The 58432-nt window shown below is 52.0% G+C and overlaps 1 protein-coding gene across 7 annotated transcripts; it reads left to right on the top strand.

Annotated features, from left to right (window-relative positions):
• Window positions 1–785: 785 nt before the first annotated feature.
• NDST1 (N-deacetylase and N-sulfotransferase 1) lies at window positions 786–56796 on the top strand. Of its 7 annotated transcripts, none has more exons than XM_079145979.1 (18): window positions 786–933; window positions 20245–20340; window positions 23351–23430; window positions 25985–26184; window positions 30026–30921; window positions 35693–36187; window positions 39574–39661; window positions 40744–40898; window positions 41540–41725; window positions 43401–43529; window positions 44273–44455; window positions 45676–45772; window positions 47031–47154; window positions 49117–49291; window positions 51623–51793; window positions 52737–52846; window positions 54689–54791; window positions 55698–56796. In XM_079145979.1, exons 5-18 carry the CDS (start codon window positions 30409–30411, stop codon window positions 55815–55817), a joined length of 2649 nt encoding a protein of 882 aa, XP_079002105.1. In that variant the 5' UTR covers window positions 786–933; window positions 20245–20340; window positions 23351–23430; window positions 25985–26184; window positions 30026–30408; the 3' UTR covers window positions 55818–56796. The 7 variants fall into 7 exon arrangements, with proteins under 7 accessions (XP_079002105.1, XP_079002102.1, XP_079002104.1 ...); XM_079145977.1 differs by lacking the exon at window positions 786–933 and adding an exon at window positions 19592–19957; XM_079145976.1 differs by lacking the exon at window positions 23351–23430.
• The last annotated feature ends 1636 nt before the right edge of the window (window positions 56797–58432 follow it).

Here is a 58432-nt window from a genome sequence, read left to right as displayed (position 1 = left end):
CCAGTGGGCCAGCCTGGGCGCTCCTAAGGCCCTCCAAGGCGCCGCGGGCATGGGTCTTTGTCTCCCCGTTCTCTCTGCCGCCTTTCCCGACCCCCAGTGCTGTTCCCTGTCTGACCCCAAATAACTTGTTGGTTTCCCTTGGGCTTTGTTTCTCCGGGGTCATCACTCCCGGACCTTCGGCAGCCGCCCGGCCCTCGTGGGTCCCGCATCTGACACCCCACTCTGGCCCCCGCCCCCTACCCGTTCCAAGACAGGGGTCAAAGGCAGCTCGCGTCACGTGGTCGCCGAGCAGCACCGAATCGGCCGGGAGAGCCGAGGGAGAATCCGGGTGGAAGCCGAGAAATCCAGCTCCGATAGCAGTGCCCGGTACCGCCCCGGCCCCCGCCCCCGCCCCGGGGCGCTCGCCGCACGCCCGCCGGCTGCCCGGGCCTCCGCAGCGGATCTCCAACCCGCACCCACTCGCCACCGCCGGATCGAACCCCGCTCGCAGCGGCAGCGATTCGGAAGGTAGGCGCGGGGCTGGAGGGCTTTAATGGGAGACGGGCCGAGGAGCCCTGGGCGCGCGGGGAACCCCTCTGTGCTCTTCAGGCCTGAGCGGGTGGGGCAGCGCGCCCCAACTTCCAGTCTTCAGGGAGAGCCCCCTCCCCGCCGCGGGATCCGGGGAGGCTGCGAGCTGCCCCAGGCGCAGTGCCCGGCCGGGACTGGGGGCTGGGCACCGGGCGGGAGGGGTGGGGAGGAGGGCAAGCGGGAGGCGGAGCGGGCGGCGGCGGCGGCTGCGGCGTGGAGCTGGGGTGGGAGCGGCGGGAGGCAGCCGCGAAGGGGTTAACCCGGCCCGGGCCGGAGCCCAGCGGCTCACGCATCGCCCCGGGTATCCCGGCGCGCGGCGCCGGGCCAGGAGTGTCCCTTCCCCTGGTGGCGCCCCAGCCGTAGCAGGTAAGAGGCCGGGAGGGCCGGGGCCGGCCAGTCCCCTGTCGCCGAGCCGGCGGGGCCCGAACCGGGTTTGCAGGCCGCGCGGGGCCCAAGCTGCAGCCGGCGCAAGTTTGGTACGCGCGGGCGCCGGGCGGGCGGGTGGAGTCTGCCGGGCCCCGCGCGCGGGGGTGGGAGGACAAAGGGGTGGGGGGCCGCTCGGGGGCCGCTCGGGGGCCGGGGGCAGGCCGGGGTGCGGGCGAGGGCAGCGCGGCAGCTGTAGGTCACGGATAATGTCACTCACGAGGAATGCCCCCTCCCCCTCCCTGCTCCCGAACAGGGGAAACTTTTGTCTAGCAAGGGAGGGGGTTAGAGGCCGGGTCCCGGCTTCGGGAAGGGTTAGGCAGCCGGACCGGTTTTCTCTGGGCTCTGAGCGGCCTGGTCTTTAACTTCCCTCCTCCCTCAGGTTCTGCGGAGCCAGCAGTCTCCCCCTTTGAACACTGTCTTTAATGCCCTGGGACAGAAGCGGGGAGGGGACGTCCGTAGGACGCTTGGGCTCTGGGACCTGCCAGGAATCAGAGGAATCGCCACCTGGCTCTTTAGTGCCAGGAACCGTGCCAGGCTCCGAGGATACATAGCACCACCCCTCTCACGCCCCATTGTCTGTCTTCCCCATGCCTCCAGGAGAGCTTTGGGAATGTCCTGAGGCAGTACTGCCCCTTGGTCTGAGGGTCACACAGACCTGGGTGGTTTGTCCCTTCAGCTATGTGGCCTGTGCAGATTCCTTACCTTTCCCTAACCTCAGTTTCCTCACCTATAAAAGGGGAAAAATAAAGTGTCTGCCAGAGTGAGGATGAGATGAGTCTGGTCCCTCAGTAAATGTTGGCATGCTTATATTCAACAAGTATTTATTGCATGTTTACTCTGTGCCAGACTCTGGGCTAATTAATTGTTTTACATAGATTGTCTCACTTATTTCGCCCACATTACTATTAGCTACATTTTAGAGAGGGGGAAACTGAGGCACAGAATGGTAAAGGTGCACAGGTAGGAAGTGCAGCCAGGGATTTGACCCCCTCTCACAGCCCTGTCTCAGCTTCAGGTCTTTGCAAGGTCTTGCTGTGATGGTGCTCAGTTTCATTTTCAGTTTAAATGGTGTGAACTCCTGCCCCTCCTCCCCCATCACCCTTACCCCAGAGTGATGCTCCCTTCTGTCTGGCACTTGACAGGGTGAGGTCTTGTGCGCTGGCTCTTGTTAGTGTGGCCAGCTGGAGCAGGAGGGAGGTCATTTGGAGACTGGGCCTGGAGCTCCTTGATGGTCCAAGTTTTGTTGCTGGCTGGGTTGGTGGGGTAGCAGGAGTGATCTACCCATGTGGGTGGTGTAGGGAGGAGCTGGTCTCCTTGACTCTGACTGGGGACAGCTGGGGCTTTGTCAACAGACCTTTCCCCAGCACCCTGGGGATGGCAGAGCCTTTCATCTCCATTCAGACCCTGTCACTTTCAGATCAGCAGGGGGCAGAAATAGAGCCCAGAAATGGAGCCTTTAGGCAGATGAGAGACCTGAGACCAAGGGATTTATATCCCAAATGTATTCTTGTGTGACATGGCCCTTGTGACAGTAGGGTCCTCATCACTAAGGGACCAGTCTGTGTGCTCTAGACCTGAAGGTCCTTGAGGCTAGTAATAGGAGATGGACTTTGAGCCAGTGTCAAGGTTGCAGAATCCTAGTGGAAAATACATGTGTTTACAGGTTCCTCGCCTAGCCAGCACAGTGTTGGGCCCCCTGTAGGCCCTTGGGAAATATTCCGTAGAGTGAATGTGTGGGGTGACTCAGAGTACACTGGCTTTCCCACCCAGGACTAGTCCCATCTTTTGGTGGGGTGGCATCTCATGATTACTAATCAATCTCTGATTGGGGGCTTTAATTATTTAAAAAATGATAAATGAAAATGACAAAATGCCATTAAAACCTGGGAGTGAAGGAAAGGGTAAGGTAGATGATGAAAGAAGTTCTTGAGGGAGGAAAGTTTGTGCATTATACCCTAACAGCTTCGAGGGCTGCTGCAGTGGAGTGTGTGAAATTTGCATGGTTTGTAGGCTTTTCTTGGACCCTGGGAATAGGGAGCCCTCCTGGGTTGACAGTTCACTTCCTGTTTGTAGGAACAGGAGTGGAAATTCCACTCCTTAGCTGGATATTGAGAGGGCTCAGGCAAGTGGCAAACTGAGTGGTAGAGTGAAAGGGGTCCTGAGTGCTGGGGCTGTCCCTTGTCATGTGTCAGACTGTTCTTGTCAATGTGGGCAGAGTAGGAGGAGAGGCCTCTGGGAAAGTCAACAGGAGAAGGAAGGGAGTCAGCAAGCAAGAGAGATGGGTAGTAAACCTCTTGACACAAGGGCAACAGTTTTGCAATCATAGATTGAGCATGTGGTTGAGAATGAGAAATCCTAGGGAGGGTTGGCTTAGGAGCCAGCTGAGAAACTGCGTCTTAGAAACTTAGAAATGGGCTGTGGTCTCAGCAGCCTGAAGCTCTCTCTGCCCTGGGCTTGGGATCTGCTAGCCCAATGCTTTGGGCCACATATCCATACTTTGGGACCAAAGCCAGGCCTGCAAGTCTCTAGAGACTGGGCAGACTTCTACTGGATTGGAATTTGGTTTTGAGTATAACTTGAAATATCTGGACTGTTTGGAGGACTTGGACATTCTTGACTTGAAATGGAACATTAGAGTAATTTGTTAAATATGTATGGAAAATGTCTGTGACCAGTATGACAGGGGACATGCAATGGGGTGAGGTGCTGCTAGATTTTGACTGGAGAGGCTCCTGGTCTGATGGGGGAGGCAGGAGGATCCAGGTGATGGTTATCAGGCAGAATGTGATTGTGATTAGTGATAGACAGGCTCTGTAAGGTCAGTGGAAGGGAAAGTTCTGTGATTGTTCCTGAAAGAGGACATGTTTGTGATGCTGCAGACTGTGGGAAGGGGCAATGGGGACAAGATTGGATTGTGGGGAGCCTGCAGCGTCCTGCTTCGGAGTTTTATTCTATAACTGACAGAGAGGACAGAGGGTTGTAAGCAGCTCGTTGAGTCGCTGCCTGTTACTGTGCCTTGTGTCAGGCGCTATGCCAGACTCTTCACAGACACCCCATTGAAGTCTCACAATACCCTGCAAAGTAGCTGCTGCTGCTGCTGGTAACCCACCCCCGCCCTAATTTCAGATGGGGAAATGGAGTCTCGGAGGGGTGGAGTCACTTATAGAACTGGAATTTGAACCCATGCTTGATCTGTTTGCACCCTTTGTGTTGTTTTTCTCAGGGGTTATTTGACCAAAGATGGTGGCTGGGTTGAGACCAGCCCATAGATGCTCATCATGGACTAGCAGAGAGCTGACCATAGTCCAACTCAGGCAGTGGGACTGAGAGGGAGGAGGGATACTGCAGGATTTTGTAGCTGCCTTCGGGATTGGGGTCATCACAGGTGGCCTAAGGTTGGGGAAGGACCCTTAAGAAGCAGCATCACTGCTTTCAAATCCCTGAAAGGCTCACTGTGGGTGAAGGGTATTGTCTTGTCCTTTTGAGGACAGAGACAGTACCAAAATGACAGGCCAAGGAAATCTCACTTAGGAGCAAACTACTTGGGTTGGAGGTGTGGGCCCCATTGGGGTGGAGAGACTGGAGAGCTAGTAAGGGTGCAGGAGGAGGCACAGTAGGGTCAGCCCTGGGTGACTGCTCTCAGTTCCCTTTTCACCCAAGAATGTAGCATCTGGGTGGTGCTCCACCCACTTCCAGCCCCTGCTTTTCTCATGGCTTTTGGAGCTGGCCTTCCCGCAGGACTTGGGAAGTTCCATACCCACCCGCCTGCAGAGCTCTGCCTGGGAAGAGTCCTGTGTCTTGGAATGCTCTCAACCCCTCGGGACGTCTGGAGCAGCGGCCAGGTCCTGGGCTGCTGAAGACCGGTTTCACAGAGGACTTGAACCTTCTGCGTTTGTGTTCATGTGAAATGGAGTCGGTTTCTCTGTCCTCAACTATGAGTAGATAAGGCTGAATCACGAATTAGGCTGCATCAGTATGGGTTCGTGGGTTTGAAAGGGAGAAGTGGGGGGTGTGATGACAGGGCTGCCCCCCACTTTCCCTGTAGTAGAGGTGAAAGGAGGGTCTCTTGGTCTCCAGGGGTCACCAGCAAAGGTGTCTTTCTTGCCTATGGGGCTGTTACAAAGCTCAGTTCAGTCAACTTGGGTCTTGGAGATTTAGAGCTCAGTGGAAGGGGTGGACAGGTTTTGGATTGTGTGGTCTCAGGGACAGAACCAGTCTGCCATCAAAGCTCTTTTCCAGATTGAGAAGGCTTTGTGCTAAGTTGCCTTCTGGCTTTTTTTTTTTTTTTTTGCGGGGGGGAGTACCTGCCTTGTTTTTGTTATAGGTTGGGTGAATTTAAACCTAAGTAGTGCATGACAAATGAATGTTTGTTTATTTGAGGGCCAGGTTTACAGGTGGTCCAGTATGTGAAGGCAGCACCTAATGTCCTATCCCCTCAACCCTCACGATTCTGCTTCTTCCCCTCCCTGGTTGTGCCCTGTCTCTTCTTGCCTTTACATCTCTGCTCAGGGTGAGGCGACTGCACCCCCTCATTTCCCCTCACCCACCCCCAAATTCTCCTAGATTGTGCATGACTCTGGTGTCACTTCTTCCATGCAGTCACTCGTGATTTTCCAGTGCTGGCCTTGCCTGCACTCTTCTTTACATGCGTAGAACCTGCATGCAGAATGGACCTCTCATGGGTCCCTTCCACTCCTGGCTTTGAACCCTGAATCCTTCAAGTGCTATTTCTCATCTCTTCTAGACTCTGTGCTCCAGAGGCAGGGGCTGCATGTGACTTATTTCCAGAGGAGGTTGTCGGCATTGGAGTGTGGAGTACAGAGTCCTGGGTTCAAATCCCAGTTCTGTCACTGTTAGCTGTGTGATGTAGGGCAGAATACCTAAATCTCCTTGGGCATTGGTTTCCTCAGCTGTAAAATGGGGTTAGTAGTAGTCCTGTTTTGGCAGGGAGGCTGAGACATGGTAAGAGTTCAGTATGTAGGGACTGTTCCTAGATCACAGTGGTTTCTGTTGTTTATGGCTAGCAAGTGATCTGTCCTTTTAGGGATAGAGGGAAGAATCTCTAGCATCTGAGGAAGATCTGGAGACAGGAACAGCGTCCAGAAATTCATGCATGATTAAAGTGTGGTGGGGCTGGGCATGGTGGCACATGCCTGTAATCCCAGTAACTCAGGAGGCTGAGGCAGGAAGATCACAAATTTGAGGCTAGTCTCAGCCACCTAGTGGGACTCTGTCTCAAAATAAATAATAAAAAGGACAAGGGATGTAGCTCAGTGGTATAGTGCCCCTTGGTTCAAGATCTAGTTAAAAAAGTGTGGCAGGGACAGGGCAAATTCTGAATTTTCTGCCTAATGGCCAGAGAAGTCTTGTGCTGATGAGGAAACTGAGACTTGGAAAGAGAGGGCAGGTGCATGACTTGCAGTAGCTACTGGGCACATCCAGGCAGCCTGGCAAGATTTTCTCCCTTGTTATGTTTCTGTCAAGATGTTCCAGTTCTATGGGCTCAGTTTCCTTCCTGGTGACCAGGGTGAGTGGTGTCTAAGCTTGCACCAGATGAGTTAGGCTGGTAGCCCTGTGGCTACCCTCATCATCAAGGACCCATCTTAATAATCTATGGGCTATGGGTTGGAACTTTGTGAATCCTTCTGCCCAGCCTCCCTGTGCCTGGGAAGGACAAGTAGATGGTGTCAGGGAAAGGTGATCTGGGCTTGATCTTGGAATGGTGACCAGGAGATCCAGACAGAGCCAAGGATGGAAGTGAAACTCAGAGCCAGACAGGCTAGGGTCTTGCCCCTCTTGGGCTTCTTTCTGCTTGTAAGACCTTGGGCAAACAGTTTAGTTCTTCATCTGCACAAAAGAGATAATGATTGTCTCCCATTTTGCAGCATTTAGAAAGATAAGGCAGGGAAGATGCTTGACTACACTTTAATTCAGGTTAGTTATTGTTGTGGCTAGAATTTGTTGCTGTAGTTATTTTGTTTTGTTTTTGTAGTTCTAGGGATAAACCCAGGGCTTCACACATGCTAAGCAAGCAGTCTACCTCGGAGCTATTTCCTCAACCTGGTATTGTTAGTCTTTTTTTTTTTTTTTTTCCAGGTATGATCTTTTATTACATTTCTGGCATACTTCTGAATACATTTCCAACTGTCTTATCAGAATTATAATCAAGGCTGTATATAGAGAGATATAGTTCTACATATTTCCCTCTAATGCTGTTAGTCTTGATTGAGGAGCTCATGTAACCTTCACAGCAGCAGTAAGAGATAGGTACTGTTACCACTCCCTTTTTTTAACAGATGTGGCAGCTTAGAGAGGTGGCTTAGAGAGGTGGCTGACTCAACCTGGAGAAGTTTAGACTCAGGGGGTTACATCCAGGGTCTCTGATTTCTGAGGGGCTGCTATGGCCTACCCCTGGTTCCAGGAGGCACTGGGAGGCAGATCCAATTCATGGATGTGTCAGGGGAGACTGACTCCAACTCTGTAGTAAGGAAATAACAACAAAAATATCACAGCAGGCCAAGATGTTGGGGCTGTGTCTGGAGGGACTGAACTCCCTGTTTCTGGAGGTGGGAGCAGAATCTTGGAGCTCATGCGATTTAGATGTGGTGGGGATTCTGGTCTCGTTGAGACCTGTGGTCTGGTGCCATGAGGGAGGGCTTGAATTCTCAGCATCCCCGGGCTGGCCAAGGATTGGCTTGTCTGGGCAGGTCCCAGGTGGTGGTGGGTGGAGGTTTCTGTAGTCATTGCTGAGCGGCAGACACCTCTGCTTTGCTCCCCTAGCCTTGCACATAGAGCTACCTGCCCAGGCAGAGGCCAGGTGAGGAGAATCGAGCGTTGTCATGGCAGGGCCTTTATTCATGCTGCACCCTCTGCCTGCATGCCCTTCCTCCTTACACCTGCTTGTACAGGAGTGGAAGCGTTGTCTACTCACCCTGCTTTACCTGCAGGTTAAGTCAGCAGTTCTCAAAGTTGGGTTGTGGATCAGCAGCATCAGCATCATCTGGGAACTTGTTAGAAGTGCAAATAAATCATCTGGCCCTACCCCAGACCTACTGAATCAGATACTCTGGTGGGTGGGGCCCAGCAGTCTGTGTTTAAAATGCCCTTCAAGTGATTCTGATGCATGCTAAAGTTTGTGAACCACTGGGTTGTCATAAAATAAAATTTTAAAAATCAATGCCTTTTTTCTCAGACTCTTCAACTTTCAGCATATTCAGATACCTAGCAAATGTGAGGGATGAGCTGGGCACGGTGGCGCATGCCTGTAATCTTAGTGGCTCTGGAGGCTGAGTTAGGAGGATCTCAAGTTCAAAGCCAGCCTTAGCAAATTAGCCAGGCCCTAAGTAACTCAGTGAGACCCTGTCTCTAAATAAAATACAAAAAGGACTGGGAATGTGGCTCAGTGGTTGAGCACTCTTGGGTTCAATCTCTGGTTACCACCTACCCCCCACAAAAAAAAGCGGTGGATACAGAATAAAGCCCCGTTTCTCTTTATCTTTTTCAAGGAACCACCATCTTGGACTATCTCCCTATTCCCAGGAAACAATCTGTGACATGGAAGTGGTACAGGCAAATCCCAATGAGATGATAGGAGATAGTACTGGGCAACTTGAGAAAGACAGGATTGGGGAACTGGAAGAGCAGGGAGTTTCGTAGGTGATAAGGGTGGATGACAAGAGTGGGTGCTAGAAACAAGCCAGCTGTGTTCCAGGGCGGAGAGTATAGGTTCCAGGCAGAGAGTATAGGTTCTGCCTTAGATAATGGTGTGTGCTCGTGTATGTGCACACGTGGACATGCACATGAGTGGCTGTAGTAATTAGATGTGGACTGAGAAGGCTAAGGTACCTGAACCATCACCAGGCCAGTGGTTTTAAGCATCTCATTAATTGAAACAGTGATGATCATAAATTGCTGCTCACATTTATTGACAGCTTATCATTGCTTGTTAGGTACTTCCATGTTACTTACTCTGGAGTAATTCCAAGAATAATCCTATAAGTTAGGTAGGAATTATTATTATCTCTATTTTATAGATGAAAATACCTAGACCATTTAGCTGTAAAGGGCTAGATCTAACAATTCTATAGAATTCTATAGAGGTGCTTAGAAGCATGATCTCATTGGCAGTTGGGAACTGTCTTACAGTGTTTATGTAGCATAACTTAAATGATTTTCTAAAGATGTCCCCAAACATGTATCCTATCAAATGAGTGAGTGAGGCTTTAGAGAAGGGCTGATGGGACTTTTTGGGTTACTTGGGGCCTATCCTATAGACATTGTTATCCTCTTTGTTTTGTGGATGGGCCATCTGAGGCTCAGATTCAGTGTTGAGTTCAAGATCCACAGTTAGGGTGAGAGATGAAATCAGAGAGGTTGAAGTAGGTCTCCTCTGGTTCTAGCAGAAGAGTGTGGGAGAGTTAGGAGCAGAGTCTATCATCTCTTCTACTGTTCTTTTCTGCCTTAGTGTCCCCAAGGTACTCCGCAGGAGTCCCTGACAGTGTAAGGATCCTTCCATCTCATTCTGGGCACTAAGGCCCAGAGAGGAGCAGGGACTCGCTCACTCTGTGCAGAATGTCCGAGTCACTGTTGGGATCAGAACACAGAATTGTCTTTGTCCCGAGCAGGGAAGGGTTTGCTTCCCAAAACTCTCCGTACCCCACTCTGTATTTGGCAGACTGGGTAGCTGTAGCCCTCAGGGTGGCTCAGGACGCTGCTGGGGTGTCCTGTGAGAAGGCTGCCAACGCGGGGCAGGGCAGCTTCAAAGAGGAAGAACACCAAGCCCAAATCCTAGACGGAAACCAAATGTATTTTCTAGGTCCTAAGAGGATATTTGGAACAATGGAGTTGGGATGGGGGAAGCTGGACTATAAAAAGGACTTCTTGATATCCTTAAAAAAAAGTAGAGTCTTTAGGTTTGACTTTTGTTTCTCTAAAGGATGTTTATGTAACTTGCTAAAGCAGGATCTCAGAGCTCTGTGAAGTTGTCAGGTGCTGTTGTTGATAGCCTCAGGGTTGTGGACTCTGAGCAGGACTCTGTTGGAAAGTCTTCCCATTTTATAGTTGGTGAAATGGAGGTTGAGGTGGGAGGGGCTTACACTGTGACATAGAGGGGCAGCAGAGTCCTTGGCTTAGAACCTGGGTCTTCCTGCACCCTGCAAGTGGCTTTCTGTTTTGACTTACCACCCCAGGGCTCCTGCTGGTGTGGGGATTGGGCAGGGAGCCCTTGGGAGGAGGGAGCCCTTGGAAATGCTCCTTACTACCAGGGTTGGGGTAAGAATGTGTCTGGTCTGCAGCAAGGTGGCCCAGGGGTGGGGAAAAGGCTGGATGGTGTGCCTGGTGATGCCACCCCTGTCCAGATGCTGGGCCCAGCTGTGCTCCGTCTGCCCAGCAGCTGGGAGCTATGAGTCACACCCAGTGGGTACAGAGGAGCAGGCCATTGTGTGCTGTGATTCATTCTGTTCTCCCAGTCCTGAAGGGATGAGTAGGCCCTGAGCCCGATTCGTGCCCACGCCTGTAGAGGAAGGGCTCTGAATTTGCAGATAGGAGGGGCCCAAAGGGCCTGGGTGCCTCCTTTCCCTCTGCCACCTCCTGTCTCAAGTACTGCGTGGTCTTGACTCACCCTCCCACCAATGCAGGGTCTGTGAGCCCCTGAAATCAGGTACATTTTGTTGTCATTTTCATACATTCTTTTCTTAAGAAACAATCTTGTCAGTTTCATTGGGTTTGCAAAAGACTGAGTGTCTCTGTGAATGCCAGTGGGAGGGCAGAGGCCACATGCCCTGCAGACTTGAGACACTGAGGCCATGGTGGGGTGCAGGCAGAAAGCAGCCTAGTGGCAGTGTAGCACCATGTGTCAGCATGGTCGTAGAGGCGGCTGCCCGGTTCTAAGACAGCTCCCCACTTACCGCTGACCTTGGGTGAGTTAACTTGCCTGTGCTTCAGTTTCTTAGTGTGGAAAATAGCAGTAATAAGGATGTTTATCTCATGATGTTATCATTGGACTTTTAAATAAGATAGTGTATGTAAAGGACTTCCTCCAGTGCCTGGTACAAAGTAATCCCTTGGTGAAAGAGTGAGAGTTTGCTCTTGGTGTTGCTCTCACTGCTCAGTTGCGATGTGACCCTGTAAGTTCCTTTCTTGGAGTCTTGGTCCCCTCCTCAGTTCTGCACTCCCTGTTGGGCTTTCTGGGAGCAGCAGGGCAAGGTTGGAGGGCAGTGGTAGGCAGGGGAGGGAGGGCATCCCTCTCCACATTCTGGGACTCCCTGCCCAGGCCCTCCCTGGCTTTGTCCTGAGGCAGGGTTATGTAACAACAGGGCCCTGGCCAGGCAGGACACATTCTCAGCTTCATTTTGTCCCTCCATTGTCTCTTTCTCTCCCTTCCCCCACGGAGCTGTTGTTCACTGGCCTTCCTCAGGCTTCAGGTTTGAAATCGGACCCCCGCTAGTCTGCCACTGATAGATTTAGTCCCCAAGGTTTGCTGGGCCTATGGCCCCTCCTCCCACCACCTGGGGCAGAACAGAGCTGATGCTTCCGTGTTAGCTGTAGGGACACTGATAGGCACTCCTCTTTTGGGAGGGTGGGGAGGCAGGCTGCCTAAGTGTCTTGGGTCCCTGCTGTGGCCTGCCAGGCAGCTTCTGCATGAGATCTGGTGGTTCCAGTGGCAATGTAAGCCCAACTCCTACAGGACTCCCTCCGTGGAGAGCCTCCCCATTCCTCCCCCAGGAAGCCTTCCTTGCTACCTCAGCTGCAGGGACACGGGCCTCTGCTAAGCTCCACAGTGTGTTCTCTGTCCCTTTTAAGAAAACAGAGGTCACAACTGGCAGGCTACATCTGCCCCAGGGGGAGATTTTGTTTGGTTCATGCCAAATATTGAGTGAATTGCCAAGAGATTTTACATCAAAACCCATACTTTGGGCTTTACTTCAAAATTTGGAAGATTGAAAAACCTTGAGCCTACTTTCTCCAGTGGCCAGTACCCCATTCCTGGCCAGCTGCTTCATGTACTTCTATGATCTTTGTGGTCCCTGGAGGCATCTGAGTTTGCTGACCTGTCCTTAAGGCATGATGACTTTCCCTCCTGTGTTGTAGTGGTGTGTGGCCTTATCTGTCTCCTTGGGAGCTGTTGGTGAGTGGTGGTGGTGCTGCCTCATCTGTGTGCTCTTCAAAGCACTGTGCTTAGGCTCAGGACTTTGTACACAGCAGGAGCATAATAAGCATTTCTTATGGGAAGGAAAGCGTGGCAGTGGTGTGTCCCTGCCAGTGGTCAGGGTTCCATTTGATAGAGGCTCTGGGTCATCCTACCCTGTGGCCCTGGAATCCTCCCCCCAGATAAGCTCTGGCTGCAGAGCCACTGAGTAGCTACTGACCCAGGCAGCGTCTTAAGCTGCAGATGACAGCCCACACAGGAGAGGAGCCCTTCGCCTGCTGTGCTCCCCCTCACTCACACCCACAGGAGCTTGGGGGAGTTTGGGGAAGGAATGGCCCACCATTCATGGGGGTGCAAACTTCTGCTTCCTGGGTGGAGGGTTCAGGTGTTTGCACTGCTACCCCTTTGTCTGCTTCATGCTCCTTCTTGAGCATGTTACTTTGTCCATCAGCTCCTTTGTCCCTCTGTTTTTCCACTCAAAAGAAATTCTCAAGGCCAGCTAAGATGTCTCCTCCTGGAAGAGGTCTTAGCTGAGAGGTTGCAATAGTCTGGGTATAAGAAGAACCCGTGAAGTTTGCAAAAAATGCATGCAGATCTCTGCACTCCCCTCACCCTTGTCCCCTGCTCCAGTTCCTTCTGTCTGGGATCCTGTTTCCTCTTCTCAGAAGATCCAGACTGGGGGTCTTTAGAGCATACCTTCAGGATCATATCTTAGTGCATGGAGCTCAGGGCTGCTAGGGAAGACTGCAGGTGACAGTCATGCCTGCTGATTTCCACATGCCGCTTTCTTTCTCTGGGCTGCTCATTCATCCTTTACACCAGCATGCTGGGCTTCTCCCAGTCTCTGTGCCTCGTGAGCTACCCTAGAGAGGGTAACACAGAGAACATCAGGCAGGTGTGTGTTGGGTGGGATGAGGAGGCCTGCTTCTACTGTGGCCATGCCCACAGTGTTTCAGTCACATCAGGCAACCACTCAGGAGAGTGCTGTGATAGGCAGGCTGGAAAACTGGGTTGGAGCAGGCAGGTGCTGTGCCTCTGGTGCAGGGCCCTATAGGGAGGGCAGAGTCTGGGTGGCCAGTGACCTGTCCATAGGCTGAGGATCACCCACGGTTGGTCTTGTGACATATAGGCTGAGACATCAGATGCAAGCCTGAATAGGCCATTTATAGCTGGGTAAACTGAGGCATATGGAGGAGACTTTCCTAATGTCACACGTGAGTGGACAGCTTAACTGGAGCCCCAGATCTTCTGATAATATCCCCTCTGCTTCTGCAGGTTAGTGCAGATCACCCAGCTAGGACAATCATCTGATTACCTATGAGCTCCTAGAAGCCAGGTCCTGGAAAGTGAACCGTGGTCACAGCACCCTGGAGGCATGAAACCGGTTGAGTGCACAAATGACCCTTCTCACATCCTCCATCCCACTTTTTTGGTTTTCCTTGAACTCTGATGGGCCAGCTGTCTCTGCCCACTTCCGCCTGGCACTAGCTTCTTGCTGTTTCTTCTGAGAACAAAGCTTCCTTCTGACAGTCTTCCAGCTAACGACAGGAACAGGGCAGGCGTGGAGCTGGGCCTCCTTCCTCCTTCTCACTTGCTGGGAGCATGGGGCCGTGCTGATGGGCCATGAGGGAGGCCAACGACAGCCCCGGTCTTGCTCCCGTTAGGACCCAGAAGTTCTTGCTCAGTGACTAAAAGATGTACAGAGGCACCAGTCAGGGACAGATGTAAAGTCTTATCCGTTGATCCACATGGTCACTCCCAGAGCAGCTCTGGGATCTGGTCTTTGCCCAGGATTTGGTAGTGTGAAACCCCTCAGGGTTTTACTTGGCACAGGTATGGTATCAGCCTCCTGGTCTCCTGGGGGCTGCAGAGACTAAAAAGTGTGTCCAAATGAGTCCTTCATTTAACACATTTTTATTATATATCTACTTTGTTCCCAGCCCTTTTCTAGGAGCTGTGATACAGTGATGAACAAAACAGACCAAGTCCCTGTTTTGAATGTGGGGTTACTAGTGGGGTGGACTCAACAAACTACCAAATACATATAATGTCCAGGTGGTAAGAAGTGCCTGAAAGAAAGATCAAGTTGGCTTGGGGATAGAAAGTATGATTTGAAGGCACATCTCTGTGATGCCATGTGGGTGTCTCCAGCAAGGGGACTGCAGACTCCAGAAGGGAAGTGGGGAGCCATAGGAAACCTGGGGAAGAGCATCTGGGAGGGGAGCAGTTGTACTAAGGCTGTGAGACAGGAGGGTGCTGAGCATGGGTAAAGAACAGCCAGGAGGCCAGGCATGGTGGCACATGCCTGTAATCCCAGTGGCTCGGGAGGCTGAGGCAGGAGGACTGTGAGTTCAAAGCCAGCTTCAGCAACTTAGCAAGGCTCTAAGCAATTTAGTGGGACCCTGTCTCTAAATAAAATATAAAAAGGGCTGGGATGTGGCTCAGTGGTTGAGTGTCCTGGGTTCAATCCCTGGTACCAAACAAAACAAAGCAAGAATAGCCAGGAGGCTAGGGTGACAGGGCAGAGAATGAGTGACGGGGGCAGATAGGGTTGTGCTTCTTGGCCCACAGAACTTTGCTCTTTTAATTTTGAGTGAAGGGGAAAGTGCTGGAGTCTTGGGGTTGAGAAATGATTGCTTTGCCCTATATATATTTTTTTATTGTGATAATGGGAATTGAACCCAGGGGTACTTTACCACTTAGCTACATCCCCAGCCCATTTCATTTTTTTTTTATTTTGAGATAGGTCTCACAAAATTGTCAAGACTGGCCTTAAATTTGGGATCCTCCTGCCTCAGCCTCCCTGGTCTCTGGGATTACAGGTGTGCACCACTGGGCCTAGCTTCGCCCTATATTTAAGAGGGGTGGTATGGACGACTGTGTGAAGACACTGGAGGATGGGGGAAGATTGGTGGGGGTTGAAGGCCACCCAGCTGTGATCATGCAGATGAAAGAGGAAGGTAGCTGGGTGGTGGGCTGTGGAGGGGTGGGCGTCAGAGGTCAAGCTCTGGACTCATTTTGCTGACAGGATTTGCTGAGGGATTAGCTGTGGGGTATGAGAGGAGAGAGTGTTGACTACTAGGATTCTGACTGGAGGAACTAAAAAGATGGTGTTGTCATTTACTGAGACAGGGAAGGCTGCAGGACAAGTAGGTTTGGGGAGAGAAGTGGTGGTCAACTGTGTTAGATTTGGTCTCATGCTGTTGGGGAGTCCCATGGGTATAAATGGGTCTTGGGGCCTGCATGCCCCTGTTGCTGTCAGGGGTTAGGGATGCCCCAGCTTTGAGATTGCTCTACCAGAACACATGTTTCCTGGCTCCTTCATGATGTTCTCCCTCTCTGCAAACCTTCTCCCATTTTTCTCTTCCTTCTTGACAGAGGGGACTTGTCATGATGGAGATCCCAACCTTCCCATCTGGCATGTCTCCTAAGTGGGAGTTCCTTCTGGGGTGGAACTGGCGGAGGTGGAAGGGGAGGCTGGAGGCCTTAGTCTTCATCTAGGCTCTAATACCAACAAAGAGAGCTCTGTGCCTGGTTTACCCTCCTGTGTATAAAAGTGTTGAGCTGGCTTCAGAAGTCTAAGGGTGACTGGGAACATTTGGAGAAATGATATAATACACTTGTTAGGAATCTGGACTTGAAATCAGTCAGGCATGAGTGCCATGTGGCTGTGACTCTGGGCAAGTAACAACCTTTCTGAGCCTCAGTTTCTCATTGACAAAAATGGACCAATCATAGTACCTATTTCACAGAATTACTGTGATGGTTAAATGAGAAACAAAGAGAAAGCATGAAGCAGAGGCCCTGGGACATATTACATCTAGTTAGTAGAGGCTGTGGCAATGACTCCTGTGGTTCATCTGCTTAAGGGGCTTTGTCCAGCTGGTGGAGGGACTCATGGAGGTTATTGAGCAGGAATATTTTAGGTGTGTGGTTTGACAGGGCAGCTATGAGAGCTGAGTACAGAGCTAAAGGGGCTGAGTCCTTTTAGCAAGTCCCTTGCCCTCCCACCTTCCAGAGTAAGAACTGAGGCTGGCCCTGTTGGACTCTCTGCCCATTCCTTAGCTGAAGGTCTGCATTGACTTGACATGGCAGCCTCTGACTTGCATAGATCCATTGGGGAAGAAGGTGGTCATTTACCTTATTGCTTCCTAGGACTTCTTGTCTCTCCATCCCAGTGGTGAGCCTTAGGGAAATGTGAGTGAGGGTCTTTGAGGGGTGAGTGACATTGAGGGGGCTTAGTAGCATATAAGATTCTTGAGTGAGGCATGATGGCTTAAGTCCATAGTCCCAGCTATTCCAGAGGTTGGGGCAGGAGGATTGCTTAAGCCCCAAAGTTCAAGACCAGCCTGCGAAGCATAGGCAGTCTCCCCACTCCAAAAAAAAAAAAAAAAAGTTAGCATATGGGTCTGAACAGGGCTGATGGGGCAGGGCAGGCCCTGGAGAGGCATTCCGTTGGGCACTTGGATGTGACCTCAGCTTCTGGTCTGAGTCCAGGCGGGGTGGTACCTCCTCCAGTGGAGCCATGAAGAGGTTGACAATGGGTGGAATGTGCCCCCTAAGGACCGGACCCACACTTCACTGGTGCCCAGGCATGTCAGCCAAGCCCTTTGCTTCTGCAAGCCTGTTTTCCAGCAGTTGAGCTGTACCAGGACAGCCAAGGACATTTCAGAGTCCCTGGGGCTCATAGCCAGGGTGTCACTGGGCATTGCTTGTTTTCCCAGGGTCCAAGGGTCCTTTGGATAATACGGGCTCTGGAGATATTTCAAGGACTTTCCTTCACACCTGGCTAAATCAAGGTTCAGAGAGAGCAAGGCACTAGACCAAGGCCTTCACAAGGCCTGCCCCTCACATCTTACCTCCTTCTATTCCCATGTCCCTACTCAGACTCCTGGCCTGCTGCCCAGACAGATGTTTATACCAGCCTTTCTCTTGTGGACTCCCCAAGAGCTTTGTTTGTCCTCCTGTTATCGTAATCTTGCCATACCCTACTGGGCACTCACATTATTTGATGTGTCTGGCCTCCCGTCCCCTTCCAGTGACTGCTTGGGATGGAGCCTCCCAGGCAGAGCCATGCAGCATAGAGGGTTAGGTCTCAGGCTGTGGAACCAGACCCTTACATTTGAATGCCAGCTCTGCTCCTGCGTGGCTTGGAGACCCTGGGCATAATGGCCTATCTTTCTGAGCCTCAGCACTTTCATCTGCTCGATGAAAGCAGTAGCAATACTAAATTTACAGGATGTTGGGAGAGGTAACTGAGGTGACATGTGATGTGCTGGCATGGAGTGAGCTCTCAAAAGTAGTCACTGTTGTTACAAAGGCCCATCAGGGCCATTGGGCTGGTTGGAGTAGACCAGCCCTGCACAGGGAAGCAAAGGAAGTGGGCTCTAAGTTTACTTGCAGAAACTGCCTTCTTGTATTCCTCATGGGAAGTCACTCATTCTCTTGGGAGCCCCACTTTCTGCCCCTGAGAAAGTGGTAAGAAATTCTTGCTTGGGCTTTTATAAAGCTGTCCTTCCCTAACGGAGCAATGCCTGTGAAAGAGCTTTGCATGTGTGTGATGATTTAAACATGGCAGATGGTAGCAGATGCTGACGGTGATGAGGACGTGGTAACCACGTGTTGGACAACTGGCTGGCTGCAGGCTGGTCAGTCTGCAAAATGTCCAGCACCCACGCAGACTTCCCCATCCTGCCTGCTTGCTTTTGACTGCCTGACATTAGCCACAGCATTATATTTTAGAAAATGTGGGCAGTGCAAAGACCCAATGGCCTTTCTAGGCCCGGTGGGTTTTGGGTTCTCTGTGGCGGATGCCTTGGAATGTGGGGATTAAGAGCCAGACAGATGCTAGTTCAGATCTCAGCTGAGCATTGCCCAACAGGGAACTTGAGCAAGTTGCTTCACCTCCACAAACCATTACATCCATTTGTAAAATGAGGCTAGGGTCGGGGAGACCAGTTAGCAAAGGACCCAGCACCTTGTGGTACAGGGTACTTGCACAGTGTGATTTCCACCTGCAGCATGGTGAGCTGTGGGGTTATGGAGGTTGGGGACCTGTGGCCTTGCACCATTTCTGAGGACTTGCTGTGGAGGTCACTTATGCTTTCTACAGAATCACCCAACTCAGGCTTAGGAGGATCATATTTACAGGTAAACAAAGCAAGGCCCGTAAAGAATCAGTCCAAGACTGGGGCCAGGGTAAGGCAGGAGGGGCATCTGGGTCTCAGGAGGGACCCCTCTGACAGTGTGTGGAGAGTAGAGGCCCCTCAATAGCCTTACTTGAGCCCCGCCTTGGTTAGTGCCTGATTTAGGACTCATTCCTAGGGGATACCTAGAGGCACCTTATAGAGTCTCACAGAAGCCCCTGATCCCCTTTTTAAAGGGGACCTGTGTGAAATAGGTCACCTGGTACTTTGCTTTTTGTGCTGTTTCCCACCTTGAACTGGCTGAGTCCTAGAGACAGCGAGGACCTCCCACCCACCAGTCCCACCTCCCGCCCCTCCCCCTGCCAGCTGTGCCTTCTGTGAGTGTGCCGAGCCCCCTCTCATCCAGGAGTATTGTCAGCAGGAGCTTGTTGTGATGACAAGCCCCAGCAAGTGTGGAAGGACAGGCTGCTTTCATGTGTTCCCTGGGTGAAGCCTCCTTGGACTCAGCGGGCCCTGTGTTGTGCCCACCAGGCCTCCAGGAGATTAGGGGGCTTCCGTGGCTCCAAGCACCTAGAGCTTTTCCCTTCCTCTGTCATCACAGCCCACCTGGCTTCCTCTGCTCTGGGCACCTGCCTGGAGGCTTTTCAGTTTTCCCAAGGCTTTGGCATTTTCCAGAGCCAGCAGGTCTTGGGGTGGCCTCTTGGGTCAGCTCCCTGTCTGCACTGCTGGGACTGCCTACTGGGCTTCAGGTGACTTCTGAAGAGGTGTCCATGGTTGTTAATCCCTGCAAGAGGTTCCTAGGATTTGTCTGTGGCTGGCAGGACCTCAGTCCACCCTCCTGGGGTGGACATGAGAGGTTGAGAGGTTGGCTTAGCCTTCCAGGGCTCCATATGTATGGACACACCATCTTTTATGTTCTACTGCTGCTCTTGGGGCCTCAGATTCTGCCCTTAGTGAGGTATCTTGTGCTGTCCTTTGGTGTCCTCTGAGAAGTCAAATACATTTTAAAGTGGACACTTAGAAGTGCTTGCCGCCAAGAAGTGAACCCAGACTGGCCTGCCTTTTTCTAGCTCATTGTGTGACCAGGACTGAGTTGCTTCTCTTCTTTGGACCTTGGCTTCTAAAGTCCTTTTTCAGAGGCAGGGAGGGAGGGAGAGGGGAATGCTGGGGAGTGGTATTGGCAATTTATAGTTGTATCGTGTGCATGTATGAATACGTATCAACAAATCCCATCATTGTGTACGACTGTAATAACCAATAAAAAATGTGGACAGAAAAAGTGTATGGGAAAGGGGAAAAAAAGTCCTTTTTTCAACTCTAGTATTTTGACTCTGGGAAAGACTAGCACTGTCCATACCTTTGCCAGTTACCCTTCTTGCTCCTCTGCAGGGCCGGGCAATGGGAGGGGCCTGACAACCAGCCGGGTGGGGGCAGGGTCCAAAAGCCAATGTCACGGACACTGTGACTGCCAGCTGGTTCCTAGAGGCGATAACAGTCTTCCTCTTCTTCTCAGGACTGGTGGGGAAATAGACCTAGAGGGGAAGGACCTTGCTTGAGGCCACGTGGGAAGCCAGGCAGAGCTGGAACTCAGTTATTCTTTTTGCCAAATAGGGCTCCTTCTGTTCCTCACTGCCGCTTCTTTAGAGAGACAAGAGGGCTCACTGGCATAAGGGTTGGTGACATGCTTTTTCCCCTTTTCCATGGAGGGCACCTCTAGGTGGGCCCATGCCTGCTTTGGGGATCTCTGGGCTGGGACAGACTTGGAGAGGGCCTCTTTTTCTGAGGCCCAGGAGGTAGGGGTTGGCAGCCCTGGCAAGGGAGGTGATGTTGCAGGCGGTAGGGTGGGGGTTCTGGGAATGTGGTTGGTGGCTCAGAGTGCCCCAGGGACACCTCCTTCCCTCCCTCCCAGGGAGGGGACTGGACTGACAGTAATGCCATTTGTCCTGGCCCTGGGATTAGGTGCAGCCGTGCTAAGTGAGGAGTGTGGAGCCATGGAGAGGACCTAGCCAAGTGCAGAGGAGCAAAGCCACTGCATCTGGAACTCCTGGAGCTCCGGTGGGTCTTGTCCTTCTCTTCCTGGCTCCCCTGGACTGTGCTGGTCTCCCTGGATTCTCCAACTACTGTTCCTGGTCCATCACCCTGTCTAGCCCTTCTTGTGTGTCTGAACATGCGTGTGTATGTATTGTGTGTGTGTACCCATGCAGGAGGGCCTGGGCATGCAGGCTGGCACCCTGAGCCTGGTGCATGGCTCTGTCTACAGTCAGAATCAAAAGCAGCTCCCAGCGCTGCCCCACGAGCAGATTGCCTGTGTGTAATGATTTAAAAAAATGGCAGGTAGTAGGCTGGGGATGTAGCTCTGTTGGTAGAGTGCTTGCCTTGCATGCACAAGGCCCTGGGTTCAATCCCCGGCACTGCCCCCACCCCCCCAAGAAAAAGGTAGTGACTGTGGTGTGCTGATGGTGACAAGGACTTTGTATCTGCAGAAGTGGACAGATAGCTGAAGGAAGAGGAGGAGAAGGCTAGGGGATGAGAAGGTAGGCCTCAGGTTCTCTTGGAGCTTCTCAGGACAGCTTGGCAAGTCCACAAATCCATGAATCCACCTGAGGACAACAGGTGCAAGAGTTAAATGTTTGCTTCAGGGCCCTGGGGAAGCTGGAGTGGTGAACCCCAGAGTGCTAGGATGTAACATTTGTGACTTCAGTCTTGGGTAGACTTTGAGAACTGGGGCTTTTCAAAGACTCAGCTCCCCTGAGCAATCCCTGGTTCTCATGGTCTAGACCGAACAAGGCACCCCTGCAGAGTGTCCACGTTCATACTTGGCTCTTGGGGTGGGTCCATCTGAATATGTGTATCTGGGAAGAGAATCTGCTAGCAACCATCCTTAGCTTCTCAAAAGGTCCTGTAATCCTAAAAAGGTGACAGACTTCTGATCTAATCCACATACCTCTTTGTGTAGTTGAGGAAGCAAAAGCTCAGAGAAGGGAAGGGACTTCTCAGAGACACAGCGCGAGTTACAGGCACTCAGATGCCTCCTCTTTTCTGCCAGCACTCTGTCCTTAACTCCTGGCCTCCAGGGTTGGGGGAGCCTGACTCACTGTGGGTGGGGGGCACTAGCTTCTCATCTACAACTCTTGAATATTCAGAGCCTAGAGGTGGGGACTTTGATGTGGATTGCCCACAGAGTTCAGCTCCCATATCCGTGAACTAGCCTCCTAGTAAAACTGCTCAGAATCTCTCAGGGTATGCCTGGCAGCCTGGAGCAGGATATGTGGAAGAGGCAGACGGGGAGAAGCCCAAGGTCCAAAGTTATTTTTACTTCATTGGAAATAAGTGACAAATAACTGAGGCAGTGATTGGAAGTGCTTGGTATGGGGCCTGACTCCACCAAGCCTGTGAGGCATGCTGGTCACCATTGCCCCTTGTGTTGTCCTGCAGCTGGGATTGCCTGCTGTGACCCTCGATTCCTCTCTCTCCTCTTGAGGGAGGAGGCTGCCGACTGGGGCATGCAGGCAGCCCCCTTTTCGCATGTGGGCTCCCGAGCAGGAGAAGGTGTGGACTTTTCTGGAGACCATGGTGCCCTTCTCTGCCTGTGAAGCTCACTGTTGCTAGAAAGGCTGCCTTAGCAGTCCTTGGGCTGGCTACCTACAGGAGGCTGTCCCCTGGGCTGTGGAGTGTGGGCAGCAGGATCCTGCAGGGGCTCCAAGGCGGGCTGGGAGGGCCACTCTACTCCATCTCTGCGCAGCCCTGCTTTGAGTCAGTAACTTACCCTCTCTCAGCCTCAGTTTCCTTGTTTGTGGAGTGCGTGCCCAGTGGCACCCTCTCAGGGTGTGAGACTTGGGTGTAGGGAAGTGAGTTCAGCCTCAGGGAGTGAGCAGGAGCTCAATCCATGTTGGCTGCTGTCAACGAAGGAGGTGACCTTGGTAAGGAAGTGCTCTTTTCCTTTTGAATGTCTGTGATTAGAACCTAAGATAAAAAATTGGGGGTGGATCAGATTGTCTTAGACAGACTTGAGGGGTGGGTGAGCCCTGTTTGGAGAAGCGTTGTGGGCAAGCTAGCCTTTCCTGTTGGCCTGCAGAGAGCCTCAGTGGGACTAGAGGGAGCTAGTCCTGGGCAGCAGCCCTGGGCTGCCTTGTCCCTCACCTCCCCCAGGCCCTCTGGTTTGTTTGCCTGGTAAACCCTTTCTTCAGGGCGGGTACAAAGGTAAGCTCTCAACTCAGGCCCTGTGGGAGGAAAGACTGGTTCTCAACAAGTAAGTGGGGTCTAAGTTCTCAAGATTTTTCTCTTGGGCCTTCCCAGCCAGCCGGGGAACCCAGACAGAGTCCCAAGGTGAGAACTAGGAAGTGAGCCGGTGCTTCGTGCTGTGTGTGCTCTTTGATGGATGCAGGTTGGTGGGGCTGCTTCCAGGAGGGATCATTAGCTGCTGCTTGTGAGGTTAACACACACAGAATGGATAAAAACAAAACCATAAAGGGAACTAGTCAAAGGGAGCAGAGAATGGGATGTGCAGGGCACCTGGCAGGCGCCTGCTGTGTCAGGTGAACAGAGGGGCCAGGAGCTGAGGGGCCCAGGCTTCTAGCTGAGTTTCCCAGTCACCCACTCCTTGGTGCCCTGGGCTTCTCTGGGCCTCAGTTCCTCATCTGTGAAATGAGGGGGAGATAGGTCATGATGCTACTGTAGGGAAGAAATAATAACATGTGTTATAGACACAAAATGCCTTAGAAATGGGCATTACTATTAGTAATGCATTTAGCTTAGAGGGTCCTTGTAGCAGATTCATTTATTTTATTTTTTAAATCTTTGTAGATATACATGATAGTAGAGTGTATTTTGACATATACATGGAGTATAACTTATTCTAATTAGGATCCCATTTTCCTTGGAGCAGATTCATAAAGGGGAAGGGTGCATGGGTCTAGAGCACCTACTGTGGCAGGAGGCTTTCTCTTCTTCCAGGAGGAAGCTCTTCTGGAGTTGGGGGGCAGGTGTTCCAGTGGGGAAGCAGCTGAGCTGGGCATGGCATGGGGGCATGCAGAAAGGAGCTCAACAGGACTTTTGAAATCCACAGTGAGCAAAGTCTGATTCCCAGCTGCGACTGGCCTTGGTGGAGGATGGGCAGGGGTTGAAATGATGACAAAAGGGGACAAGGTAGGTGGGAGTGCGATAACCCTGGCTGGTGCCATGCCAGGGGTCCTTTCCCTTTCCTCTCTGGGCCTCAGTGTCCCCGAATGCCCACTGCAGGGCGGTCTTTGCTCTCTGTGGCCCTGTGATTCTGAGCCAGACCACTGACATCCCCTGCTGGTGGCAGTGCTGGTGGTGGTGGGGTGACTGACAGGCGGCAGCTTGGCCCCTGGCCAGGCGGCACTGCAGGGGTGGTGGGGGTGGGGCATGCAGCAGGCGGCAGATTCCAATAGAGAAAAGGATTTGCTTCTGGTTCGGCCTCCCAGGGGTGTAATTGCCCTGGAGAAACTCCTGCACAGCTGGGAAGCAAATGTGAAGGATTTTCTTCCCTGTGCTGGACGTGATGGGTGGGGCAGGCCATGTCAGGGTGGCTGGTGGAACTGGGTGGCTTGGGGTGTGGCTGGGTAATGGGTGGTGGTGTGACTGTACTGGGGGTGTGACAGGCTGGGAGGGGCTGGGGCAGCTGTGGGGAGTGGCTCTGGGTGAGTGTAGGGTGTGGAGCTATCAGTGCCTGACCTGCACCGTACACCACCTTCCCCTGCCCAGCTCTGTACCTAATCAGTGTGTATGGGGGGCGCGGTGCTGGGGATTGAACCCAGGACCTTGAGCTTGCTGGGCGACTGCTCTACTACTGATCTCCACCCCCAGTGCATTTTATTTCTTTTGTTTCCAGACAGGGTCTGGCTAAGTTGCCAAGTCTGGACTTAGCTTGCCACTGTCCTGCCTCTCCCATTCGCTTACTTTTGAGCCTGTCTGCAGGTTCTTTCCACACGACCTCTTCTCAGCTTCCTGTCCCTCCTCCCAGTGTCGGTGTGGCTGGAATGCCTCTGATGACACCTTTTGGGCGTGTCAGTCCTGTGTGCATTTGCTTATGCGTTCATGTGCATGTGAGTTAGCGTGTGTGGGAAGGGGCCCACTGGGCTGCAGATACACTGTGTGGTGGGTGATCTCTGGGGGCTGCAGGGATCTGTCCCCATTTGACCAGCAGCAACATCATACCAGAGACATAAAACCAAGATGCCCAAAGGCCTTTAGAAATCCTACTTTGAGGGTCTGAGTCACCACGGCCTTTTTAGTGCCTAGTACTGTACTCGGCACCTGCGTGTAGACTGAGGGAATAGGGAACACTCATCATCATTCCTAGCTCCCAGGGTGGTGTCCCACTTGGGGCCCTTTCCCTTGTCCCACCCTTCCTGGAGCCCATTCCCTTGCTCCTTTCCTTTGGCCTGACTTCTTGTCTTCTCTTTCTGGGTCCTCTGTTATTTTGGTGTGTGTCCTTGGGCCAGTTCCTTCCTGAGCCTCAGTTTTAAAATCTGTTAAATGGACACTTCATTAGCCTGCATCATCATGTGCCAGGCACTAGGCTGAATGTTTTACTTGCATCATCTGTCCTAGTTGTGGCAACTGCCCCTCAAGATAGATAATAGTATAAAACCTATTTTATAGTTGGTGTAATAGTCTCAGAGATGTTGGAAGATTTGTGCCAAAGTCACAAGACTGGTAGAAAATGGAGCTGAGATTCCAACCCAAGCAGTTGGCTCTGGACTGAGCCTTAACCGCATTACTAGCGGCCATGCACTACCATTTTCCAGGCTGCTAGGTGAAACGGGATAAGCACACGGCCCTTCCCCAGGGCCTGGAGGCATGCAGTAGGCACCAGACACATGTGAGTTGGGCGATTGGACATGCCTCACCATCAGAGGCACAGCTAGCTCAGTCTCTGTGTCTGCTTTCAGGAGCTCTCGTCTCACTACTGGAGCCCACCCATTCATCTGAATCCTAAGCCAGGACCCCTTCCCTGCTTGCTCTGTAAAAAGGCTCCCTTCCCTTATGGGTCCTGAGGAGTTCCAGCGCACTTTTGGGTAGGGAGGTGGGGTAAGGAATGACTTTCAACTCTAGAGCAGTGGCCACGGTTACCGTGGTATTTCCCGAAAGTGCGGCGTTGCCATGGCGTCTCCATGACAACCAGAGCATCTCATTCATTATCCCCAGCACCTTGGCAGGAAAGCTGGTGCTAGGGCTGGGAGAGCACAGTGGGAGCCTGACCGAGGGCTGGAGGCCTTGGTGGCTGAGGTCCCCCTCAAACTCCCCAGCTAAGGCTCTCTTGCAGTCTCTGGAGTGCTCCCTCTCATGCGATCTGAAATTTTAACTCTGCCACTGCCTAGCTGTGTGATCTTGGACAAATGACTTAACCTCTCTGGGTCTCATTTTCCTTAACTGTAGATGTAGATAATGACGGTTTACATTGTAAGGATTGAATGAGATAAGGTGTGAAAAATGCTTATTAGCATAGTGCCAGGCTCATAGTAAATGCTCATGTGTGGTATCAGTATTACTAATGATGACAACTTAAAATTTTTTTTAGATGTTGATAGACCTTTATTTTATTCATTTATTTATATGTGGTGCTTAGAATTGAACCCAGTGACTCATGCATACTAGGCAAGTGTCCTACTACTAAGCCACAACCCCAGCCCCTATTGATGATAATTTTAATGGCATTGTTGTTGTTTTATTATAGAAACTCCTGAGTTTCATGGAGGAATGAAAGACCAAACTCAAAGTCAGAAAGGAAACCCATTTGAATCAAGATTTAGTGGTTTCCGTGTGACTGTGGCAAGTCACTTTACTTTGGAGCCTTCTTCTCATCTGCAAATTGAGAATAACTACAGCTACTCCTTCATTCACATCTTGAGTCCTCGATAAGGACTTGGCTTTAGGGTAAGTGGGAGCTTCCTTGATGGACCAGACTTGGTTCCTGTCCTTGAGGGGCACCCCAGGCACCTCTGTGTACCAGGTGCCTGGCAGGGCCCATCCACCCAGGGGTCAGTAAGTGCTGGCCCGCCATGGGCAGACGGTATGAAAATGTCCCCTGACCTGCTCTGCACAGACCACAGGCTCTGGTGCCCCAGACACTGGCAGGAGATTGACTGCAGGGTGCATGGACCTTGAAGTGGGCTCTGTACTTGCTTCAGCTGATGGTGGCTGGTTGCGATATGTGCCCAGTGTTGCTAGAACGTGCTGCTTTAAAAGAGAAGTTAAAGTTCTGACTTTTATGTGAAACCTCTTGATTTTAAATGTTGCTAACTAATCTCAAATTAAAGAAAAACACTGTGTGAGCCAAAGACCACATATCTGCGCTCTGTTTGGGCCTGAGGGTCCTGGTTCCCAGCCTCTCACGGTGAGTGGGGGGCGGGTGGAGGCTTGGGAATGGGACTCTGAGGCAGGAGGAGTGGGGGCTGGAGATGACTTAAGAGAGGCGGTGACATTGGAACTGGGATCGTGAAGGATGAGTAAGTGTCTTGGGGTGGGGGGAGGCATTCCTGGCAATGGGAACTTTACCAGCGAAGGCCTGGATGCTTGACCAAGCTGGGTGACTGGCCAGGCCAGCTGTGGTTTAGGGGAAGAGGGTGGCAAGGGTGCATGGCCCACGTGCTAGGTGGGCATTGAGGCCCCAACCCCAGTTCTCCTTGAGGCCTTGGTGGCCGGGGGCGTGAGAAGCCCCCCAGGACTTTACTTCTGAGCCATGGGACTCTATAATGCAGGGGGTGCTGGGAGAAGGGCTCCTTGGCTGGCTGTGGGCCTCTGAGTGGGTGGCAGTGAGGCCGTGTGTGGCCCCCGTCAGCACGCTGGGTGGTCGGCGCTTTGTTTACAAAAGTGAGCTGGCTCTCCTCAGGCCCAGGGCACTTGGCTTTCTTGAGGGATAGGGCCTCTTTTGCCTGCTCTGGCCTGGGTTTTGCTATGGCCTTATCCCAGCCTCCCTGGAAAGGCCAGGGCCTCCAGGGGTGAGGATTCTTCCCGGGTGTGCAGTGAGAGGAGGAGGCAGGGGCCATACTGGGGCTGCAAGGAGAGGCCTCTCCAGTGTAGGGCAGGCAGCATCAGCATCCCCCATGGAGCGGCCCCCTTGTTACAGTCGATGAACCACATGGACATGTCATTGTCACCCGGCTCCCTCAGTGGGCAGTAGGGTTCCTCTTGGTGTCCTGCATTCTCTGGGCTTAGACAAGTGTATGGTGACACATGGCCACCACACGGCATCATTCAAAGTGGCTTGAAGTCCTCCGTGCTCCCCACTCGTCCTCCATCCTAACCTTTGGCAGCCATGTGCATTTTTAAAATGTGCATTTTTATATATCTGAGGAACGTTGTCAGATTCCCAACAAGGGTCATGACCCCCAGATGCCAAGGGTCATGACCCCCAGATGCCTGAGATTCTGTGAACTGCATCATTAACACGCCAAAAGGCTGTTAATGGATGGAGGGTCAGCGGCCATGACTCAGGCTCTCCTCCTCTACTGTGGGGTTGGACACCCACGTGGGCAAGCCACCCTCAGGGCACCCCTGCCTTCCCACCCACTCTGCCTCAACTCTCGCCACAGACCAAGGGTGGGGCTGGGCTGTGGCTGCAGATGGCCCTCATCAGTGGCAAACAGGACACCGCTGCTCCCTGGGCACAAGCAGGACCAGCCACTCCAGCCTTCCAGGCTCTGCCCAGAATACCTGCCCTTTCTTGCCCTGCTCTCACTGAGAATTGCAGGGAGTCCCTGGAAAGTGCCACACCCCCCCTTATCTTCAGGTTGCATTGTAGGCCATTCCCTCTCCATGTCCCGGACAACCCTTCCTTCTTGTGCTGGCCAGTTCTGGTGCCACTTCCTCCAGGAATCCTTCCTGGGTCCTACTCTCCCTCTCTGGAGAGGTCACATCCCCCTCAGTTCTCCCAAGTGCCTTTCCTCGCCCCAGCGACCACACTTGTCTCCCAGCATTGTGGATGCCTGCTCTCCAGGTGCCTCAGGGTCACCATGGTGCTGGCACACAGTGAGGACTCAGCAGAGAGCAGCAGAGGTAGGAGAACCCCCAGAAACCAGCTCCTAAGAGGCAGGAAGCCCAGAGATGGATGGGGTGTGCTGGGTGTCACACAGTGCGTCCTGGCACAGCTGGGACCAAACCTGCTGCTGAGCTCTTCTCTTCATTTCACAGACAAAAAGCAGAAAATGAATCTCACTCAGAGATGATTACTGTTAACGTTCTTTTTTTTTTTCCACTTAGTACCCATTTCTAGCCTATGCATAAAAATATTTAACAAAAATATGACCACACATACAAACCGTTTTATAAATGTTTCCCACTTCAACAATATATATGGTAAATGTCAGTAAATGTCTTTCTTGGAGATACTATAAATGACTGCCTAGGAGTCTGTCACATGCTTACATTGTAGTTTCTAATGACAGTGCCCCATTATTGAGCATCTGCCATTATAAACAGCATTGGGATTTGTATTCTTGTGGAGAAATCTTTACACACTCCTGCAATTACTACTTCTAGGAATTTATCCTAGAGGTGCAACTGTTGGGTCTCTGGTGCGCAAGACCCCTGCAAGCACAGCATATAGTCTTGGGGCTGGGAGGGACTTCAAAGGCCTTCGCCCTGGAGGCCATCTCTGGACTCCAGTTCCCTTTCTGACTGCCGCAGCCCAGTTTCTCACACTTGTATTCCAGCTTGGGGTGCTCTCCCTCTAGCTCTCAGTAGCTGCAGCTAGTAGAAAGCAGCTCCTTGGATTGCTGGGAAATGTCACTCTTGGTGACTTCCACTCATGTTTAGGGGACACTGGAAGGCTGTGTTTGGGTTGCTTTGAGACAAGGGAATTGGGGCCTTTGCCCAGGGTACGTGAGTCTTTGTGTACTCTTCCCAGTGAAATGGGGCAGTGGCAAGGCCAGTTGGGGGTTTCAGTCTGGAGGAGGAGGCCGGAACCTGGGTTCTGGCTCTCTAGGTGGACAGAACCGGTGTTGGGAAACCTTCATGTCTCCTGGAAGCCTGGGATCCCCAGGCAGGGGATGTGGGCATCTGGTGTCCAGAGTTGCTGTGTGCACTGTGAGTCTGTGTTCCTGGGGCATGGACGTGTGACTGCGTTAGGAGCACATGACGACAGCTTCCATTTCTAAGTGAGTCTTTGTCAAGCCCTGTAGACACATTTACTCAGTTAACCTCAGCCCCAGCCCTGTGCAGGGGTGCTGATGTCACAGATGAGCTTGAGCAATGCAGGGATTCACCTGGGCCTTCCTGCACAGGTGCCTCATGGTCCTGGCTTGCACCCTGCCGTGGCTGCTTCTGGTGCAGTCTTTTCATCCGCTGCTTAGGGCTGCTGCGGTCACTCAGAGAGAATTGGGGGTCAGGGGAAGGGAAGCGAAAGGAAGGTTCTGATCTAGAGTTCCACCTCTTGCTCTTAGGCCTTGCAACTGTTTAGTGATTCACTTTGTTCTTTCTGCTTCTGAATTTTTCTTGGCCTAGTCTTAGACTCTGATAATAATGAGAAAGAACAGTTACTATTTATAGATACTGTGTATTATACTGCTTTACGTGATTGATATATATCACAGGACTTCATACTCCAACCTCCTGTGAGATGGATACTATTTACCGTCTGCCCTGTTTCTCACACGGGGAAACTGAGGCTCACAGAAACTTGCCTCAAATCATTCTACCAGGTTTGGCAGCAAGACTTAAACTTGGATGACCTGGTCAGGACCTGTGTGTCTGACTGACTCTCCTGTTTTCTCCACAGCCTCAGCCCCGTGGGCCCTACTGAGTGAGCGGCATGCAACACCTCTGGGCCTGCCTAGTGTCCTCTGGCCTGCTGCCCAGTCCCCCCAGGAGGCCCTGACGCCCTGGGGCACTTCTGCTTTGTGCAGGACCAAGTGGGGGTTTGCCATGGTGACATAAAGGGGCGCAGAGGAAGGAAGGAGTGAGACCAGCCTCTAGACTGCGCCCCTGGCTGGGAGGAAGGCCTGGGGACCCGAGCCTCCACTCCTGCTGTCCATTGAGGGCCTCGCTTCCTAAGTCTCTGTGAATTCGTTGGTTGATTGACGACTCTTGTGTCTCCTGTGTGGGGCCTTGGGGTGGCCAGGGCAGGCCGGGCCTCCGGTGGCCAAGGTCTCGGGGGCCAGGATGCCTGCCCTGGCGTGCCTCCGGAGACTGTGTCGGCATGTGTCCCCACAGGCTGTCCTTTTCCTGCTGTTCATCTTCTGCCTGTTCAGCGTTTTTGTCTCGGCCTACTACCTATATGGCTGGAAGCGGGGTCTGGAGCCCTCCGTAGATGCCCCTGAGTCGGACTGTGGGGACCCGCCACCTGTGGCCCCCAGCCGCCTACTGCCCCTCAAGCCTGTGCAGGTGGTTACCCCTTCTCGCACTGACCCACTGGTGCTGGTATTCGTGGAGAGCCTCTATTCACAGCTGGGCCAGGAGGTGGTGGCCATCCTGGAGTCCAGTCGCTTCAAGTACCGCACTGAGATTGCACCAGGCAAGGGGGACATGCCCACACTCACCGACAAGGGCCGTGGCCGCTTCGCCCTCATCATCTATGAGAACATCCTCAAGTATGTCAATCTGGATGCCTGGAACCGCGAGTTGCTGGACAAGTACTGTGTGGCCTATGGCGTGGGCATCATTGGCTTCTTCAAGGTAGGCAGGAGGCTGGGCCCTGAGCCCTCAGACCCAGACCTCTGAACTCACTAGTGGAGCACCGAATTTTTCTCATCTGTAAAATGGGTACAATGGTTGTACCTACTCCCAGGCTTGTCTTGAAGGTTAGGTGGGTGCCTGGTGAGTGCTTTATAAGTTTTAGGGGTGCTTGGGAGGGGGACTTCCTGACACATAGGGGTTCAGCACACAGCAGAGAGTTGTACTGGAGAATCCCTGGGGATGGGTGCAGGGTGGGAGGTGGCATGCTCTGCTCAGGACTCTGAAACCTGTCATGGCAATCCAAGGGAGGGAATTTGTTCCCATTTTGCAGATGAGAAAATCAAGGCTTGGGGGTTGGGTTACCTATTTGAGGCTCTTAATCTCAGTGGGTAGCTGAGATTGGAGACCAGATTTGGGCAATTTGAGCTCTATCCCATGTTCTCTCCTCCCGGCGGCAGTGGAGAATGGAATGTATGCACCTGCCAGCTCACAGCCATTTCGCATTGGGAGACGGAGGAGAAAGAAATCCCAGTGTGTGGGTTGGGAACTGTTCTGGTTTTTGTGGGGCTCTCAAAATGACCACTGGGGTTAGGTTCCTTGCCAAGAAGGAGAATCTACCTTGGGAAGGGGAGGTTGGGAGCAGCGGACGCAGGTTCTATGGGTGTGGTTAGGCAAGATGAAATGAGCACTGGCTGCGACTCCGTTTGGGTTTTGGGGGGACATTCCTTTCCTCACGGAGCACTGAGGTACCAAGCACATCAGCAGTCGGGTCTTTGCTAGGCATGGGTAGAGTGATAATCAGAAAGGACGAAGCCCCTGCTCTCAGGGAGCTGACGTGCCAGTGCAGCAGGAGTTGGTGGGGGCCTGGCACTGGGCAGACGAACTTGGCATGTGGCAGTGAGAAGTGCACAAGGAGCAGGGCAGGGGGCAGCCCAGAGGGTCGTGCTGTGGGTGGTTGACTGCACTCTTACAGCAGGCCAGGGAAGAAAGCCACCTGAGGGAGGTGAGGGAAGGAGCCAGGGGCCTTCAGTGCCAAGAGCCCTCCAGAAGGAAGGGACAGTAAGTGCACTGTCCTGTGCGGGCTGTGGCTTGGTGTGAGCCAGGAGGGGAGGCGTAGGAGACGATCAGAAGGGCTTGCATCCTAGGCCTCCCCATACGGGTGTGCTGGCCCTGTGCTTGGTGCCGGGAGGGGCTGGTCTGGTTGAGCGTTCCCACGGCATGTTCTTTCATGCACTAATACAGCAGGAGGCTCTGCCACTAACAGGCATTGTGAGCCACGAAATGGAAGGTCCTCAGAAGTCCTGCAGAAGAGTGAGCCGGTGAGATTTGTTCCCCCACTGGCTTGATCTCTTTCACAGAGCACCCTCTGGGGAGCACTGGCCTGGTTTGTGGCTTTACAGAAGCATAAAGTCAGACTGTCTCCATTGTCTATTTTTTCCCCCTTTTTCTCCTGGACTTCATACCCTTTCCTGCCATGAACTTCATTAAGTTTGATTCAGAGCCCCAGGCCTGAAAATCGTCAGAATGGCTGACATTTATTGAGAGCCTGCTCGGGGCGGTGCATTCCTACATGCTCTAGGCCAGTGAACTCACTGCACTCTAATAAGCAGGCAGACGGTGTCCTTATTTAGGTGAGGAGGAAACTGAGGCAAGGAGATTAAGAAATGTGCCCAAGTGTTCTCTAGGTTTTGAAGCCAAGCAGTCCAGCTCTGGTGGTCTTTGTCTTAACCACTGTGTGGCTAGTCCAGGAGTTTCACTACCATTTATTTAGTAGAAGTCTGCATCAGGGGCCGCATGCAGTGCACAGAACTCTCAGTCTCTGTGACCAGGCAGTGGGCATGGCACATTGGGCGCAACTGGTGCAGCAGAGTTTGGACCCTATCTATCTAGCTACAGTTCCTTACGTTATAGAAGGTGAACATAAGGCCCAGCAAGGGGCACTCAGTGTCCCACTGTGGACTCAGTGGCAGTTCTAGATTTTCCTACTCTTCCTACATTATTACACACGACAAGCCCCCTCCTAGATTTTGAGCACAAGCCTGTGATTATTCAGTTCAAACTTGTGCCCCCTGGTTTTCTAGGCCCATCTCTCGTCTCTTTCCTTGGGCTTGTCAAGCCCTGAGTGCCTGAGGACTATGGGGCTCTGGAGATGCTCATGCTCCTGTTCCCACCCAGGCTGGATTCCTAGGACAGTGCGAGAGCAGGGACTTAAAACTCTAGGCCCTGGGCTAAATCTTTCTGGCACTTAAAAGTGACCTTGGGCAGGATGCTCAACCCATTTGTGAAGTGGGACTGATGGTGGCTCCTGCCTCGCTGGTCTGTATTGGAGATAAAACAAGACAATGGGCGGGAAGCACTGAGCACTAGGCCTGGGACCCAGAGCCACTCAACAAATGGCAGCTCTCATGTTTTGTCGTTCCAAGTTCAGCCAAGCTACTAGTGGTGTACTTTGTCTTGTGGCTTTGACCAGTGTGCTCCTGTGAGGTCCTGGAGGGTGGGGTTGGATTTCTTCATCCCAAGTCCCAGTTCCCAGCACTGTCGTGCCCCATCCTTGTGACTCTGGGTGCTCTGGCCCTGAACACACCTGGCAGAAGCCACCTGGCCTCTTTGATTGAACACTTATGTGTTCAGACACTGAGCTCATTGCTTCTCAGGCATTATCATGTTTAATTTTCATAACTACTTTGTGAAGGTGGACACTTTATTTTTGGTTAAGAACCTGAGTCTGGAAAAGTTAAAAGGCCTAACCAGAGTGACATAGCTTGTAAGTCACAGAGCCAAGGTTTGACAACTAAGCTTGTTGCTTTTAATCTGACCACAGGAGACCATGTAAGAGGAAACTGGCTAATGGAGGATTTGAGCCCAGAAAGGGGGCATGGGGTTCCCAGGGCACCAGCCAGTTAATTCTTAAATCTATGAGGTCTCTGCCTTCCCATCTGGCTCAGGGATCTCCCTTCCTCTCCCTGGTTAACACCATTGGAAGACCCAGTGTCTCTGGGGAGGGTCCTCAGAGCCGAGGAACAGGAGGAGTTTCTTCTGCTCCTGGGGGTGTAGCCTGCAGTGGGGCCAGCCAGCAATGCCAGACTCTTTGTTCCCTTCCCTGGCTGGTTCCTGTCACTGCCGACCCGGTCGGCTATCAGCAACTTGGCTTTCTCTCTCTCTGTCTGGGCAGCAGGCTGAGCTGCCAGCACCTGGCAGTCAGCTCAGGGTCGGGACTTTGAAATAGGATCTTCAGCCCTCGTGTTCTGTGGCTTCCCAGGCCCTGGCACATGTGAACAGGATCTGAAGTGTCTCTGCCCCACAGCTGAAGCAGGTCCATTCTTGACCAACCTGGCTCGGGCTGTGGGACGTCTGGGGCTGGGGGAAGTGTCCTCTGAGGATGGGCTTGATGGGGCCTGGCATGAGACCACCACCTCTGGGGCTGGCTCAGGGTGCTGCGGGTAGAATTGGCACATACTCCTTGTGTGTGGAGCAACCAGTGTAGGCTCCTCATTGCACTTTATAAGACCAGGGCCCCAAAGAACTGTTGTGGAAATGAGGAAAAGCAGAGTCTCTGGAGGAGATCAGTGCAAGGCACCCTTGCGGGCAGGCACGGTTTCACGCTGAGGAACAGGGCTCAGCTGGAACTGGGCCTCCCACTCGCTGCTCAGCTGTGTGCCCAGGTCTGCTCACCCAGGTGACCCCGATGGCACCAGTGCACAAGTCTGTCCCCTCTCCAGACGCATCACAGGCCTTTTGTTCACCCATGCTTTGCCCTGCTCCACTCATTCTCCACAAGGCAGTCACATAGATCTTTTCAAAATAGATTGGAACCTGTCATCCCTGTCACATACCCTTTGATGGAGTCTTTGGTGGCTTCCTGCTACCCTTTCTAGCCTCGAGGGTTCTGCTGTTCTGTCCCCAGCTGAATGTTCTGCCTCGTCTCCTCCTGTCTCTCTTGATTGAACCTCTCCTACCTCAGGCCTTTACTCTTCTTGGGGCTTGTCTTCCACCTCTCCCCTAGTTGATGACTCTTTCTTTAAATATTATCTCAGAAGTCCCTTTCTCTGGAAGACTTCCTGAACCAGCAGACTGTGCCCAGAAATCTACTTGTCTATAACTGCGAATCTCTTCTGTGTAGCATGACCCATGGTGAAGCAGGAACTGTAGGCCTAGGGAAGAGCTATTGAGTGTTATGCTGTCTGTAAACCCCCAGGGTGCTGGGCAGCCCCAGGACCTCACATTGCTGGCAGTGATTGCATAGGCATGGGTGCTGGATTCTGTAAGAGGTGACCTCAGGGGCATGGGGGTGTAAGGGACGTTGGGAATGCTGTGTGGGAGAATGTCTTTGCTCCCCCACCCCAGACAACTCCTCTGGCCTGGAGAAAAGATATAACCAGCCAAGGTCAGACAGTCTGGTAGCAGAGTCCATGCTCTCACTGCTGGACTTCCCTCCTGGTGATTTGGACTCTCTAGGCCTGTCTCTTTATGTATAAAATGGCCTGGTCTGACAACACCTCCACCGCTGGGTCACTAGGAGGATTAGCAGCATTCCAGCGTGCAAAGCACATGGACCCCCTGCCTGGTTTTGGTAAGCCAATCAGACTTGTTCACTAGTGTACTATTGTGGGCAGAGGAGAGGGCAGACCACCATGCCAGCAGCATGGCGAGCCCACCCGTGAATGTTGTAAATATTGTTGATGTTACAGTTTTCGGTGTGTATCTGAGTTCCATGTCCCTTGGAGTTCCAGATCTGACAGCTGTTCCCCTTCCCACCCTGCCCCGGCTGCAGGCCAACGAGAACAGCCTGCTGAGCGCACAGCTCAAGGGCTTCCCCCTGTTCCTGCACTCTAACCTGGGCCTGAAGGACTGCAGCATCAACCCCAAGTCCCCACTGCTCTACGTGACACGGCCCAGCGAGGTGGAGAAGGGCGTGCTGCCTGGCGAGGACTGGACCGTGTTCCAGTCCAACCACTCCACCTATGAGCCAGTGCTGCTGGCCAAGACACGCTCGTCCGAGTCCATCCCGCACCTGGGAGCTGATGCGGGCCTGCATGCTGCGCTGCACGCCACGGTGGTCCAGGACCTGGGCCTGCACGATGGCATCCAGCGAGTGCTGTTCGGCAACAACCTCAACTTCTGGCTGCACAAGTTGGTCTTTGTTGATGCTGTGGCCTTCCTCACGGGTAAGCGCCTCTCGCTGCCTCTGGACCGCTACATCCTGGTGGATATCGATGATATCTTCGTGGGCAAGGAGGGCACACGCATGAAGGTGGAGGACGTGAAGGTAAGGTGGGCCTCATGGACATCAACCCTTGTGTCCCCCATGTGACCGCCCTACCTGCACTTCCCCTGTGCTGTTAGTTATTCAAAGTTCACTTCCCCCACTAACTTGTGTTCAAAGGAAGTATTATTTAAAATTTATTTGAAGTATTAAACAGAGTGACTTTTTTTTGGTACTGGGGATTGAACCAGGGACACTCAACCGCTGAGCCTCATTTCCAGCCTTTATATTTTAATTTGAGACAGGGTCTCACTGAATTGCTTAGAGCCTTACTGAGTTGCTGAGGCTGACTTTGAACTCACAATCCTCCTACCTCAATCTCCTGAGCCCCTGGGATTATAGGCATGTGCCACCGAACCTGGCAAATGTAGACCTTTGCACCTGAGTGCAGAGTTGAAGCGTATGTGTGTGGAGGAAGACCAGTAGTCAAAACATGAAAGTGGGAAGCCGGGCTCCATGGCCCATGCCTGTAATCCCAGCAGCTCAGGAGGCTGAGGCAGGAGGATCGAGAGTTCAAAGCCAACCTCAGCAATGGCGAGGCACTAAGCAACTCAGTGAGACCCTGTTTCAAAATAAAATACAAATTAGGACTGGGGATGTGGCTCAGAGGTTGAGTGCCCCTGAGTGCAATCCCCGGTACCCCAAAACAAGCAAAAAAAAAACCATGAAAGTGGGAACTGCAGTGTCAGCCATCTGCCTTTTCATCTGGATAAGACTTTAAACTCCCGAAAATGTTTGTGTCAATATCAGAGTGCCCATAAAGTTCTTAAAAATTGGAGCTGGAATTACATATATGGCATGTTTTAGCTGAGGTCTGTATAGATAGTGAATCCTTGTGTTGCATTCAAAAAGTGTTTACCCAACAAAGCTGTATGTTAAAACACTGGCAAACCACAAAATTTTATACCCACAGGAGTTGTCACAGTAAAGGAGAAGCCTATAAATTAAGACCACTAAACAGTCGTGAAAATACAGTTTTCAGGTTACTTGCAAAGGAGGCAACATCCTAGCGTACATGGGAATCACAGTGGGTTGCTGGGAGTAGAGGGCACCATAACAATAAATCCAATGAAAACAAAACTGGGGATTAAATTCTGAGAGATGCGGCTGCCTGCTGACCGGTGTCCTCTCTCACAGGAGATTAGCGAGTGTTAGAAACATATTAGCACCAAACCAAGACTTCTCTTTGATGCTCCCAGGAGGCTTTAAAGGGACCTGTGAGAGGAGCACAGCTCTCTCTGAGCAGTCCTGCCTGGTGTGCTGTTTTCTGTCCACCTGAAGCTCTGCTAAGTGCCATGGGGTCTGCAAGGAGGATCCCCGTGAGGTCTGTGCCTTTTCTTGGTCAGGAGTGCACTCTCTGCTCTTCTTTATAACCCCAGAGAAGAACAGAGTGGATTGTGTTGGGGAGTGGTCATCCTGTGGGGATTCGAGACCAATTTGACTCAAGTCCCAATATGACCCGGACTGACTAGGTGATGCATGCCAGTCCCTTCCCACTGCTGAGCTTCAGCTGTGAAATGACCAGATGGAGTGATGATAGGCTGTTTCACAGCACTCACAGGGGCTTTCCAGGGGTGTCCGGCTAGCTGGGTGGGACCAGGGTCATGCTCAGATGGCCAAACTCCACCCTCTATGCCACCCGCGGATCTGGACAGGGCAGCATGCCTTTGATTGTACTTCCTCCTGAAATTTCAATTCCTGAAGAGCTGTCCTACTGAAGAAAGATTGAAGATGACCCCTGCCGAGTCTTTGATCTAAACATTTTCTTGTGAAGCCAGTGGACCAACCTCTAGCAGAGTAAATCGCCCTGTTTCCTACTTAGGATGCTCTTTCAGCGGCCCCACTTTGCTCTTTCCTGCTCAGACCAGGCCCTTGCTGCCTGTCAAGGGGAGCCCTCTTGTGACTGTGGTCCATGACAGGGCTCCAGAGTCAAGCCCATGAGGAGGTCACTGTGTCCCCCAGTGAGCCCTGGGTTGTGCACTTAGGTTTCTTATTCTCCCCATTTCTGAAGTGAGAAGCATGACAGCAGTTTGGAGCAATTTCTGTGGAAGGATACATATCAAGGTGCCCTCTCCTATACACTCAGCTCAGAGCAAATTGCAGAGTGCTTCTTCAGCCGGGTCTCTTTACTCTTAAACATCCTTGTCAATAGAAAAGGGCAGAGCAATTTCCTCTTTAATCCAAGCACAGGTGACCACTGTGTCCTTTTTTCATGGACCTGCATGTCACCTTATTAGCTTGTACAGTGTTGGCTCTGCTCCACAGTTGACAAAATACCAAGAGGAGCTGCTTACGCAGGACTTGGTGGGTGCTGCGCTCTGCTCAACCCTCTGTGCACTGCTTCATTTGGTCCTCCCAGCAGCCTGGCAAGGTGGATGTTGTTTTGAGACCTGTTTTGCAAAGTAGGGCACTGAGACTCAAAGAGTTGAAGTAGCTTGCCCATAGGAGACGGGCATGCACATCTAGCAGGCAGTACTCAGCCTTAGGGATGACAACACTGTCCTAAGAGAGCCAGGACTTTTAGTGTGCAACATGTCCTAAAAGCAGGGTCGGGGATGTTTCCTAGCAGCTGTGAACCCTGCAGTCCTGACCCTGGAGTGCAATAACACATCTGTTTCCCAAGGGCAAGCATCCCTTCACTGACCTGCAGAGAGCTGTGTGTGCCAGGCACAGGAACATCATGGTGCCGGGTACACAGCACATTCTGGACGGGTCTTGATCCTTTGATATTCCACCAAAAGGGAGAACTCCTTCGCATGTAGACTCTGAGGCTTGCAGTGGCAGTGACCACAGATGTCACAGTGGTCCCCGTTTTTCATTACTTAACCAAATATCAGGCAGTCTTACAAGCAGCATTGCACTTAATTCTCCCAAGAGAATTACTTCTCCCATGGGAGAGAGAGAGAGAGAGATCATCTCCATGATGCAGTTTAGGAAACTGAGACCTAGAGAAGTCACAAAGCTTTTTAAGGACACACAAAAAAGCCCGGCTGGAGCCCAGGTCTTTTTGTGCTAGAGGCCTGGTGAAGGCAGCGCAGGCCAGTCTCCTGTGCACAGCCCATGTCATCCTGCAGAGCCTGTGCTCACACGGGGCTCAAACATGGTGGAATGCTCTGCTGTTAGCCCCTTGACGCTCTTGGTTACTTTTGAATAATGGTCTCATGATTTCATTGTTTGAGCAGTGCTAGGGATCAAACACAGGGCTGGGTGTGCCAGGCAGGAGCCCTACCACAGAGCCACACCTGCAGTCCTGCATGTGTGCATTTTTACTGGACCCTACCAGTTTTGCAGCGGATCTTGCTGGGATGGAACACTTCTCAGGTCTCTGTGGAATGACCAGGGAGCTTCTGACTTCCTCTCTTGCCTTTCTTTCTCCTCTCCTATCCCAGGCCCTGTTTGATACACAGAATGAATTACGCACACACATCCCAAACTTCACCTTCAACCTGGGCTACTCAGGGAAATTCTTCCACACAGGTAGGTGAGCCTGCCCTGCCCCTTCTATTGACTTCTGGGACTGCCCACACCCACATCCTCAGAGTCTTGTGTAAGCAACTGGGCTTGCTCACACCAAGGGCAAAAGTCCCCCAGAGCCAGTAGGCCACAAGAGTAGAGTCCTCGGCAGGGGTCATTTGGGGATAACAACAATGACAATAGTTTCCATGCATCACTCCCTGGCCTTCAGGCTGTGCTGTCCTAGGTGGGGCATCTTCCCTCCCACCTCCCACTGCCCCATCCTTTTAAAATTATTTGTATTATTTTTGTGTAAGAAAAACTGGTTGAATTTTAAGAACATTACAGAAATATGTAGCATAGAAAATGAAGGTATGCTGTACTTGTACCTCCCCAGCAGGTCCAATGTTCTAAGTTTAGTTTAGAGTCAAAAGGGGGGCAGAATGTGCAACACAGCCCCCAAGTCAAATAGGAGTGATGCTGCTGGGTCTCTGCATTGGATGGGGGTGGCACTGGAGATTGAACCCAGGAACCCTTTCTCTCTAAGGTCCCCCTTTCTTTACAAATTTTGTTCTGAGGCAGGATCTTTCTAAGTTGTCCAGGCTGGCCTTGAGCTTGTGATCCTCCTGCCTCAACCTCCCAGTTGCTGGGATCATGACCATGCACCACTACACCCAGCTCTGTGTTTTTTATTTTCTTGATCTTTAGCCTGCCGGGGGTGGTAGTGGTAATACACCCAAGTCAGAGGGTCAACTGTGCTGTTTATACACAAAAGACCTTCTACAAATCACTAGAAGACAAATGACCCATTTGGGTCATCGGAACAGGGTAGAGCGGACATGTCAGAGGTAGCAGAAACCCTTGAGACAGTTGGTTCTACTTCCCAAGGGCCCAGGGTCTTGACCAAAGTCACTCCTGAGTTATGGACACACTGTAGATTGGAACACAGGGCTCTGGAACTCCATCTTCTCCTTCACTGTAACTCAGATACCTTCATGGCAGCGTCTGGGTGGGCCATGGCTATGCATGCCCATCCCCAGGCCTGGTCCAGCTTGAGGGCCTCATGGGCCTGAGGCCTGGACTGAGCCGACATGCTGGGACTGCAGGTACTGATGCTGAGGATGCTGGGGACGACCTGCTGCTGTCGTATGTGAAGGAGTTCTGGTGGTTCCCCCACATGTGGAGCCACATGCAGCCTCACCTTTTCCACAATCAGTCCGTGCTGGCGGAACAAATGGCCCTGAACAAGAAGTTCGCTGTCGTGAGTAAGATTCCCTACAGGGCAGAGCTGGGTGGGCTAGGGGCTGGGCCTGGGGTCCTGACTGCTGGTGTCATTACTGCTTTTGCAGACAATCTGACAGATTCTCACCAATATCCTCATGCTACACTGGGGCCCAGGGGCAAGGTGGGGGGAGCTGCCAGTATTGCCTCTGTCTCTGAGAAGCCTCAAGAGAAGAGCCCCACTTTGTAGACAAGAATCAGAGGCTCAGGGAGGTCATACCAGGATTTAAACTCAGACCTATGTGTTCCCTGGGCCCAAGCTGCTACCTCCCACGGGGGTGGGCGATACCCAGCCTGGGTTCACTGGCCAATCAGAGGCAAGAGAAGGCAGGAAATGTCTCCACCCTTGACCTTCGCTGAGGGGTGCATGAGGCCCCTGAACTAGACAAAGAGTTGGGAGACCTGGGCCATAGTCCCAGCTCTGCCTGTGACTCTGACTCAGAGATTCTGAGTGCTTCTCACTCCCTTGTAGGCCTCAGCTTCCCCATCTGCACCAGGGGGCTTGGACCAACTGCCCTGCCATTTTAGCCTCTGATTTTTCTCTTATGTTCTACAAGGGAGAATAAGGCCCAAAGGGGAAATGCCCCTGTGCTCAACCTGCCCTGGTCATCCTCTTTCCAGGAGCATGGCATTCCCACAGACATGGGGTACGCAGTGGCACCCCACCACTCGGGTGTGTATCCCGTGCACGTGCAGCTGTATGAGGCCTGGAAGCAGGTGTGGAACATCCGCGTGACCAGCACAGAGGAGTACCCCCACCTGAAGCCAGCCCGCTACCGCCGTGGCTTCATCCACAACGGCATCATGGCAAGTGTGGCAAGTGCGCTGTCCTGGGAAGCACGGCTAGGGCTTCAAACTGACCTCTGCTGCTACTTTGGCCTTTGAGGCTCTGTCCCTGGGAATGTGGGCTGCCAGTCTCCCAGTCTGGCTCCTCTCTTGAGCTTAGAGAATTAAGGAGTGAACATTTTTTTTTTTTTTTAGTTGTAGATGGCCACAATACCTTTATTTTATTTATTTATTTTTATGTGGTGTTGAGGTTTGAACCCAGTGCCTCACACATGCTAGGTGAGCACTCTACCACTGAGTCACAACCCCAGCCCCAAGGAGTGAGCATTCTTTAAAGGGGGTCCTAATGAGGATGAAGGACAGTCTTCTGTTCCATTTGTTGCTCATTAAGAACTTCTCTTGCGCTCCTATTGTGTCTGTCCTCTTTTTAGGCATTAGGGACACAGAAATGCATAAAACCCAGAAAGGTTCCTGTCCTTGTAGAACTGATGTTCTAGTGGTAGGAAACAGACAATATGCTTATGAATGTGTAAAGTGTATAACAGCCAGTTGGTGATAAGTGCCCTGGAGAGAATCAGCAGGGAAGGGAGATGGGGGAAGCAATTTTCAATAAAGGTTAGGAAGGACCTTCCTTGGATGAGCCATCCTGCTATATGTGGAAGAGTGTTCAAGGTAGAGAAAACAGCAGGTGCAAGGCCCCGAGGTTTCTTGTGCTGGGTGTGTTTGAGGACCAAGTAAGGAGTCTAGTATGGCTGGAGGGAGCAAGTCAGGGGCTGATGGTAGAGGATGTCGGGGTGGTAGCAGGATGCTTGGGAGCCAAGTAAGCCTAGTCATTAAGGCGCTTCAACTTTTAGTCAGAGATGGGAAGGTTTTGAAGAAGCACCACATCATTCATACTTTAAAAGGTTTTCATCATTCTTCTGTGGGGTGGAGAGTTTAGGGAACCAAAGCAGAGGCAGGCAGGCCAATTAGGGGTCACTGCCATCTTCCAGACCAGAGATGGTGGTGGCTTGGACCGGGGTCAAGATTAGAATGTGATCAACTATTGGACTTGTTAGAAGTTACTGCCAGTGAGATCTGCTGATGAGTTGGTTATAGGGTGAAGGAGAAAGAGGAGTTAAGGCTGACTCTGAGGCACTGAAAGGATGAGCTGTAATCAGTTGAGATGGGGCAGCGGTGGGAAGGCAAGGTTTGTTCATCTCACTGACCATCTGTTCATCCCTCCATCCACCTCATCAGTATCATCTGTTAACTCTGAGCATGAGGTTGTGATAGGCCAGGCCCATCCCCTGCTCCCTCAGAGCCTGGTTTCCTGAGGGGTGACACAGTAAACTGCTGAGCCAGTGCGTGACCATGAGTGTGACCAGATGGGACTCTGGTGCTGTGAGAAGGCTTGCCAAGCACCACCAAAGAGCTGCTCTGGAGGGTCAAGGACACTCACTGCAAATGGTCCAAGTTTTCAGAAATGCTCTCACTCTGATACTTTGGGTCCTACTTATTATTTTGTGCAGAGAATAGTAGTGGAGTCTAAAATGTCAAGGGCCTGTGGTTTACCTGGGGGGATATCACAGGCTGCTGGGTCTTTGGGACCAAGCACCTGCCAGGGTCGGAGGCTGCCTTTCTGTGGAGATACCCCCACCCATCTCCCAGGGCCATCCATGCCAGAACCACTAGAGCTCCTCTCCTCTCCTCCCAGGTCCTCCCACGGCAGACCTGTGGCCTCTTCACCCACACCATCTTCTACAACGAGTACCCCGGGGGCTCCAGTGAACTGGACAAGATCATCAATGGGGGCGAGCTCTTCCTCACCGTGCTCCTCAATCCTGTGAGTGCTCTGAGCCTGCAGCTTGGGGGAGGAGGGGCTGCTGGGTGGCCTGGCCTAAGCTGCAGTGGCCTTCCAGCTGGGGTAGACTAGAGAGGCTGCTGTGCAAACCTGGGGGTTGGGAGACCTGCTCCCCAGCCCTGGCACTGTCAGGGTTACTGTGTGACCTTGGCTAAAGGATTGGAGCTTTCTTTTTCTTTTCATTTGCTCTTTTCAAATTTTTTTTATTTTTAGATATACATGCTTTTTCTTTCATGATCATGCACTTTAATACTGGTATGTTAATTTTTTGTGCTTGTTCTCTTTCCAGTCTTTGTTCCTGTGTGTATGTGTGCACATGCACAGATCCACACTAACACACACACACACACACACACAACCTCTTCACTTCAGCTTTCTGGGCCTGTCTTTCTTATCTTTAAAATGGAAATAATCACCTGTACTTTATTAAATAAATGTCAAGTGGTCGTTTTCGTTCAGTTCTCTAGGCTGAGCGCTCTTTTCCATGCGCACCTCCTCTCCTGATTTACGAGACAGAACAAATAGCTCCCACCTCAGGTCACCCTCCCGCCTGAAGGCTGAAATGCGTGGGGATCATTCAGACCTGGGTTCATCCCTGCCTGTACCCAGCCCACACAGCGAGTTGGCGGCCTTACAAACTGAGGCAGGGCTGGAAAAGAGGGGGCGGCGAGGGTGACTCAGATGCTGACCTGGCCACTCCTTCCCTTTCTCCCTCCCTGGAGCAGATCAGCATCTTCATGACACACTTGTCCAACTATGGGAACGACCGGCTGGGCCTGTACACCTTCAAGCACCTGGTGCGCTTCCTGCACTCCTGGACCAACCTGCGGCTGCAAACACTGCCACCGGTGCAGCTGGCCCAGAAGTACTTCCAGATATTCTCTGAGGAAAAGGACCCACTCTGGCAGGTGGGAACAGGGAAGCCTCATGCCTTGCTGCAGGGGTGGAGTGCCCTCTACTCATAGGCTCACGCTGTAGGCATGGGCTCAAGACTCGACCTTCATACCCTCTCACTCTCTCCCCAGGGGAACCCAGGTACCTGTTTGCTCTCTAGTGTGGGCAGACTCATACCCGTGAACGTACATGTGCACAGGTCCCCACAGACCTGTACACATGTACACGCATACACAGCCTTGGAAAGAACAACTTTTAAAAACCCTGTGGAGCTGGGCTCATTGGCATGTACCTGAAATCATAGCCACTCGGGAGGCTGAGGCAGGAGGATCTGAGTTTGAGGCCAACCTGAGCAACCTAACAAGGCCCTAAGCAACTTTCTGAGACCTGCCTCAAAAAGGGCTGGGCATGTGGATCAGTGGTCAAGTGCCCCTGGATTAAATTCCCAGTACAAAAAAAGTCCAAGAAAGCCCCCAACAACACCCCCCTGAAATCCTGTGGGTGAACATAGGGTAGGGAAGTATAGGATACACCTGCCCTGCCTTGATTAGACTCTAGGGTAATCTCCTAGCCCCTGTAACTACAGCAGACTTCGAGTCACCGGGAAGGGAACTAGCTGGGAGGGTTTGGGGGAAACAGTTCTTGGGAAAGTCTGCAGCTGGGGGTTATTGAAAATAGGAAGCAGGTTCTGAGACCAGTGGCAGTCTCATAGTTCAGAATAGGGTCCCCGAACCTTGATTTGTAGCCGATTCCAGCCTGTGGTCTGCTTTTGTAAAGACAGCTTTCCTGGCACACAGCCACGCTCATTCTTGTGAGTGCTCTCTGTGGCTGCTTTCATGCCCTAACAGTGCAGTTGAGAAGTTGCAGCAGAAACTGGATAGTGCCCAAAGCCCACGATATTTACCAAACATTTACCAAAAGATTTACCAACTTCATAGGGAAAGTTTGCAGACCCCTGGTCCAGACACTGCTTGTCCAGTTCAATTCAACAAGTGCTCCTGAGTTCCCATTATGTGTCAAGCACACAGCTGGGCATTTCGCCAGGCTCTGTGGGGGATGTGAGATTAACCAGAAATGGTCCCTGCCTGTTGCAGCCCAAGTGTCTGGGGGTGAGTTGCGGCAAGGCCACATGTAGATACTCTGCCTGTCAGGCAGGGCTGGAAGAGCCACATGCTCATGGGAGTCTGTTCACTGGTTTTGGGCTTCCCTCACATCCCTCCCAATGTTGTTTTAGGACCCCTGTGAAGACAAACGCCACAAAGACATCTGGTCCAAGGAGAAGACATGTGACCGCTTCCCGAAGCTCCTCATCATTGGTCCCCAGAAAACAGGTAGGTCTCCCCACCCTTCACCCAACCTCTTCCAACACCTGCCATGTCAGTCACAGAATTCTGGGGACCACATTTCCTTGGTCCCACTCCCCAGTAGTCTACCCACTCCTTTCCCAGAAGTGAGAGTAAAGTTTGGGGGAATGAGAATTGCCCATCAGTGTGGAGATGGGAAGGGAGTGGAGGGTGAGCATGGTGACATTCTACTGTTTGTCCTGAACCACAGCCTCAGGGACCTCTCTCTGTGTCCAGCAGCCTGTCTGCAAGTTTAAGCAGTGCCTGGTAAAACTGGTTCAGTGCAAAGTGGGCTGTGGTTGGTTAGTCGTGTCCAACAGAGGTATTGGAGGGAGAAGTAGTGATGTGATTGCCAAGCATTTGCCGTCCACATGAGCCTGTAAAGCACAACTGGGTGTTCCCATTTTACAGCTCAGAGAGGTTGAGTGACTTCCCCTAACACAATTAGGAAATGGCAGTACCAGGTCCTGGCCTCTGTGAACCCAAAGCTTATATTATTATTTTTTTAAATTTTCTTTCAGTTGTAGGTGGACACATCCTTCATTTTATTTATTTATGTGGTGCTGAGTGAGGATTGAACCCAGTGCCTCACATGTGCCAGTCAAGTGCTCTACCACTGAGCCACAACCCCAGCCCCAAAGCTTATATTCTTAATCACCAAACTCCATAGGCTCTTCTTCTGGATGCTTCTGTAGCATATGAACCATGGAATCATGCCATAGCGAATGAATGAGGAATCTTTCTAGGGAGGAGGGAGAAGCAGATCAGAAGAGGAGGCATCAGAGCCAGAACTCATGGCTCTTCAAGAGTTCCACATTAATGCAGGGAGGGTCTAAGCACCCTGCTCCATGGACTTCTCCTAAGTGCCAGCAGACAGGCTCACAGCTGAAGAGATCAGCAGGAAGCATCTAGTAGGGATTCTAAGGAGACAGCAGTTGATGGGATACGGCTGTCAGAGTGCTGTCATAAGGAGTCTCAGAGGTCAAGTTCTTGTTTAGGAATGAAGAATACCGTAATGGATCAGTGATGTCTATAGAGGGTGTAGGCGTTGGGACAGGCCCTGCATGTGGACAGGCCCTGTATTTGCCATCTTGGATGTAGTGCAGTTCCTTGTACTGATGGGGAAATTAACACCCAAACTTTCCCAGGTCCTCCTAGTGAATAAGGGAGAGGGAGGCCCAGAACCCAGGCTCCATCTTTGAGTTGTGGGTTAGGCTGTGGTTTCAGCTGCCTCCCATCCCTACAGGCACCACAGCCCTCTACTTGTTCCTGGGCATGCACCCGGACCTAAGCAGCAACTACCCTAGTTCAGAGACCTTCGAGGAGATCCAGTTTTTTAATGGCCACAACTATCACAGAGGCATTGACTGGTAAGTGAGCCTTTCGGTCCACAGCAGGATAGGAAGACCATCCCAGAGGTGGTGGGGAGGTCGCTGTGGTCACAGCAAGAAGCAGCTGCTGCTTGTTCACACGCAGCTAAAGTTCCTATAAACAGGGACAAGGCACCATGACCCTTGAATCATGGTGGGAGTGTTGTTACAGGCAGGACACTCCATAAAGAAGCCCTTTGGCCCTTCGCATTATCGCCTGGGACAGAGACTGCTGAAGGCAGAGTCGAGCCCCTCCCTGGCTTGCACAAAACATCTGAGTCCTAGAGGAGGGGAGGAACTCACACAAGGTCCCAGTGTCTGTTGGTGACCAAGCAGGGGCTAAAATCCAGGTGCTCCGACTGACAGCTGGTCCTGCCCACTGTGTGTGGCCAACTGTGGGGAGAAGGTGTTGCTGTGGGCCTTTGGAAGCACTGGCTGGCCTCCAGGAGTTACCTGGGGGCTGGTTAAAGTGGAGGCTGCCCACCAGAACCTTCCACAGAGGTGACCTTAAGTGTGGACTTGGGGACGGCTTGGAGCGGTTCTATTCTTCAGTTTTTCAGTTTGCATCTTTCCCCGCTGTTGCCATGTGTACCTTGTATGTACACTGGTGACCATGGTGTAATATTGTTATACTGACACACTGACTGGATGGAGAGATTATGTGCCTTCTATGTATTTGCTTTTTGGTATTTCTCTGTGTTTTTCTCTCTTTTATCTACCTATCATCTCTCTATCCATCTGTGTGTCTACCTATGCATCCATCCATCCATCCATCCCTCTGTATCTCTAACATGTCTAGTCTCTTACCTAAAACCACATGTGACCAGATGTATTATTGGAAGTCAGTGCTTTTTTTTGTTTGTTTTGCTATTGTTGTTTTTAAATAAAGGCAATATGGTATCAGTCATATATGTAGCAGCATCTTCAGCAGGGCTGGGGGCAGTACCCACCAGCAGTACATTAGCATGTCTGTAGCAAGTGTGACTGTTTATTACCAGGTAAAGTAGAAAAGTCAGGTTGGCTGCTATATGGCTTTGCTATAAGCTTAGGAAGCAAAACTTGTTTTCTAAGCTTTCTCAAAGTAAGTTTCATAAACAAAAGATTTAGAAAAGTGAGAGAGGGAGATTCCTTAACCCCTTTCCCAAGTTTTTGATCCTGTAGGTAGATCATAGGTGGGGCACAGGAACCTAAGACGCTCTGGGCAATCTGTAAAGGGGTTCTTGGGCCCACTCTTTAAAAACCTCATTTTGTGGGATGGAGAACCTATTCCCTTAATTAGGGGATACTTTACTTCCCATGAATCCCCAGTTGCACCCTGATTTTACATTAGTAGGTTTTCTTGGGAGAGTCTGGACAGTTTATTTAGTTTTCAGAGGGGTCCTCGATGAAGTGGTGGTCATCACTGTGGGCAGGATATGAAACATTCTGAAAAGTTGAGTTCACCTGTGTGAAGGGTGGAGGGTGACAGGTGACCCTCCCCTTTGTCTCCAGGTCCATAGTGACAGAATGGACATCATCCCAGGTCAGCAAAGACAGCTTCAGAGGCAGCCCTCCTGGCTGGTCCTGCATAGGCTAAAGGGGAGCCACTCTGAGCCCTAGTTTGCCTCCTACAGGCAGAGTTGGGGTCTGGTGTACCTAGAGGCAGAGTCCTTTTGTGGGAGCCTCCATTGGGCAGGGTATGAGTTTAGGATGGAAGGACACAACCTCCACCCCATGCCTGCCACCCACATCACACCCATGAATGCTCGCATCCTCCTGACTCCACAGCTCCACTGAAAAGGCACAATGTGGACCAGGGAGACTGCAGGGGGCCGTTCTCTCTAGAATCAGAGCGAAAGTGTGTCCTGCTTGCTTTCTGAGGATGCTCTGCCCCCTGGGACACTCCCCCTCTCGCACTGCTTTCCTCGGGGCCCCTTTCTCATGAGCCTTGCCTGTGAGCACCCCTCTCTGGGCTTCCTGCAGGTACATGGAATTCTTCCCTATCCCTTCTAACACCACCTCCGACTTCTACTTTGAGAAAAGCGCCAATTACTTTGATTCAGAAGTGGCGCCCCGGCGTGCAGCTGCCCTGTTGCCTAAGGCCAAGATCCTCACCATCCTCATCAACCCAGCGGACCGGGCCTATTCCTGGTACCAGGTGAGCAGTGTGGTGGAGGCCCTGGAGGCTGAGGGGCTGTCTGCCAGCCCTGAGAAATGTGGATGTGGCGATGGGTGAGAATGGAACCTGTCTTCATGGCGTTTCTAGTCTGGTGGAAGTGACAGGCAGAAGTTGGTGCTGAAAGGCAGCCCCAGCTAACTGTCTACCCTAAGCTTCAGAGGGTCCTGCTTGTGACTCTGACATGGACACAACCTGGAGGCTGATTAGACCTTGATGCTGCTAGATCTGTGAACAGTGGGGGGCCACACTGAGTGCATCTTATCTGCTGGACACCAGTGGGATAGGAAAGGGAACTCAGAGGATAAGACATAGGATCTGCCTTTTTCTGGGGGGAGAATACTGGAGATTGAACCCAGGGCTTCTTGAATGCTCAGCACATACTCTGCCACTGAGATATACCCCCAACCTTTTAAAAATTTTTATTTTGACACAGAGTCTGGCTCAACTTAGGTTGCTGAGGCTGGCCTCGAATTTGTGATCTTCCTGCCTCAGCCTCCCAAGTAGCTGGGATTATGGGTGTGTACCACTGTGTCTAGCTCAGGACCTGGCATTCCTAGTGGGGCTATGGATGCCTGATCAGGGAAGGTAGTTACCTGGACTGCAGTACATGCTCAAGAGGGATAAGTCCTCTACTGGAGGCACGTTAAATCAGGTCATTTCTATGACCTGATTTGATTCCTGCTACGTGTAGTCCACCGGGCTTACAGGAATGCTTCTAGGCCTGTCGTGGGGCTGGGACAGGTCCCTCCTCTGCTTCCCAGTCTTCCTTGGATTATGCCATGCTGCCAAGTGCTTTGCTTCAGAAGTAGCCCTGGTGACCAAGGCCAGGATCCTGACCACCCTCATCAAGCCCTCAGACCAGGTTTATTTGTGGAGTCAGGGGATCCCTGGGCCTTAGCACATGATTATGGGGGAGGTGTCCATTATTGTAGCCAGGAAGCTCTCTTGGGGTGGCTCTCCTCCACCCTTCAGGTCTCTTCACTTGGTTGCTTCCGTGCTGCTTCCTTGGGTTGTGCTTTGTCTTTGTAGTGCTCTCAGGTGCCAAGTCCTTCCTGTTCCAGGTCCCTCAGACCTCTCGCCTCTCTGCTTTTTGTCCCCAGGACTTCGGTTCATGCCCTGATATCTGCCTTTCCTGTGGCCTTAGTCTTTAGGGGAAAGTCCCACAAACACTGTTGACCACATCCCCATCCTGCTGCACAGTGTGCTCCTCCTCCTGGCAAGGAGCAGGGAACTGGCTGGCTGCTTTCATGGGAGACATTGGGGCATCCGGGGAGAGGTCAGTCCCCTGTTCTGCACCAGTTACAGTGCTTGATTTCTGCCACCTCACTGAAGAGTCACAGTAGTTTCTAGAAGGCAGAGGAAGGCTGTGTGTGTGTGTGTGTGTGTGTGTGTGTGTGTGTTCCCTTCACAAGGAAGAGCAAACCAAGACTCAGCAAGTTTCATGTGATGGCATTTTGAATCCAGGTGTTGTAGATCTAAGACCTGTTCTCCTGTCCGTGATGAAGGCAGTAAGGGCGACTAGTTTATACCAGGAGGATCCAAGAAGGAGCCAGAGGAGAGGAAGGCAGGTGTCTTCTAGGAAGGGAGGTCTGGTGAGCATTCCTGCCTTGGGCTGCATGTGGTGCTCCTCAGAGGCGTCGGTCCCCAAGCTCTGGGCTCTGAGAGTTCTGCAGATGCCGATGGCCCACTGGGTTATTTTAAGTGGTTCATATCTGACATTTTCTTTTTCAGTTTACTCAGTCCTTCTGGTCTCCATAAAAGAGAGTGCTCCATTTGGCACTCACATCCTTTCTACACAGCCACACTATGTTTATGACAAGGAAGCTCATGACATGGGCTTCAGGGGCCTCAGCAGACATCTATGTCCGGCTCAAGTTTTTAGGAGCTTTGCTTTATTTTTATTGTATTTATCAATGGTTGCCTTCTATACATGATTGTTGATTCTAGTTTTCCATTTTTGGAAGTTATATTGAGTTTTCTTGAAATAAATATATGTGAAAAAGAAAGGTGAGTCGATGTAAAGGAAATGGTGTGCCCATGGCCCATGTTGGTGTGTGGGCACAGCGGGACTCAGGGACCACATGGGAATAATCAACACCGGAAACCTGATCTTGTTCAAAGATGGTGAAACTGGGGCTCTGGGGCCAGTACTTCCCAGGGGCCAAACAGCAAGGAGAGACAGAGTCAGGACTTGGGCACAGGCCTCCTGCCTCCAGCTGGGACCTTCTAGCACCGTATCCCCTTTGCTGTCCCAGAGTCCTCCTACTCTGTTCTCCCTGTGATGTGCTCACCTTCTCCCCTTGCCTGTAGCACCAGCGAGCCCATGATGACCCAGTGGCCCTGAAGTACACCTTCCATGAGGTGATCACGGCTGGCCCTGCTGCGTCTGCCAAGCTGCGTGCCCTCCAGAGCCGCTGCCTGGTCCCCGGCTGGTACGCCACGCACATAGAGCGCTGGCTGAGCGCCTTTCACGCCAACCAGGTAACTCCCTGCCCCCACCCGTGGGAGGGCGAGCTCTGCCCTGAGTGGCAGCTGGGAGGAGGAGGCTGGGTGTGCTAGGGGAGGGAGAGCCTGGCTGGAGAGGCACACAGGGCCAAATCCCATGAGGCTTGTTAGAGAAACCCTTGGAGTCTGGAGCAGGAATATGGGGTGTGTGCTGGAAGCTGGTTGAGAGGCTGGAAGAGGAATGTTACAGAGATACAAAAAGTAGGCTGTGGGGTTTGTGTGTGTGTGTGTGTGTGTGTGTGTGTGTGTGTGTGAGAGAGACACTGGGGATTGAACCCAGGGTGCTGTACCACTGAACTACATCCCTAGCCCCCAAATCCTTACCCTTTTTTTTTTATACTGGGGTTTGAACCCAGAGGTGCCTAACCACTAAGCCACATCCCCAGCCCTTTTTATGTTTTATTTTGAGACAGGGTCTCATTAAGCAGCTTAGGGTCTTACTAAATTGCTGAGGCTGGCTTTGAACTCAACAGTCCTCCTTCCTCAGCCTCCCCGAGTCACTAGGATGACAGGCGTGTGCCATCAAATGCAACATCCCCAGCCCTTTTTATTTTTTGAGACAGGGTCTTACTAGGTTGTCGAGACTGGCCTTGAACTTGCAATCTCCTGCCTTAACCTCCCTAGTAGCAGCATTACTGGCATGCACCACTGCACTCAGCTTAAGCAAGGTTTTTTTGATCATTTAAGTTCTGTGAGAGATTGACATGGGCCAAGGAAAGTGGCAGAGAGCAGGTAGTTAGACCACAGAGGACTGAGTCTCCAGGACACCTGCCACTGAGAGCTGGAGGCAGACGCAGACTAAAGAGCACAGGCCCCATACCTGCAGACAGTTCCCCCCTGCTGTGGTGACTTCTGATCCTGTTTGCCCTGTTTGGTGAAAGCAAGTCCAGATCACCTTTTTCCCTTTCCTTCTTTCCAGATTCTGGTCTTGGATGGTAAACTGCTGCGAACAGAACCTGCCAAAGTGATGGACACAGTGCAGAAATTCCTTGGGGTGACTAATACCATTGACTACCACAAAACTTTGGCGTGAGTACTGCATTGAGCATTCGACAGGGTGATTTTCCTGGTTTTTGTTTTTTTGGGTTTTTTTTTGTTTTTTTTTGGGGGGGGCGGGGCACATGGGCCAAAATAGACAAAGGCTTGAATGGTTTTTGGGGAGACCCAGGTTAATTAGCGTCGGCAAGTATAAGAAAATATGCAGCACTACTCTGACTGCCCTGATGGCTGTTCAGCAAAAGGGCTAATATCAATATGGCACAAGTCATATTAATAAAAGTACTAACTTAAGGAAAAGGGAGGTGATGAATCTGTTCTGCTCCAGTCAGCCCACCCTGGAGTGTCCTCTTTAGTTCAGTTCTGTCTGGGCTGAAAATTTTTAGGGTGTTTATCTAAGTAACAGACCAGCAGTGAGCAGCCCCAATTTCCACAGGGGTTTCCTAACATTAGACTTTAACTTATAGTATGATTTCAGGAAAAGCTAAAACTATTGTTATTGGTGGCCAATAATCCCATTCACCCAGAATCCAGGGCAAGTGCACTGCACATGCCTTCCCAAGGTGAGGAAGTGCCAGCCCGTGCTGCCAGGCAGGGGCTGGGGAGAGGCTGCCTCCAGTGCACAGAGGAGAGATGCACGTGGCTGAAAGAGCAGCCCCAGGAGAAGGGGAAATAAAGCCCCCTCCCTGGCTGCTTTCTTGGGAAAGCTTGCAGCAAGAATATTCTCTCCTCCCTGGGCTGAAGGTGGAGAAGGGAAGTCCATTCTTCACCTCAGGGCAGAAAGCAGCAGCAGCTGCAGGGGTGGTCAGGACCCCAGATCCATCATTAGCTCTGACCCGCCTGTAAGCTGGGGGTAAGGGAAATGGCTCATCCCTCCTGAGGGTCCCTGAATTGGATGAGAGCACAAGCGTGGCACCCATGGCTCAGAGCTCATTGGTGCTAACTGCTAATGTCACTGTCATTGTCATCACCATCTTCTATGCCTACCCTCACCCCCTTTCAGAATTCCTACCACACCCCCTGCCACATGAGCATTCTGCTGGCCTGATGCCCTCAGGCCAAGACCTTCCTAATGGCTCCTGAGCTTCAGAGCTCATCTCCCAGAACATGCCATCGAAGGCACCCTGACGTCATGCACAAGAGACAGTCTTGCTCCCTCATTTCTGAAAGTTACTCCAAAATTTGAAACTCTCCAGTACAAACGCCTTAGCATTTCTTGATTAAGATGCCAATTATTTAAAAGCAAAATTCTTTTTTGTGGGGGACAGGTACTGGGATTGAACTCAGGAGCACTCAACCACTGAGCCACATCCCCAGCCCCGTTTTGTATTTTATTTAGAGACAGGGTCTCACTGACTTGCTTAGCACCTTGCTAAGTTGCTGAGGTTTGCCTCAGCCTCCAGAGCCATTGGGATTACAGGTGTGCGTCACCACACCTAGCTAAAAAAGCAAATTTCTTTTAACTAACCTTTTCCCTACCCTATTGTCACTTGAAGTTGGGAGGGGTAAAGAAGACTGCTTGAGTTAAAAAAAAAAAAAAGAATGCTCAGAAAACTGTTGCTGGATGCTGAGGATGGGAACAGGTCCACATTTTGGATTGCTGGAGAAACTGGGGCTGCTCAGCCTAGACAGGAGAAGACCCAGGGCGTGAGAGCTGCCCTCTGCTGGGGAGAAAGGCGGGTGTGTTTAGTGTAGCAAAACTTGGGCCCCGAGATGACAAACATCTGCCCCACAATGGATGTGGTGCAAGTGTGTGCATGGGAGGGTGGACTCCCTCAGCTCCTGGGTGCTGCTGTTCCCAGACCTATGCACATGGCCCTGGGGTGGGGAAGGGGTAGCTGGGCCAGCTCCATCCATCTTTCCTCTCCTCTACAGGTTTGATCCAAAGAAGGGATTTTGGTGCCAGCTGCTTGAAGGAGGAAAAACCAAGTGTCTGGGCAAAAGCAAAGGCCGGAAGTACCCAGAGATGGACTTGGACGTAAGTGGCAGACACCCTACCTGTGGCAGCTGGACAGGTTGAGAACTGTTCCCACATGGGACAAGCCTCTGTCCTCTTTACCCTCCATTGGCGCATCCCCAGTTCATTTTATTTTTTGAGATAGGGTTTTACTAAGTTGCTGAAGGTCTCTCAAAGTTGCTGAGGCTGGCCTTGAGCTTGTGATCCTCCTGCTACAGCCTCCCGAGTTGCTGGTATTATAGGCATGCACGACTGTGCCCAGCACTTGGGCAGTATACTTAAGGCGGAGGAAGTACAGGCTGGCCCATGGCAGATCAGAATTGATTTAGTCAAGCAAGTTTTCAGTACTGTGCCCTTCTGCTAAGGGCTGTGCTGTGGGGTTTTGAGGTTGGACAAGATAGGCTCTCACCTTCAAGGACTGCTAGTCCATGGGGAGATGAGTGACACATAGGGCAGGGAGGGCTTCATGCAGGAAAGGGTGCATCCTGTACTATGGGTGTTTAGGACAGGGGTGGCACTAGAAGCCGGGGTAGGGAGGGAAAGAAGGCTTCCAGGGGAGGGGCAGGGGTCTTTGGAGTTGGGTTTCATGCCACAAGATTTGGAGACTTGGAACAGAAGGATAGTCCTCTTATAGGAGAGGACTGGACAAGATGGGGGCGTGCAGACTTCTCATGGTATCTCCCTTTCCCATTAGCCTCTGGCTTTCACGAATGCTCTCTTCTCCCTCTTGCAAGAATTCTGACCTTGTGAGTGAAATTTGCTGCTCCTATAAAAGGACATTCTGGGGAGACTTCTGTAAGAGGACAGGGAATATATCAGATGTCTGGTGTGGGGCCCAGCAGGACAACCGTGCTGGGGGCCCACGCTTGCCTCGGCCCACGCTTGCCTCGGCTTGTCGCCCCATCTTGGCTCTCCTTCCTGTTGCAGTCCCGATCCTTCCTAAAGGACTACTACCGGGACCACAATGTTGAGCTTTCCAAGCTGCTGTACAAGATGGGCCAGACACTGCCCACCTGGCTGCGGGAGGACCTCCAGAACACCAGGTAGCTGCGGCCACCACAGCCAGACTGAACGTTGGTGATGGCAGGGATGTCCTGCCGTGGCTGAGCCAGACTGACCTGCAGAGAGGGGAGCCGGGCCCGGGCTGGTGAAGTGTCTGCGAGCAATACTCTGCTGAGGCCCACGTGGGGCCAGGAGAAGCCCAGGCAGGCCCACGAGCACCTCGGAGCATCCACTGCTGGGTCTGTGGCCTATAGGACCTCTCTCCACCAGAGGTCCATTCCGTGCACAGCCTGTGCTGGGAGGCTGCTTCCTGTGGGTGGAAGGCCACTTCCTGGTAGGAGGGAGTCCATGAGACTCTCTTTTCTGGCCCTCACTGTGCTCTACCAACCATCCCCTCTCCTTGCTCCCACCACCCCTGTTGCAACAGGGCGTCTCCTCAGTATTAGCTGCCATATCTTCCCTGTTCTCCAGACAGGAAAAGAGAAGATCCCAGCTGGGCCTTTCGCCAAACCCAGGGGAGACTGAACATTGCTCTGGGTGTTTCGAGCCTTGCCTTTCACGGGGGTCAGCTGGGTACCCAGAGGCAGTCTCTAGGCTGGATGTGAGGGCAGCCACCTTGGGAGAACGCTGATCCTCCACATTCGGGTCAGTACCTTCACATCTCACCTTCCCTTTTTGGGGAACGAATTTCTGGTTCCTCCAGTATCCACCCAGTCCTCAAGGCCTCCTGCAGGGCCCTGGGGCACTGCCATGTGGGCCCAGAGACTCAGCCTCCCCCCCGCCCCCTGGCTGCACCCTGGGGTATGACAAGCGTGGTTTCCTGTGGTAAAAGACAGAGGCGGTTCAGGAATCTGCAGTATACACGTTCCCATGTACATACCTTGTCCCCAGCAACTGCCTTGGCCCTGGCAGACATGGCAGAGCTGGCAAGACTGCCACCCACTGCTTTGCCCCAGAGACCTATGGCCGAGGGTTCCCAGAGACCCCTTAACCTCTCAAATACTAAGAAGCTAAAGTATTTTAATATTTGGGTTTTGTTTTCTTGGTGCCAGAGTTTATACCCTGGGTGCTGGGGTTGCACTGTGTTTTTTATATATATATATATATATATATATATATATATATATATATATATATATATAAAATGTGTATATATATATATATTATATTTTTTTTGGTTGGGTTTGTTTTTAATTCAGTTGTACACAATGGTGGTAAGCCCCAGCCTCAAAGGGTGTCATATCTTAGTGCTAGAGAATAAGATGGAAGGGAGGGAGTGTGTGTCTTCACTTGTCTGGGGACTCAAGGAGACTGTTGGGAGGTGCCATTGGAGAGATCTCTCTTCCCTTTCTCAAGTGCCACACTGTCCTGGGCCTATTCTAGGGGGACAGAGGTGGTGACATGGACAGGGAAGACTAACTCTCTCTAGGATATCTGGCTTCATGAAGCCCAGGAGTTTTGGGGGTGGGATTGTGGCCAAAGGAAGCAGCCGGGGCTAGGGTGGGAGAGCTGGGACCCAAAACTGGCCTGTCCCTCTCCCCTCACATGGTGCTAGGTTGGGAGCTGCCCCGGGAGCGGGGATGCCCACTGGGACCCACAGAACGTCTCCAGGCCCCCTGCAGACCTGGGGTCTCCGGGCTGTTTTCTGCTTGGGTTCTGCTCCTGCCCCCTTCTTTTAACAATGTGAAGTGACTGAGGCTGGGGTGCCTCTCCCTGGCCCCCTCAACTGCCAATTCAGCTTCCACCTGACACCTAGGAAGTTCTTTCTGGAGAGCCTGGTCTTATTCAGAAGACTGGCATCTTGAGGTTGGAAGGCTCCTTCGACAGGTATAAAGTGGGTCCAGGAAGCAGGTGGCCAGCTTGGCCAATGTCACAGGGCTGGTTGGAAGCAGGGCCAAGAATTGAACTCAGGGACCCGAATCTGAGTCCAGTGCTCTTCTTCCAGTGCCACACTGCCTCTGAGCCCACCCTTGGGACCCTCCTCTGTGCCAGGTTCCTTCCCTTCCCTCAGTCACAACCGTGGTCATTCCAGGATATGGGGACAAACCACTCCTTTCCAGCCAGGTGCCTTTGAGCCTTCTCATCTCCAGATCCGCATTCACTTCCCTGCCTTGTTCTCCCATCTCGGGAGCTCTTTCCCCATCCTGTGGCGCCATCAGTCTTCATTCTGAGTTGATTCCCTCTTCTCGAGTTTTTCACTGGAGTGGAGAAGGAGGTAGACACTCAGCAGGACCAGCTGTGTTGTGGTTTCAGTGTGTACAGAGCAGAATTTCCACCATGTTTCTCACTGGGGCCCGTGAGCCCCAGAACCTTGGCCCCTGTCAGCCCCGCAGGGCTGAGGAGCACAGGGTGGCTTGTCTACTCCTGTATTCTTGTGCTTCTGGGGACAAGCTGGAACTGGACCCTCAGTGAGGCATCAGCTTCCACCAGTGCCAGCCTTTGAGCCTCACTTCCCAGCTGTTCATGGGGGATTCAGGCCGTGATCCGGGATGCCCCCATGTTGTGCAGTCCACCCTCTGGGCTGGAGGCCTGCTCTCAGCTGAAGTTCAGCAAGCTGAGTTGGGCTGTCCTGGAGCAGCCCTCATGGGGTGGGAGGTTCTGCTTCTCTCTGCTTCTGGCCTCAGGTAGGAGCAGGCAGTTTAAGATCCTGTGAGAGAAGA

This window comes from Sciurus vulgaris (genome assembly GCF_902686455.1).
Source record: "Sciurus vulgaris genome assembly, chromosome: 6".
Lineage (NCBI taxonomy): Eukaryota > Metazoa > Chordata > Mammalia > Rodentia > Sciuridae > Sciurus > Sciurus vulgaris.
The sequence above is the reverse complement of the archived record's forward strand: the minus strand, read 5'-3'. Positions and strand labels throughout refer to the sequence as shown.

Coding starts and splice junctions, on each gene's coding strand:
- NDST1 (XM_079145978.1), top strand. CDS start 30,409: ATGCCTGCCCTGGCGTGCCTCCGGAGACTGTGTCGGCATGTGTCCCCA. Junction 36,188..39,573: donor TGAAGGTGGAGGACGTGAAG/GTAAGGTGGGCC, acceptor CTCCTATCCCAG/GCCCTGTTTGATACACAGAA. Junction 54,792..55,697: donor ACCCAGAGATGGACTTGGAC/GTAAGTGGCAGA, acceptor TTCCTGTTGCAG/TCCCGATCCTTCCTAAAGGA.